The sequence below is a fragment of the Scyliorhinus torazame genome, chromosome 9 (assembly GCF_047496885.1).
Source record: "Scyliorhinus torazame isolate Kashiwa2021f chromosome 9, sScyTor2.1, whole genome shotgun sequence".
In the NCBI taxonomy this organism is placed as follows: Eukaryota; Metazoa; Chordata; class Chondrichthyes; order Carcharhiniformes; family Scyliorhinidae; genus Scyliorhinus; species Scyliorhinus torazame.
The window spans coordinates 36,714,965-36,787,053 of record NC_092715.1 but is presented as its reverse complement, the minus strand read 5'-3'; positions in this window follow the sequence as shown (position 1 = coordinate 36,787,053).

Here is a 72,089-nt window from a genome sequence, read left to right as displayed (position 1 = left end):
TTATTTACACCTGAACTGGAATAGTCATTTACACCTGAACTGGAATAGTTATATACACCTGAACTGGAATGGTTATTTACACCTGAACTGGAATAGTTGTATACACTTGAACTGGAATAGTTATATATACCTGAACTGGAATAGTTATATACTCCCTGAACTGGAATAGCTATTTACACCTGAACTGGAATACGTATTTACACCTGAACTGGAATAGTTATACACACCTGAACTGGAATAGCTATTTACACCTGAACTGGAACACTTATTTATACCTGAACTGGAATAGTTATATACACTTGAACTGGAATAGTTATATACGCATGAACTGGAATAGTTATTTACACCTGAACTGGAATACTTATATACACTTGAACGGGAACAGTTATTTACACTTGAACTAGAATAGTTATTTACACCTGAACTGGAATAGTTATATACACCTGAACTGGAATAGTTAACCTGAACATGAATAGTTATTTACCCCTGAACTGGAATAGTTATATACACCTGAACTGGAATAGTTAACCTGAACATGAATAGTTATTTACACCTGAACTGGAATAGTTATATACACCTGAACTGGAATAGTTATTTACACCTGATATGGAATAGTTATTTACACCTGAACTGGAATAGTTATTTATACCTGAACTGGAATAGTTATATACACTTGAACTGGAATAGTTATATACACCTAAACTGGAATAGTTAACCTGAACATGAATAGTTATTTACACCTGAACTGGAATAGTTATTTACACCTGAACTGGAATGGTTAACCTGAATCTGAATAGTTATTTACACCTGAAGTCGAATAGTTATTTACACCTGAACTGGAATAGTTATTTACACCTGAACTGGAATAGTTATTTACACCTGAACTGGAATGGCTATTTACACCTGAACTGGAATAGTTATATACACTTGAACTGGAATGGTTATTTACACCTGAACTGGAATAGTTATACACACCTGAACTGGAATAGCTATTTACACCTGAACTGGAATACCTATTTACACCTGAACTGGAATAGTTATATGCACTTGAACTGGAATAGTTATTTACACCTGAACTGGAATACTTATATACACTTGAACTGGAATAGTTATTTACACCTCAACTGGAATAGTTAATTACACCTGAACTTGAATAGTTATTTAAACCTGAACTGGAATAGTCATATACTCTTGAACTGGAATAGTTATTTACACCTGAACTGGAATAGTTAATTACATCTGAACTGGAATAGTTATTTAAACCTGAACTGGAAAGGTTATATACACCTGAACTGGAATAGTTATTTACACCTGAACTGGATAGTTATATACACCTGAACTGGAATAGTTATTTACACCTGATCTGGAATTGTTATATGCACCTGAACTGGAATAGTTAATTACACCTGAACTGGAATAGTTATTTACACCTGAACTGGAATAGTTATATACACCTGAACTGGAATGGTTATTTACACCTGAACTGGAATAGTTGTATACACTTGAACTGGAATAGTTATATATACCTGAACTGGAATAGTTATATACTCCCTGAACTGGAATAGCTATTTACACCTGAACTGGAATACGTATTTACACCTGAACTGGAATAGTTATACACACCTGAACTGGAATAGCTATTTACACCTGAACTGGAACACTTATTTATACCTGAACTGGAATAGTTATATATACTTGAACTGGAATAGTTATTTACACCTGAACTGGAATACTTATATACACTTGAACGGGAATAGTTATTTACACTTGAACTGGAATAGTTATTTACACCTGAACTGGAATAGCTATATACAACTGAACTGAAATAGTTATTTACACCTGAACTGGAATAGTTATTTACACTTTTACTGGAGTATTTATATACACTTGAACTGGAATAGTTATATACACCTGAACTGTAATAGTTAACCTGAACATGAATAGTTATTTACCCCTGAACTGGAATAGTTATGTACACCTGAACTGGAATAGTTAACCTGAACATGAATAGTTATTTACACCTGAACTGGAATAGTTATATACACCTGAACTGGAATAGTTATTTACACCTGATCTGGAATAGTTATTTACACCTGAACTGGAATAGTTATTTATACCTGAACTGGAATAGTTATATACACTTGAACTGGAATAGTTATATACACCTAAACTGGAATAGTTAACCTGAACATGAATAGTTATTTACACCTGAACTGGAATAGTTATTTACACCTGAACTGGAATAGTTAACCTGAACATGAATAGTTATTTACACCTGAAGTCGAATAGTTATTTACACCTGAACTGGAATAGTTATTTACACCTGAACTGGAATGGTTATTTGCACCTGAACTGGAATAGTTAAATACGCCTGAACTGGAATGGTTATTTACACCTGAACTGGAATAGTTACACACACCAGAACTGGAATACTTATTTACACCTGAACTGGAATAGTTATATACACTTGAACTGGAATAGTTATATACACCTGAAATGGAATAGTTATTTACACCTGAACTGGAATACTTATATACACTAGAACTGGAATAGTTATTTACACCTGAACTGGAATAGTTAATTACACCTGAACTTGAATAGTTATTTAAACCTGAACTGGAATAGTCATATACTCTTGAACTGGAATAGTTATTTACACCTGAACTGGAATAGTTAATTACATCTGAACTGGAAAGGTTATATACACCTGAACTGGAATAGTTATTTACACCTGAACTGGAATAGTTATACACACCTGAACTGGAATAGTTATTTACACCTGATCTGGAATTGTTATATGCACCTGAACTGGAATAGTTATTTACACCTGAACTGGAATAGTTAATTACACCTGAACTGGAATAGTTAATTATACCTGAACTGGAATGGTTATTTACACCTGAACTGGAATAGTTATACACACCTGAACTGGAATAGCTATTTACACCTGAACTGGAACACTTATTTACACCTGAACTGGAATAGTTATATACACTTGAACTGTAATAGTTGTATACACCTGAACTGGAATAGTTATTTTCACCTGAACTGGAATACTTATATACACTTGAACTGGTATAGTTATTTACACCTGAACCGGAATATTTAATTACACCTGAACTTGAATAGTTATTTAAACCTGAACTGGAATAGTCATATACACTTGAACTGGAATAGTTATTTACACCTGAACTGGAATAGTTAATTACACCTGAACTGGAATAGTTATTTAAACCTGAACTGGAAAGGTGGTATACACTTGAACTGGAATAGTTATATACACCTGAACTGGAATGGTTATATACACCTGAACTGGAATAGTTATTTACACCTGAACTGGAATAGTTATACACACCTGAACTGGAATAGTTATTCACACCTGAACTGGAGTAGTTATATACACCTGATCTGGAATTGTTATATGCACCTGAACTGGAATAGTTATACACACCTGAACTGGAATAGTTATTTACACCTGAACTGGAATACTTATTTACACCTGAACTGGAATAGTTATATACACCTGAACTGGAATAGTTATTTACACCTGAACTGGAATACGTATATACACTTGAACTGGAATAGTTATTTACACCTGAACTGGAATAGTTAATTACACCTGAACTGGAATAGTTATTTAAACCTGAACTGGAATAGTTATATACACCTGAACTGGAATAGTTAATTACACCTGAACTGGAATAGTTATATACACCTGAACTGGAATAGTTATTTAAACCTGAACTGGAATTGTTATTTACACCTGAACTGGAATTGTTATTTACACCTGAACTGGAATAGTTAATTACACCTGAACTGGAATAGTTATTTAAACCTGAACTGGAATAGTTATATTCACCTGAACTGGAATAGTTATTTAAACCTGAACTGGAATTGTTATTTACACCTGAACTGGAATAGTTAATTACACCTGAACTGGAATAGTTATTTACACCTGAACTGGAATAGTTAATTACACCTGAACTGGAATAGTTATTTAAACCTGAACTGGAATAGTTATATTCACCTGAACTGGAATAGTTATTTACACCTGAACTGGAGTAGTTATATACACCTGACCTGGAATTGTTATATGCACCTGAACTGGAATAGTTATACACACCTGAACTGGAATAGTTATTTACACCTGAACTGGAATACTTATTTACACCTGAACTGGAATAGTTATAGAACAAAGAACAAAGAAATGTACAGCACAGGTACAGGCCCTTCGGCCCTCCAAGCCCGTGCCGACCATACTGCCCGACTAAACTACAATCTTCTACACTTCCTGGGTCCGTATCCTTCTATTCCCATCCTATTCATATATTTGTCAAGATGCCCCTTAAATGTCCCTATCGTTCCTGCTTCCACTACCTCCTCCGGTAGCGAGTTCCAGGCACCCACTACCCTCTGCGTAAAAAACTTGCCTCGTACATCTACTCTAAACCTTGCCCCTCTCACCTTAAACCTATGCCCCCTAGTAATTGACCCCTCTACCCTGGGGAAAAGCCTCTGACTATCCACTCTGTCTATGCCCCTCATAATTTTGTATACCTCTATCAGGTCGCCCCTCAACCTCTTTCGTTCCAGTGAGAACAAACCGAGTTTATTCAATCGCTCCTCATAGCTTATGCCCTCCATACCAGGCAACATTCTGGTAAATCTCTTCTGCACCCTCTCTAAAGCCTCCACATCCTTCTGGTAGTGTGGCGACCAGAATTGAACACTATACTCCAAGTGTGGCCTAACTAAGGTTCTATACAGCTGCAACATGACTTGCCAATTCTTATACTCAACGCCCCGGCCAATGAAGGCAAGCATGCCGTATGCCTTCTTGACTACCTTCTCCACCTGTGTTGCCCCTTTCAGTGACCTGTGGACCTGTACTCCTAGATCTCTTTGACTTTCAATACTCTTGAGGGTTCTACCATTCACTGTATATTCCCTAACTGCATTAGACCTTCCAAAATGCATTACCTCACATTTGTCCGGATTAAACTCCATCTGCCATCTCTCCGCCCAAGTCTCCAGACAATCTAAATCCTGCTGTATCCTCAGACAGTCCTCATCGCTATCCGCAATTCCACCAACCTTTGTGTCGTCTGCAAACTTACTAATCAGACCAGTTACATTTTCCTCCAAATCATTTATATATACTACAAACAGCAAAGGTCCCAACACTGATCCCTGTGGAACACCACTGGTCACAGCCCTCCAATTAGAAAAGCATCCCTCCATTGCTACCCTCTGCCTTCTATGGCCTAGCCAGTTCTGTATCCACCTTGCCAGTTCACCCCTGATCCCGTGTGACTTCACCTTTTGTACTAGTCTACCATGAGGGACCTTGTCAAAGGCCTTACTGAAGTCCATATAGACAACATCTACTGCCCTACCTGCATCAATCATCTTAGTGAACTCCTCGAAAAACTCTATCAAGTTAGTGAGACACGACCTCCCCTTCACAAAACCGTGCTGCCTCTCACTAATACGTCCATTTGCTTCCAAATGGGAGTAGATCCTGTCTCGAAGAATTCTCTCCAGTAATTTCCCTACCACTGAAGTAAGGCTCACCGGCCTGTAGTTCCCGGGATTATCCTTGCTACCCTTCTTAAACAGAGGAACAACATTGGCTATTCTCCAGTCCTCCGGGACATCCCCTGAAGACAGCGAGGATCCAAAGATTTCTGTCAAGGCCACAGCAATTTCCTCTCCAGCCTCCTTCAGTATTCTGGGGTAGATCCCATCAGGCCCTGGGGACTTATCTACCTTAATATTTTTTAAGACACCCAACACCTCGTCTTTTTGGATCACAATGTGACCCAGGCTAATCTACACCCCCTTCTCCAGACTCAACATCTACCAATTCCTTCTCTTTGGTGAATACTGATGCAAAGTATTCATTTAGTACCTCGCCCATTTCCTCTGGCTCCGCACATAGATTCCCTTGCCTATCCTTCAGTGGGCCAACCCTTTCCCTGGCTACCCTCTTGCTTTTTATGTCCGTGTAAAAAGCCTTGGAATTTTCCTTAACCCTATTTGCCAATGACTTTTCATGACCCCTTCTAGCCCTCCTGACTCCTTGCTTAAGTTCCTTCCTACTTTCCTTATATGCCACACAGGCTTCGTCTGTTCCCAGCCTTTTAGCCCTGACAAATGCCTCCTTTTTCTTTTTGACGAGGCCTACAATATCACTCGTCATCCAAGGTTCCCGAAAATTGCCGTATTTATCTTTCTTCCTCACAGGAACATGCCTGTCCTGTATTCCTTTCAACTGACACTTGAAAGCCTCCCACATGTCAGATGTTGATTTGCCCTCAAACATCCGCCCCCAATCTATGTTCTTCAGTTCTCGCCTAATATTGTTATAATTAGCCTTCCCCCAATTTAGCACATTCATCCTCGGACCACTCTTATCCTTGTCCACCAGTACTTTAAAACTTACTGAATTGTGGTCACTGTTACCAAAATGCTCCCCTACTGAAACATCTACCACCTGGCCGGGCTCATTCCCCAATACCAGGTCCAGTACCGCCCCTTCCCTAGTTGGACTGTTTACATATTGTTTTAAGAAGCCCTCCTGGATGCTCCTTACAAACTCCGCCCCGTCTAAGCCCCTGGCACTAAGTGAGTCCCAGTCAATATTGGGGAAGTTGAAGTCTCCCATCACCACAACCCTGTTGTTTTTACTCTTTTCCAAAATCTGTCTACCTATCTGCTCCTCTATCTCCCGCTGGCTGTTGGGAGGCCTGTAGTATACCCCCAACATTGTGACTGCACCCTTCTTATTCCTGATCTCTACCCATATAGCCTCACTGCCCTCAGAGGTGTCCTCTCGCAGTATAGCTGTGATATTCTCCCGAACAAGTAGCGCAACTCCGCCTCCCCTTTTACATCCCCCTCTATCCCGCCTGAAACATCTAAATCCTGGAACGTTTAGCTGCCAATCCTGCCCTTTCCTCAACCAGGTCTCTGTAATGGCAACAACATCATAGTTCCAAGTACTAATCCAAGCTCTAAGTTCATCTGCCTTACCCGTAATGCTCCTTGCATTAAAACAGATGCACTTCAGGCCACCAGACCCGCTGTGTTCAGCAACTCTCCCCGTCTGCTCTGAGTTATAGGGGACTCTATAGTCAGGGGAACAGATAGGCGCTTCTGTGGACGTGAAAGAGACTCCAGGATGGTATGTTGCCTCCCTGGTGCCAGGGTCCAGGATGTCTCCGAACGGGTAGAGGGAATCCTGAAGGGGGAGGGCAAACAGGTAGAGGTCGTTGTACATATTGGTACTAACGACATAGGCAGGAAGAGGCATGAGGTCCTGCAGCAGGAGTTCAGGGAGCTAGGCAGAAAGTTAAAAGACAGGACCTCGAGGGTTGTAATCTCGGGATTACTCCCTGTGCCACGTGCCAGTGAGGCTAGAAATAGGAAGATAGAGCAGACAAACACGTGGCTAAACAGCTGGTGTAGGAGGGAGGGTTTCGGTTATCTGGACCACTGGGAGCTCTTCCGGGGCAGGTGTGACCTGTATAAGATGGACGGGTTGCATCTAAACCGGAGAGGCATAAATATCCTGGCCGCGAGATTTGCTAGTGTCACACGGGAGGGTTTAAACTAGTATGGCAGGGGGGTGGGCACGGGAGCAATAGGTCAGAAGGTGAGAGCGTTGAGGGAGAACTAGGGAATATGGACAGTGTGGCTCTGAGGCAGAGCAGACGGGGAGAAGTTGCTGAACACAGCGGGTCTGGTGGCCTGAAGTGCATATGTTTTAATGCAAGGAGCATTACGGGTAAGGCAGATGAACTTAGAGCTTGGATTACTACTTGGAACTATGATGTTGTTGCCATTACAGAGACCTGGTTGAGGGAAGGGCAGGATTGGCAGCTAAACGTTCCAGGATTTAGATGTTTCAGGCGGGATAGAGGGGGATGTAAAAGGGGAGGCGGAGTTGCGCTACTTGTTCAGGAGAGTATCACAGCTATACAGCGAGAGGACACCTCAGAGGGCAGTGAGGCTATATGGGTAGAGATCAGGAATAAGAAGGGTGCAGTCACAATGTTGGGGGTATACTACAGGCCTCCCAACAGCCAGCGGGAGATAGAGGAGCAGATAGGTAGACAGATTTTGGAAAAGAGTAAAAACAACAGGGTTGTGGTGATGGGAGACTTCAACTTCCCCAATATTGACTGGGACTCACTTCGTGCCAGGGGCTTAGACGGGGCAGAGTTTGTAAGGAGCATCCAGGAGGGCTTCTTAAAACAATATGTAAACAGTCCAACTAGGGAAGAGGCGGTACTGGACCTGGTATTGGGGAATGAGCCCGGCCAGGTGGTAGATGTTTCAGTAGGGGAGCATTTCGGTAACAGTGACCACAATTCAGTAAGTTTTAAAGTACTGGTGGACAAGGATAAGAGTGGTCCGAGGATGAATGTGCTAAATTGGGGGAAGGCTAATTATAACAATATTAGGCGGGAACTGAAGAGCATAGATTGGGGGCGGATGTTTGAGGGCAAATCAACATCTGACATGTGGGAGGCTTTCAAGTGTCAGTTGATAGGAATACAGGACAGGCATGTTCCTGTGAGGAAGAAAGACAAATACGGCAATTTTCGGGAACCTTGGATGACGAATGATATTGTAGGCCTCGTCAAAAAGAAAAAGGAGGCATTTGTCAGGGCTAAAAGGCTGGGAACAGACGAAGCCTGTGTGGCATATAAGGAAAGTAGGAAGGAACTTAAGCAGGGAGTCAGGAGGGCTAGAAGGGGTCATGAAAAGTCATTGGCAAATAGGGTTAAGGAAAATCCCAAGGCTTTTTACACTTACATAAAAAGCAAGAGGGTAGCCAGGGAAAGGGTTGGCCCACTGAAGGATAGGCAAGGGAATCTATGTGTGGAGCCAGAGGAAATGGGCGAGGTACTAAATGAATACTTTGCATCAGTATTCACCAAAGAGAAGGAATTGGTAGATGTTGAGTCTGGAGAAGGGGGTGTAGATAGCCTGGGTCACATTGTGATCCAAAAAGACGAGGTGTTGGGTGTCTTAAAAAATATTAAGGTAGATAAGTCCCCAGGGCCGGATGGGATCTACCCCAGAATACTGAAGGAGGCTGGAGAGGAAATTGCTGAGGCCTTGACAGAAATCTTTGGATCCTCGCTGTCTTCAGGGGATGTCCCGGAGGACTGGAGAATAGCCAATGTTGTTCCTCTGTTTAAGAAGGGTGGCAGGGATAATCCCGGGAACTACAGGCCGGTGAGCCTTACTTCAGTGGTAGGGAAATTACTGGAGAGAATTCTTCGAGACAGGATCTACTCCCATTTGGAAGCAAATGGACGTATTAGTGAGAGGCAGCACGGTTTTGTGAAGGGGAGGTCGTGTCTCACTAACTTGATAGAGTTTTTCGAGGAGGTCACTAAGATGATTGATGCAGGTAGGGCAGTAGATGTTGTCTATATGGACTTCAGTAAGGCCTTTGACAAGGTCCCTCATGGTAGACTAGTACAAAAGGTGAAGTCACACGGGATCAGGGGTGAACTGGCAAGGTGGATACAGAACTGGCTAGGCCATAGAAGGCAGAGGGTAGCAATGGAGGGATGCTTTTCTAATTGGAGGGCTGTGACCAGTGGTGTTCCACAGGGATCAGTGCTGGGACCTTTGCTCTTTGTAGTATATATAAATGATCTGGAGGAAAATGTAACTGGTCTGATTAGTAAGTTTGCAGACGACACAAAGGTTGGTGGAATTGCGGATAGCGATGAGGACTGTCTGAGGATACAGCAGGATTTAGATTGTCTGGAGACTTGGGCGGAGAGATGGCAGATGGAGTTTAACCTGGACAAATGTGAGGTAATGCATTTTGGAAGGGCTAATGCAGGTAGGGAATATACAGTGAATGGTAGAACCCTCAAGAGTATTGAAAGTCAAAGAGATCTAGGAGTACAGGTCCACAGATCACTGAAAGGGGCTACACAGGTGGAGAAGGTAGTCAAGAAGGCATACGGCATGCTTGCCTTCATTGGCCGGGGCATTGAGTATAAGAATTGGCAAGTCATGTTGCAGCTGTATAGAACCTTAGTTAGGCCACACTTGGAGTATAGTGTTCAATTCTGGTCGCCACACTACCAGAAGGATGTGGAGGCTTTAGAGAGGGTGCAGAAGAGATTTACCAGAATGTTGCCTGGTATGGAGGGCATAAGCTATGAGGAGCGATTGAATAAACTCGGTTTGTTCTCACTGGAACGAAGGAGGTTGAGGGGTGACCTGATAGAGGTATACAAAATTATGAGGGGCATAGACAGAGTGGATAGTCAGAGGCTTTTCCCCAGGGTAGAGGGGTCAATTACTAGGGGGCATAGGTTTAAGGTGAGAGGGGCAAAGTTTAGAGTAGATGTACGAGGCAAGTTTTTTACGCAGAGGGTAGTGGGTGCCTGGAACTCACTACCGGAGGAGGTAGTGGAGGCAGGGACGATAGGGACATTTAAGGGGCATCTTGACAAATATATGAATAGGATGGGAATAGAAGGATACGGACCCAGGAAGTGTAGAAGATTGTAGTTTAGTCGGGCAGTATGGTCGGCACGGGCTTGGAGGGCCGAAGGGCCTGTTCCTGTGCTGTACATTTCTTTGTTCTTTGTTCTTTGTTCTTTGTTATTCCCTAGTTCCTCCTCAATGCTCTCACCTTCTGACCTATTGCTCCCGTGCCCACCCCCCTGCCATACTAGTTTAAACCCTCCCGTGTGACACTAGCAAACCTCGCGGCCAGGACATTTATGCCTCTCCGGTTTAGATGCAACCCGTCCATCTTATACAGGTCACACCTGCCCCGGAAGAGCTCCCAGTGGTCCAGATAACGGAAACCCTCCCTCTTACACCAGCTGTTTAGCCACGTGTTTGTCTGCTCTATCTTCCTATTTCTAGCCTCACTGGCACGTGGCACAGGGAGTAATCCCGAGACTACAACCCTCGAGGTCCTGTCTTTTAACTTTCTGCCTAGCTCCCTGAACTCCTGCTGCAGGACCTCATGCCCCTTCCTGCCTATGTCGTTAGTACCAATATGTACAACGACCTCTGCCTGTTTGCCCTCCCCCTTCAGGATTCCCTCTACCCGTTCGGAGACATCCTGGACCCTGGCACCAGGGAGGCAACATACCATCCTGGATTCTCTTTCACGTCCACAGAAGCGCCTATCTGTGCCCCTGACTATAGAGTCCCCTATTACTATTACTCTTCTGCGCTTTGACCCTCCCTTCTGAACATCAGAGCCAGCCGTGGTGCCACTGCTCTGGCTGCTGCTGTTTTCCCCTGATAGGCTATCCCCCCGACAGTATCCAAAGGGGTATATCTGTTCGAGAGGGGGACAACCACAGGGAATTCCTGCACTGACTGCCTGCCCTTTCTGGTGGTCACCCATTTCTCTGCCTGCACCTTGGGTGTGACCACATTTACATAACTGCGATCTATGACGCTTTCCGCCACCTGCATGCTCCTAAGTGCATCCAATTGCTGCTCCAACCGAACCATGCGGTCTGTGAGGAGCTGCAGTTGGGTACACTTTCTGCAGATGAAGCCGTCCGGGACGCTGGAAGCCTCCCGGACCTGCCACATCTCACAGTCAGAGCACAGCACCCCTCTAACTGACATTGCGTCAATTAATTAAAATTTGTCTTTTTTTTTTTTAAATGCTTTTTTTTTTAAATTGCAAAGTTACTGTCAACTATCTGTTTCCTAGCACTAGATTTCTAATAGAAATGCGATAGCTAACTATAATACTCTCCGATCTCTGGCTTAGATATCCTCTAAATTATAATTAAGTTATTATGTTTACTTAGTTCCCAAATACTCAAATTTTTTTTTTTAAATTTCGGTTAGAATCCCAACCAGCCACTCAGGTCACAGCTTTTCTGTGATGTCACTTCAGTTTCCCCCCGACACACAATTTGAAAAAAGGTATAAAAGTAAAAATCACTTACTTACCTTCTGAGTGTCTGAGATGTTCTCAGGTTCTCTCGCTGACAGAGACTGCTCCTCCACCTCCGATCCTTGACCTGCACAATGCTAATAATATAATAATATAATATGGCACTTACCTTACACCAATGGGTCTTATTATTAGGTTAGAGGAGGAGGGCTGGTGAGAGACACTACACGTGTAGTGTCTCGGGTTTCCTCTCCACCAGAATTTATTACTTTGGGGGGGGGGGGACGGACTTGCCAGAGGTCGAACTTCCGGTTCCCGCCTTATATAAAAACAAATAAAACAGAAAAGAAGAACAGACACGGGACCAGGCTAGGCTTTTTAAATTCACTACTCACCTCCCAGAAGGCCCCTGCGCACCGCAGCCGCCGAAATCCAAAGGGCTGCTCCTGTAAAGGTAAGGTTTTTAAATACACTACTCACCTCCATGAAGGCCCCTGCTCACCGCTGCCGCCGAAATCCAAGGGGCTGCTCCTGTAAAGGCAAGGCTTTTTAAAGTAAGTACTCACCTCCCAGAAGGCCCCTGCGCACCGCTGCCGCCGAAATCCAAAGGGCTGCTCCTGTAAAGGTAAGGTTTTTAAATACACTACTCACCTCCAAGAAGGCCCCTGCGCACCGCTTCCGCCGAAATCCAAAGGGCTGCTCCTGTAAAGGCAAGGCTTTTTAAATTCACTACTCACCTCCCAGAAGGCCCCTGCGCACCGCTGCCGCCGAAATCCAAAGGGCTGCTCCTGTAAAGGTAAGGTTTTTAAATACACTACTCACCTCCAAGAAGGCCCCTGCTCACCGCTGCCGCCGAAATCCAAAGGGCTGCTCCTGTAAAGGCAAGGCTTTTTAAAGTAAGTACTCACCTCCCAGAAGGCCCCTGCGCACCGCTGCCGCCAAAATCCAAAGGGCTGCTCCTGTAAAGGTAAGGTTTTTAAATACACTACTCACCTCCAAGAAGGCCCCTGCGCACCGCTGCCGCCGAAATCCAAAGGGCTGCTCCTGTAAAGGTAAGGTTTTTAAATACACTACTCACCTCCAAGAAGGCCCCTGCGCACCGCTGCCGCCGAAATCCAAAGGGCTGCTCCTGTAAAGGCAAGGCTTTTTAAAGTAAGTACTCACCTCCCAGAAGGCCCCTGCGCACCGCTGCCGCCAAAATCCAAAGGGCTGCTCCTGTAAAGGTAAGGTTTTTAAATACACTACTCACCTCCCAGAAGGCCCCTGCATATATACACTTGAACTGGAATAGTTATATACACCTGAACTGGAATAGTTATTTACACCTGAACTGGAATACGTATATACACCTGAACTGGAATAGTTAATTACACCTGAACTGGAATAGTTATTTAAACCTGAACTGGAATAGTTATATACACCTGAACTGGAATAGTTATATACACCTGAACTCGAATAGTTATATATACCTGAACTGGAATAGTTACTTACACCTGAACTGGAATAGTTATTTACACCTGAACTGGAATAGTTATTGACACCTGAACTGGAATAGTTATATGCACCTGAACTGGAATAGTTATATACACCTGAACTCGAATAGTTATATATACCTGAACTGGAATAGTTACTTACACCTGAACTGGAATAGTTATTTACACCTGAACTGGAATAGTTATTTACACCTGAACTGGAGTATAGAACATAGAACGATACAGCGCATTACAGGCCCTTCGGCCCACGATGTTGCACCGAAACAAAAGCCAATACATGCATTATATCATTATCTTCCATATGCTTATCCAATAAACTTTTAAATGCCCTCAATGTTGGCGAGTTCACTACTGTTGCAGGTAGGGCATTCCACGGCCTCACCACTCTTTGCGTAAAGAACCTATCTCTGACCTCTGTCCTATATCTATTACTCCTCAGTTTAAAGCTATGTCCCCTCGTGCCAGCCATTTCCATCCGCGGGAGAAGGCTCTCACTGTCCACCCTATCTAACCCCCTGGTCATTTTATATGCCTCTATTAAGTCTCCTCTTAACCTTCTTGTCTCCAACGAAAACAACCTCAAGTCCATCAGCCTTTCCTCCTAAGATTTTCCCTCCATACCAGGCAACATCCTGGTAAATCTCCTCTGCACCCGCTCCAAAGCCTCCACGTCCTTCCTATAATGCGGTGACCAGAACTGTACACAATACTCCAAATGCGGCCATACCAGAGTTTTGTACAGCTGCAACATGACCTCCTGACTCCGGAACTCAATCCCTCTACCAATAAAGGCCAACACTCCATAGGCCTTCTTCACAACCCTAGCAACCTGGGTGGCAACTTTCAGGGATCTATGTACATGGACACCTAGATCCCTCTGCTCATCCACACTTCCAAGAACTTTACCATTAGCCAAATATTCCGCATTCCTGTTATTCCTTCCAAAGTGAATCACCTCACACTTCTCTACATTAAACTCCATAGTTATATACTCCAACATCCATAGTTATATACACCTGAACTAGAATAGTTATATACACCTGAACTGGAATAGTTATTTACACCTGAACTGGAATAGTTATATGCACCTGAACTGGAATAGTTATATACACCTGAACTCGAATAGTTATATATACCTGAACTGGAATTGTTATTTACACCTGAACTGGAATAGTTATTTACACCTGAACTGGAATAGTTATTTACACCTGAACTGGAATCGTTATTTACACCTGAACTGGAATAGTTATATACACCTGAACTGGAGTATAGAACATAGAACGATTCAGCGCAGTACAGGCCCTTCGGCCCACGATGTTGCACCGAAACAAAAGCCATCTAACCTACATTATGCCATTATCTTCCATATGCTTATCCAATAAACTTTTAAATGCCCTCAATGTTGGCGAGTTCACTACTGTTGCAGGTAGGGCATTCCACGGCCTCACCACTCTTTGCGTAAAGAACCTACCTCTGACCTCTGTCCTATATCTATTACCCCTCAGTTTAAAGCTATGTCCCCTCGTGCCAGCCATTTCCATCAGCGGGAGAAGGCTCTCACTGTCCACCCTATCTAACCCCCTGATCATTTTATATGCCTCTATTAAGTCTCCTCTCAACCTTCTTCTCTCCAACGAAAACAACCTCAAGTCCATCAGCCTTTCCTCCTAAGATTTTCCCTCCATACCAGGCAACATCCTGGTAAATCTCCTCTGCACCCGCTCCAAAGCCTCCACGTCCTTCCTATAATGCGGTGACCAGAACTGTACACAATACTCCAAATGCGGCCATACCAGAGTTTTGTACAGCTGCAACATGACCTCCTGACTCCGGAACTCAATCCCTCTACCAATAAAGGCCAACACTCCATAGGCCTTCTTCACAACCCTAGCAACCTGGGTGGCAACTTTCAGGGATCTATGTACATGGACACCTAGATCCCTCTGCTCATCCACACTTCCAAGAACTTTACCATTAGCCAAATATTCCGCATTCCTGTTATTCCTTCCAAAGTGAATCACCTCACACTTCTCTACATTAAACTCCATAGTTATATACTCCAACATCCATAGTTATATACACTTGAACTGGAATAGTTATATATACCTGAACTGGAATAATTATTTACACCTGAACTGGAGTAGTATATACACCTGAATTGGAATAGTTATTTACACCTGAACTGGAATAGTTATTTACACCTGAACTGGAATAGTTATTTACACCTGAACTGGAATACGTATATACACTTGAACTGGTATAGTTATTTACACCTGAACTGGAATAGTTAATTACACTTGAACTGGAAGAGTTATTTAAACCTGAACTGGAATAGTTATATACACCTGAACTGGAATAGTTATTTACACCTGAATTGGAATAGTTATTTACACCTGAACTGGAATAGTTATTGACACCTGAACTGGAATACTTATATACACCTGAATTGGAATAGTTATTTACACCTGTACTGGAATAGTTATATACACCTGAACTGGAATAGTTGTTTACACCTGAACTGGAATAGTTATTTTTACCTGAACTGGAATAGTTATTTACACCTGAACTGGAATAGTTATTTACACCTGAACTAGAATAGTTCTATACTCCTGTAATGAAATATATATGTGCACATAAACATTGCTGAGAGTTGCCTTCCAGAATTTTGAAATTTGTTTTATCCTCAATCATCTATTAGTGAGTTATCCTGGGATTCAATTTCTCTGCTTCCAGCCAATGCAACCAAAACAAGCAATGCAGATCTGCAAAGGCAGATCTGATCACCTGATCTCCGGTCATTGTTCAGTCGCACTGCAGCTTTTGTTTGACAATGAACAGGAATTCTTACTGCCTGGAATGTGAGAAAACATGTTCAGTAAGATACGGGCCCAGCCTGTGTCAGGATTGTGCAGCTGGTGTGTATGTAAGTGTCACAACTGAAGCCGCATTCCACTCATTCCTGCATAACTTGAACTTGAAGAAAGCAAGTGGTGTGTTGACCTTCATAGTGAGATGATTGGAGTACAGGAGCACCAATGTCCTCCTGCAATAATACAGGACATTGGTGTGACCTGACCTGGAATATTGTGCGTAGTTTTGGTCTTCGTGTCTGAAGAAAGGTGTTCGCTCTATAGAGGGAATGCAACAAAGGTTTACCGGACTGATTCCAGGGATGGCAGGTCTGGCGTATTGGTAGAGATTGAGTCGGTTGGATTAGACTTATTGGAGTGTAGAAAAGTGAAATGAAATGAAATGAAAATCGCTTATTGTCACAAGTAGGCTTCAATGAAGTTACTGTGAAAAGCCCCTAGTCGCCACATTCCGGCGCCTGTTCGGGGAGGCTGGTACGGAGAAACATATATAATTCTAAAAGGACCAGACAGGGTAGATGCAATAAGAATGTTTCTAATGGCGGAGGAGTCCAGAACCAGGGGTCAGAATAGAACACAAGTTAAACCATTTCGGCCTGAGGTAAGGTGAAATTTCTTCACGCAGAGAGTAGTTGACCTGTGGAATTCACAACTACTGGAACCCAGTTGAGGGTAAAATGTATGTTTTTAAGAAGGAGTTGGATCTAATTCTTGGGACTAAAGGGATAAAAGGAAATGAGAGGAATAGGTTACTGAGTTGGTTGATCAGCCATGATCACATTGAATGGCAGAGCAGGCTCGAAGGGCCGAATGGCCTCCTCCTGCTCCTATTTTCTATTTTTGTATGTTTATAAGATTTTTTCTTCTCAGTTCTGGTAATAGGTTGCATTCATGACTGATTCTGCCTTCCTCCCTCAGAAGTGACTGAAACAGCTTCAAAGGAACTGACAACCTGGAGCTCGAGAAAATGTTGAAAATGTCGCAACTGGTCCAAGCTTCTTGAATGGTGCTCAGGAGACTGGTACAGGAGGTGACAGGAGGGCCTGTATTCTCGAAAGGTTCGAAGAATGTGAGGTGATGTCATTGAAACTTAAACAATTCTGACAGGGCATGACAGGTTCAATGTTTACACTGGCTGTTGAATCTCGAAGCTATTTAAATGTGAGATGAGGATCAAGGGTGGCACAGAGGTCAGCACTGCTGCTTCACAGTGCCAGGAACTCAGGTTCGATTCCAACCCTGGGGGCCTGTCTGTGTGGAGTTTGCACTTTCTCCCCGTGTCTGCGTGGGTTTCTTCTGGGAAGTCTGGTTTCGTCCCACAGTCCAAGGATGTGCAGGTCAGGTGGATTGGCCATGCTAAATTGCCCTTTCGTGTCTAAAGATGTGCAGATTAGGTGACATTACGGGGTTCTTGGGATAGGGCAGGGGAGTGGGCCTAGGTCCGTTGCTCTTTCAGAGGCTCGGTGGAGACTCTATGGGACGAAAGTCCTCCTTCTGCACTTTGGGGATTGTATGGAATGTATGGAATTCTTAAGGAATTTCTTCACTCAGAAGCTGGTGGATCTTTGGAATTATCTACCCCAGATGGGGCATGTTCAAGGCAGCAATCAGTAACATATGAAGACTAATGACATCAAGGGTTATGACGATAATGCAAGAAAGTGGCATTGAGGTAATCAGCAAGAGCTAAGTGAATGGAGGGACAGTCTCAATAGGTTGAATGGCCTATGTTCCTCGGAGCGAGGTTGTCTTTCCTCAGGGATCAGGTCAAGTAATAAGAAGGCAGTGGAAGCAGGAGCAGGTAGCCATGGTGTTCAATGCCCGCTGTCTAGCCCCGAGGCTGTGGTGCAGAAAGACGTTTAATGACCTAATGGGAGTAGTTGCGGTCAGTGAATACATCTTTACATGCGAGCCTCACACATTGCTCCATTCACCACATCGATTTCATTCACCTGCCAACATTCTGCATCAACCATGTTTCACACCATCATTCATATGCTTTACCTTAACCTCACACCCTTAACACTGCTGGAAGCAGCACATTTACATCTCTTACATGGTCAGAATTTCAACTATGGCAGGCACATCAAACTCACTGCAACACACTGACAAACACAAGGTACTCCATTTTGCGAGGCCCACAATGGATGTCAGCAGCTAACTGGCAGGGGAACAATGCGGCATGGCTGCATCTGATGACCCCAATGGAAGAGACCATGCAGGAAATACTTTTAAAAGTTGTTGCTGATGCCATGGTCAGTGGAGTTGCTGAAACCATCAAGGATGATTGTAGATTCCCGTCCAATGCACCTTATTAAAATCCATCTTCGCCCTCGTCCCGTAATCTGGCTTCCACCTTTTGCTTCTAATCCCCTTTCCTTTATATAATCCCGCTGTCTTAGTTGAGACAGGAAGGAAAATATAAAGACATATTGTCATGTGAGAGTACCTTTGAGAAATGGGTGTTTAAGAAATGTACCTTTAAGAAATGGGTGTTTATCAGTGATGTCAGAGTGTGGGTGGAGCTGGGCTGTCTGTCAGATTTTTACTTTCGCTTTAGGCTGTTTGCTGCAGGGTGTGTTTTAGTTTCATTTTTCAGAGCTGGTTAGCTGCAGTCACAGCCAGAAGGGGTATTAGTCTCTCTCTCTGTAATCTAAAGAATGTAAATCGATCCTTTGGTGATTTAAAACGAATAAGTGCTCTCAGTAGTGACTTTAACCTGATATGCTTCTGTTAAAAGTTATTTTTTGAGTCTTATGGATGTTAAAAGGACAGCTTACAGGGTTACTTAGTGTTGTATTCTTTGGGGTTGTATTTGATTTACTGGTTGCTAAGATGTCACTGTTTGTTTTATAAAGGTTAACTTAAGTTCATAGAATAAACATTGTTTTGTTTTAAAGAAATACTTGTCCATTTTCTGCTGTACCACACCTGTAGAGTGGGCCGTGTGCTCCCCATACCACAATCTGTTAAAAGTTGTGGGTCAGGTGAACTCCATGATACACTTTGGGGTTCTCTAAACCCTGGCCCATAACAATATTGCCCACTGGTCTACTCTGAAATGTTAATTGCATTCCAAAATAATAATTTTGTACACCAGAGATTCTGTGGTTCCAAGGGCAAAGGCAGCTGTTTGTGCCTCCTAGTATGGCGTTAATAGTCCACTTGTTACCTGCTCCAAAACACAGTGAGTTTCAACCAGGGCCCTGGTTAGTCAACTGGACTACACTGTCACATGACCAAGACTTGGCTGTCTGATTTCCTTTAGCTAATAAGCTATTTGACCTTCTGGTCAGTCACAGTTTGACCTATGAAGAGAACAGCAACACCATGCAAATGACCTGTCACTGTCTACCATATTACCATCAAACAGGTAGCGGCAGAAGGAGTTCTCTGCAGATACAATTGCCTGGCCCTCATCGACATTGTGAACTGCTAGAATATTGGATCTGGTGCCTTCAGGACTAATTCAACTCTGCGTGCCTTCTCCCCTTGTGGAGATATTTACTTCAGGGGAGACGGATCACCCTGTGACAGTTCAACAACCTACCCTCCGAAGAAACACACCATTAGACTTTTGAGTATGGATTCTGGACTCATGTAAAACCCTACCTTGTATTTTCATTGAGGTCTGGCCCTGTACTCTTGTATTTCCCTTATCTCTCTTTTATTGTACGAGTGAAAAAAAGGGCATTTTGTGTGTGTTTGAAATAAACCAAGCCTTTTATTTTATCCTAACTTGGTTTTGCTGTGCCATTTATTCATAGAGGATTAGAACATTCCAAACTTAAGGGTCGGGGAAGGAGGTCACTGCTTGTCGAGAGGGAATTCAAAAATAAAAAGCATCTTTCTGTTCATGGATGGGTAATGAGAGGAGAAATCAGTGAAGTTGAAGTTACTCCCCCTCCTGCCTGTAGCCCTTGCCCTATGTGCATTTATGCTTGCAGACTCCAGGAAGTGGTGCCTGAGGCTGAAAGTCCCGAGGAAAAGCAAACCTCTTCTGAAGAAACATCGTCACTTGACCTGAGGTTAACAGCCACCTGCTCAGATACCAGCATTGCGTGAACTTCAGAGGGTTGTGTAAAGGCAGGGTCTGTGAGAACTGGCGAGGGACTGGGTACGAGAGTTGCTGCTAGACCAGTGGGAAAGGGTAGCAGAAGTGCCACATCCATGGAGGGTGAGGTCCCACATGCGTTTTGCTGCAGGGGACTCGGATGACGACTTTGATGGAATGGGTGGCATATACCCAAAGATTGACGAGCACCCACATTGGTACATTGACAGGTCTGCCACAAAGGATCATGGAGGGACTTGGCTCCAACTTGGTGCAGGACTTTGTGCAGAGTTGGGTGCCCATTCTTGCCAGCGTGGAAGTGGTGGCAAATTCCATGAAGGCAATTGCAGGCCCAACCATGATGCAGTGCTTGAATGTCGATTTCTCAGTTTCCATTGCAGCACAGGCAGAGTCCACCCTTTGTTCATGAAGCCTTAGTTATGGAGATCTAGATAACTGGGGCTCTTTCTGGGGAAGGTGGGACCTCTACAGACAGGATGGTCTACATCTGAACCTGCGGGGCACAAATATCCTGGGGGGCAGATTTGTTAGTGCTCTTTGGGGGGGTTTAAACTAATGCAGCAGGGGCATGGGAACCTGGATTGTAGTTTTAGGGTAAGGGAGAATGAGAGTATAGAGGTCAGGAGCTCAGATTTGACGTCGCAGGAGGGGGCCAGTGTTCAGGTAGGTGGTTTGAAGTGTGTCTACTTCAATGACAGGAGTATACGAAATAAGGTAGGGGAACTGGCAGCATGGGTTGGTACCTGGGACTTCGATGTTGTGGCCATTTCGGAGATATGGATAGAGCAGGGACAGGAATGGATGTTGCAGGTTCCGGGGTTTAGGTGTTTTAGTAAGCTCAGAGAAGGAGGCAAAAGAGGGGGAGGTGTGGCGCTGCTAGTCAAGAGCAGTATTACGGTGGCGGAGAGGATGCTAGATGGGGACTCATCTTCCGAAGTAGTATGGGCTGAGGTTAGAAACATGAAAGGAGAGGTCACCCTGTTGGGAGTCTTCTATAGGCCTCCAAATAGTTCTAGGGATGGAGAGGAAAGGATGGCGAGGATGATCCTGGATAAGAGCGAAAGTAACAGGGTAGTTGTTATGGGAGACTTTAACTTTCCAAATATTGACTGGAAAAGATATAGTTCGAGTACATTAGATGGGTCGTTTTTTGTACAGTGTGTGCAGGAGGGTTTCCTGACACAGTTTGTTGACAGGCCAACAAGAGGCGAGGCCATATTGGATTTGGTTTTGGGTAATGAACCAGGCCAGGTGTTGGATTTGGAGGTAGGTGAGCACTTTGGGGACAGTGACCACAATTCGGTGACGTTTACGTTAAGGATGGAAAGGGATAAGTATACACCGCAGGGCAAGAGTTATAGCTGGGGGAAGGGAAATTATGATGCCATTAGACATGACTTGGGGGGGGATAAAGTGGAGAAGTAGGCTGCAAGTGTTGGACACACTGAATAGGTGGAGCTTGTTCAAGGATCAGCTACTGCGTGTTCTTGATAAGTATGTACCGGTCAGGCAGGGAGGAAGGTGCCGAGCGAGGGAACCGTGGTTTACCAAAGAAGTGGAATCTCTTGTTAAGAGGAAGAAGGAGGCCTATGTGAAGATGAGGTGTGAAGTTTCAGTTGGGTCGATGGATAGTTACAAGGTAGCGAGGAAGAATCTAAAGAGAGAGCTAAGACGAGCAAGGAGGGGACATAAGAAGTATTTGGCAGGAAGGATCAAGGAAAACCCAAAAGCTTTCTATAGGTATGTCAGGAATAAGCGAATGACTAGGGAAAGAGTAGGACCAGTCAAGACCAGGGATGGGAAGTTGTGTGTAGAGTCTGAAGAGATAGGCGAGATACTAAATGAATATTTTTCGTCAGTATTCACTCAGGAAAAAGATAATGTTGTGGAGGAGAATGCTGAGCTCCAGGCTAATAGATTAGATGGCATTGAGGTACATAGGGAAGAGGTGTTGGCAATTCTGGACAGGCTGAAAATAGATAAGTCCCCGGGACCTGATGGGATTTATCCTAGGATTTTCTGGGAGGCCAGGGAAGAGATTGCTGGACCATTGGCTTTGAATTTTATGTCATCATTGGCTACAGGAATAGTGCCAGAGGACTGGAGGATAGCAAATGTGGTCCCTTTGTTCAAAAAAGGGAGCAGAGACAACCCCGGCAACTATAGACCGGTGAGCCTCACGTCTGTAGTGGGTAAAGTCTTGGAGGGGATTATAAGAGACAAGATTTATAATCATCTAGATAGGAATAATATGATCAGGGATAGTCAGCATGGCTTTGTGAAGGGTAGGTCATGCCACAAACCTTATCGAGTTCTTTGAGAAGGTGACTGAACAGGTAGACGAGGGTAGAGCAGTTGATGTGGTGTATATGGATTTCAGCAAAGCGTTTGATAAGGTTCCCCACGGTAGGCTATTGCAGAAAATACGGAGGCTGGGGATTGAGGGTGATTTAGAGATGTGGATCAGAAATTGGCTAGCTGAAAGAAGACAGAGGGTGGTGGTTGATGGGAAATGTTCAGAATGGAGTTCAGTCACAAGTGGAGTACCACAAGGATCTGTTCTGGGGCCGTTGCTGTTTGTCATTTTTATCAATGACCTAGAGGAAGGCGCAGAAGGGTGGGTGAGTAAATTTGCAGACGATACTAAAGTCGGTGGTGTTGTCGACAGTGTGGAAGGAAGTATCAGGTTACAGAGGGATATAGATAAGCTGCAGAGCTGGGCTGAGAGGTGGCAAATGGAGTTTAATGTAGAGAAGTGTGAGGTGATTCACTTTGGAAGGAATAACAGGAATGCGGAATATTTGGCTAATGGTAAAGTTCTTGGAAGTGTGGATGAGCAGAGGGATCTCGGTGTCCATGTACATAGATCCCTGAAAGTTGCCACCCAGGTTGATAGGGTGGTGAAGAAGGCCTATGGAGTGTTGGCCTTTATTGGTAGAGGGATTGAGTTCCGGAGTCGGGAGGTCATGTTGCAGCTGTACAGAACTCTGGTCCGGCCGCATTTGGAGTATTGCGTACAGTTCTGGTCACCGCATTATAGGAAGGACGTGGAGGCTTTGGAGCGGGTGCAGAGGAGATTTACCAGGATGTTGCCTGGTATGGAGGGAAAATCTTATGAGGAAAGGCTGATGGACTTGAGGTTGTTTTCGTTGGAGAGAAGAAGGTTAAGAGGAGACTTAATGGAGGCATACAAAATGATCAGGGGGTTGGATAGGGTGGACAGTGAGAGCCTTCTCCCGCGGATGGAAATGGATGGCACGAGGGGACATAACTTTAAATTGAGGGGTAATAGATATAGGACAGAGGTCAGAGGTAGGTTCTTTACGCAAAGAGTAGTGAGGCTGTGGAATGCCCTACCTGCTACAGTAGTGAACTCGCCAACATTGAGGGCATTTAAAAGTTTATTGGATAAACATATGGATGATAATGGTATAGTGTAGGTTAGATGGCTTTTGTTTTGGTGCAACATCGTGGGCCGAAGGGCCTGTACTGCGCTGTATTGTTCTATGTTCTATCTGGGGCAAAGTTCTCCGGAAACGGCGCGATGTCCGCCGACTGGCGCCCAAAACGGCGCACATCAGACGGGCATCGCGCCGCCCCAAAGGTGCGGAATGCTCCGCATCTTTGGGGGCCGAGCCCCAACCTTGAGGGGCTAGGTCGGCGCCGGACGAATTTCCGCCCCGCCAGCTGGCGGAAAAGGCCTTTGGTGCCCCGCCAGCTGGCGCGGAAATGACGTCTCCGGCCGGCGCATGCGCGGGAGCGTTAGCGGCCGCTGACAGCTTCCCGCGCATGCGCTGTGGAGGGAGTCTCTTCTGCCTCCGCCATGGTGGAGACCGTGTCGGAGGCGGAAGGGAAAGAGTGCCCCCACGGCACAGGCCCGCCCGCGGATCGGTGGGCCCTGATCGCGGGCCAGGCCACCGTGGGGGCACCCCCTGGGGCTAGATCGCCCCGCGCACCCCCCAGGACCCCGGAGCCCGCCCGCGCCGCCTTGTCCCGCCGGTAAGGTAGGTGGTTTAATTTACGCCGGCGGGACAGGCATGTTAGCGGCGGGACTTCGGCCCATCCGGGCTGGAGAATCGCGTGGGGGGGCCGCCAACCGGCGCAGCGCGATTCCCGCCCCCGCCGAATCTCCGGTGCCGGAGATTTCGGCAACCGGCGGGGGCGGGATTCACGCCAGCCCCCGGCGATTCTCCGACCCGGCGGGGGGGGTCGGAGAATCTCGCCCCAGGTGTTACATTTAGAAGAATCATAATCTAATTATGTGCTTACGGCCAGCCCTCCTCCCTTCCTCCATCTCTTTCTGTTGTGCTCACCAAATGTGTGTTCATAGAATCATAGAATTTACAATGCAGTCTGCTTTCCTGTCCAAGCCACGTGCCTATTCCTATTTCTCTCTGTTTATAAAGAACACAAAGAGTCTCCTCTCCTGGCACACAGGGCCTTTGGAAACTTTCTGATGCCACAAAGGATGGTGAATGGTGGGATGTTTGTGAAGCAATGAGGGCTGCAGTCAATTCCACAACCTGTGGCAGCACCAACTTCCTGTATGAATGCCGGTCTGTTTCCTGGAGGTGGCTTAGATCTGTAACCACCTCCTCGATGAATTGCAGCAGTTGCGTGCACAACAGCTGACTAAGGTACAAGTGAGAGACATGTTTCCTGAAGAATTCCATGAATGAGGTGTCCTGGCGCGATCCCTTCTTCCTTTTCACCTCCTCTCTGAACAGCTTGTCTTTCTGTGCTCCTTTGCCCTCGAATGCTGCAGCCCAAGGGGGATGGCAACAATCGACCGCATATCTTAGAGCAGGTAGTGTACTTCGAGCCCTTGCAACAGTAAGCAATGCCTTCCCAGTGGGGAACTTAGCTGGACCCATCCATACAAATCTTCATTCCCTCATGGGATGCGAGTGTCACGACAAGGCCAGCATTTGTTGGCCTTGAACTGAGTGGCTTTTGAGGCCATTTCATAGAACTTGAATTATAGAATCATAGAATTTACAGTGCAGAAGGAGGCCATTTGGCCCATCGAATCTGCACCGGCCCTTGAAAACTGCACCCTACTCAAGCCCACACCTCCACACTACCCCTGCAACCCAGTAACCCCACTTAACCTTTTTTTTTGGACACTAAGTGAAATTTAGCACGGCCAATCCACCTAACCCGCACATCTTCGGACTGTGGGAGGAAACCGGAGCACCCGGAGGAAACCCACGCAGACACGGGGAGAATGTGCAGACTCCGCACAGACAGTGACCCAAGCCGGGAATCGAACCTGGGACCTTGGATCTGTGAAATAACTGTGCTAACCATTGTGCTGCCCTTGATTTCAGGTGGCAGTTGAGAATCCAGCACATTGCTGAGGGTCTGGAGTCGCGTGCAGTCCAGGCCAGGCAAAAAAAAAGGCAGATTTTCCTTCCCTCAAGGGTATTAGTGAACCAGCTGGGTTTTTGGAACTATTGACTGTTGTGTTCGGTGACCTTGTCTTTGCAATGATTCATACAGAACTGCTGGTGACTTAACTAAAATTATGATTTATTGATTAACACATGGAAAGGTAACAAACAGAATACGATACAGACTAGGTTACTTTTTGAGTCCCGTGAACTCTCTGGTAACTACCCTATGTGCAACTGTACTGTTGTACACCTTGGGCGGTGTTTCACTCCGGCGTCGGAGGCCGTTCCCAGCCCCCTGTTCTCCCGCCCCCAGGGGGCTAGGAGCGGCGCCGTGTCATTTACGTGCGCCGGGCCTTGGCGCCGCCAAAAGCGGAGCCACGTAAATGACGCGTCCTGCGCCGCGTAACAGCACGGTAGCATTGTGGATAGCACAACTGTCAGCTCCAGGGTCCCAGGTTCGATTCCGGCTTGGGTCACTGTCTGTGCGGAGTCTGCACATCCTCCCCGCGTGTGCGTGGGTTTCCTCCGGATGCTCCGGTTTCCTCCCACAGTCCAATGATGTACAGATTAGGTGGATTGACCATGATAAATTGCTCTTAGTGTCCAAAAGTTAGGTGGGGTTGCCGGGTTACGGGGATAAGATCATAAGACCATAAGACAGAGGCGCAGAATTAGGCCACTCGGCCCATCGAGTCTGCTCCGCCATTCAACCATGGCTGATATTTCCTTATCCCCATTCTCCTGCCTTCTCCCCATAACCCCTGATCCCCTTATTAATCATGAACCTATCTATCTCTGTCTTAAAGACACTCAGTGATTGGGCCTCCACAGCCTGTCGTGTTGGGTGTTCTGGTTCACAAACAAGCCAACAATGCTGGAAGTGGTGTAACGCTATTTTATTAACTGTTCAACTATGCTAACATACTGTAAACGTGGGTATAAGCAATACCAGCTTAACTGTGGACCCTTTCCCATCACTAGCTATGGTGAGGCACTCAGCGCATGATGAATGTCTGTGATTCAGGTTGTGAGCTCTGTGCCCTGAGCTGGCTGCTGCTAGAATGAGTGGGAACTCTCCTGTCCCCTGTCTTTATAGTGCTTGTGCTCTCACTGGTGATTGGCTGCGGTGTTATGTATGCTGGTTGGTCCTACTGCATGTCCATCAGTGTGCGTATGTGATTGAACCATAATGTACTGATGTATATTATGACACAGCCTTCTGCGGCAAAGAGTTCCACAGATTCACCACCCTCTGGCTGAAGAAATTCTTCCACATAACTGTTTTAAAGGAACGTCCCTTTAGTCGGAGATGGTGTCCTCTGGTTCTAGTCCTCTGGATAGGGTGGAGGTGTGGGCTTAGGTAGGGTGCTCTTTCAGGGGCTGGTGTAGACTCGATGGGCCGAATGGCCTCCTTCTGCACTGTACATTCTATGATTCTTAAGAGATTTGCGGGTTATGGCACATCATTTCTTGTATGTTCTGTTTTGATCTCTATTTTTCTTGTCAGTACTAGTTATTGGGATTCTCATGATATTGGAAGAGGTGATCAGGTACTAGCTACCGTACAGATACGAAACAGCAGCTAAAGTGTGTATCTACTTCTGAAAGTTAATTTGTTAAGTGGGTATAGGCTCATCCACATCTGCAGCGGTCGCCATCTGGTCGCAACACATGTCTCTCACAGATGTTTTGTCCGCTGCTTTGGGGAAGTATGCAAGGAAAATCAACAGAGTGGAAATGATCCATTAGAAGGAAGTGGAGTGTCTGCTTCACTGAATATTGTCCTGATTGCAGTATAAGCTCAAATTACTGGCACAAATATCTGAAGTTCAAAGTTTGTTGTACGGGCATATTTTAAATGCACTTCCACAAAGGTTATCGAATTTGATTTCACTGTGTGATTCAGTCAGTGGAAGCAACACTGCTGAAGTTTAAGGCACCAATTCTTAGCTTCCCTTTGGATTTTGCTGCGAGAAGAGTCACGTTAAGCAGCAATTTAGATATTAATTTGTTTGTTCTTGGATTCGGATGATATTAGTTTGTTCTTGGATTCGGATCAAAGAAGCAAATGCTGTCAGTAACCACGGATACATTGAACGATCCATCCAGAAACGCTCGAAGCGCTGGTGTTATTGTCTGATAGACCTTTAGTTTAATAAAGCAGAGTTTTAGCTCAAGGTCACAAGGTAATAATGATGACCAAGTCCATCTTAATTCATCCACGCTATGAGAGGATTTCTTTAGAGTTGCTTCTTTTCTTCCACTGTAATATCACCACAAAACAGAAAGTAAACTCGAATACAGTGAATCGGGAGCCTTCTAAGGTAATCCCCAGTATACATCTTGGCCCAATGTAGTAAGCATAAGGCCATACGACATAGGAGCAGAATTAGGCCACTCGGCTCATCGAGTCTGCTCCGCCATTCAATCATGGGTGATATTTTTCTCATCCCCATTCTCCTGCCCTCTCCCCATAACCCCTGATCCCCTTATTAGTCAAGAACCTATCTATCTCTGTCTTAAAGACACTCAGTGATTTGGCCTCCACAGCCTTCAGCGGCAAAGAGTTCCACGGATTCACCACCCTCTGGCTGAAGAACAATCTCTGTTTTAAAATCGTCCCTCTGAGATTGTGTCCTCTGTGTCATGATATTCAGATAAACATCATGGTGCAAACACATACACACTGATGGACAGATCAACGGACCAATCAACACACACGCAACATCACAGCCAATCACAAGCAAGAGCAGACACACTATAAAAGGGGGAACACGACACTTCCGATTCATTCCAGCAGGAGACAGCTCAGGGCACAGAGCTCACAGCAAACCACTCAGACATTCACCATGTGCTGAGTGCCTCTCCAAGATAGTGTTAGGGCTGGGTCTACAGGTTAGAGGGTAATGAACGAACCACAGTAACCAGTTTACAAATGTTAATATTGTTAGTAATAAAACTGAGTTGTACCTTCCGCAACCGTGTTGGTTTGTCTGTGTAGCAGAGCACCCAACACGACACTCTGGTTCTAGTTTTTCCAACATGTGGGAACATCCTCTCCACGTCCACTCTATCCAGGCCTCGCAGTATCCTGTAAGTTTCAAGAAGATCCCCCCTCATCCTTATAAACTCCAATGAATACAAACCCAGAATCCTCACCGTTCCTCACACGACAAGCTCTTCCTTCCAGGGATCATTCTTGTGAACCTCCTCTGGACCCTTTCCAAGGCCAGCACGTCCTTCCTTAGATACGGGGTCCAAAACTGCTCACAATACTCCAAATGGGGTCTGACCAGAGCCTTATATAGCCTCAGACGTACATCCCTGGTCTTGTAATCTAGCTCTCTCGACATAAATGCTAACATTGCATTTGCCTTCCTAACTGCTGACTAAACCTGCATGTTAACTTTAAGAGAATCATGAACAAGAACTCCCAAGTCCCTTTGTGCTTCTGATTTCCTCAGCATCTCCCCATTTAGAAAATAGTCTATGCTTCCATTTCTCCTTCCAAAGTGCATAACCTCACACTTTTCCACATTGTATTCCATCTGCCACTTCTTTGCCCACTCTCCCAGCCTGTCCAAGTCCTTCTGCAGCCCACCTGCTTCCTCAATACTACCTGTCCCTCTACAGATCGTTGTATCATCTGCCAACTTAGCAACAGTGCCTTCAGGTCCTTCTTGCAGATCATTTATGTATATTGTGAAAAGTTGTGGTCCCAGCACCGACCACTAGTCAGCGGCTGCCATCCTGAAAAAAAAACCTTTATCCCCATTCTCTGCCTTCTGCCAGTCAGCCAATCCTCTATGCATGTGAGGATCTTACCCTTAACAGCATAGGCTCTTAATTTATTTCATAGTCTCCTATGCGGCACCTTGTCGAAAGCCTTCTGGAAATCTAAATAAATCACATCCACTGGCTCTCCTTTGTCTAACTTCCTTGTTACTTCCTCAAGGAAGTCTAACAGATTTGTCAGATATGACCTCCCCTTGACGAAGCCGTGCTGACTCAGTCCCATTTTATCATGCACTTCCAAGTACTCCGCGATTTCATCTTTAATAATGGACTCTAAAATCTTACCAATGACTGAAGTCAGGCTAACCGGCCTATAATTTCCCGTCTTCTAGCTCCCTTCCTTTTTAAACAGCTGTGTTACATTAGCCACTTTCCAGTCCTCTGGAACCCTTCCTGCCTCCAGTGATTCCTTGAAGATCGCCACCAATACCTCCACAAACTCCTCAGCTATCTCTTCTAGGACCCTGGGGTGTAGTCCATCCGGTCTAGGTGATTTATCCACCTTCAGACCTTTCAGTTCCCCCCGTACCTTCTCCTTAGTGATGGCCACTGCACTCACCTCTGCCCTCTGATTCTCATGGAGCTCTGGCATCCCACTGGTGTCTTCCACCATGAAGACTGATGGAAAGTGTCATGTGAGAGTACTTTTAAGAAATGGGTGTTTAAGAAATGGGTGTTTATAAAGTAGCTGTACTGGATGTACCTTTAAGAAATGGGTGTTTATTAGAGAGCTGCAGTGATGTCAGAGAGTGGGTGGAGCTGGGCTGTCTGTCTGCTTTACTTTCGTTTTAGGCTGTTTGCTGCAGGGTGTGCTTTAGTGTGCGGTTGGTTTTGTTTTGAGAGTTGGATAGCTGCAGACAAAACAAGGAGCAGCACGAGGATCTCTCTCTGCAAACTAAAGACTGTTTCCAAATCAACTGGGTGATTTCAAAGTGCTGACCGCTCTCAATAGTGAATTTAAACCTGATCTCTATGTTAAAAAGGGTCTTTTGTCTTCCGGATGTTGTTTGGGAATTTATTCAGGGTTATCTATCGAGTTGTTAAGATGTTTACTGTGGGTTTATAAAGTGTTAACAGGTTTCATAAATAAACATTGTTTCAATTTAAATGTACTGTAGATTTCTGTTTGCAGCACACCTGCAGAGTAAGCAGTAAGCTCGTGTGCTCACCATACCACAATCTATTAAAGGTTGTGGGTCAGGTGAACTCCATGATACACTTTGGGGTTCTCTAAACCCTGGCCCATAACAAAGTGGGGGCTTGAGGGGGATAATAGTCTATGTATTGGGTTGGCTTTGTGACCTTAAAGAGAGTGAGGGGTGAGCATATTGTGGGTGCTTTTCAGGTGTGGTATTATAGTTTAAGTAGGGGGTGTGTTGTGGACAATGGATCTTTCAGAGGCTTAGAAGTTTTGTGGGGTGGTGATGGTCACACACAGTACCATACAGACAGAGACTAAAAACAGACTGACAAAATGCAAAAAGATGAGGCACTTACGGCCTTAGCTAAGCATTTAAAATTGCCTGATACAGTCTGACGCATTAGAAATGGCAAAACGTCAGTTACAAATCATGCAACTTGAACATGAAAAAGAATTAAAGCACCTTGAATACAAAATGAGAGAAAAAGAAAGAATAGCTTTAGCAGAACAAAAAGTAAGAGAAAGGAAGATACAGATCAGGGAAAAATGAAAAAGAGAGCGAAAGGGAAAAAGGGAGTGAGTTTGAAATTCAGAAAATGGCCATGAGATATGACAGTCAGTTAAAATTGGCGGACATAAAGGGACACGTACAGTTGGATGATAGTGATGAGGATAATGAGAAAGAGCGTCAAAGTCGAAGGTTTTGGTGGGGATCTATTTAAATATGTCCAAGCATTGCCAAGGTTTGATGAGAAGGAGGTGGAAGAATTTTTCATTTAATTTGAGAAGGTAGCTAAACAAATGAAATAGCCACAGATGTGGATATTACTGATTCAAACAAAGCTGGTAGGTAGAGCTAGTGAAGCCTTTGCATCACTACCGGAGGAGGTACCTGAGACATATGAGGAGGTGAAAAAATCCATCTTAGGTGCATATGAACCAGTGCCTGAAGCCTACAGAAAAAGGTTTAGAAATTTAAGGAAAGAATTTGGTCAAACATACATGGAGTTTGAAAGGCTCAAACAGAGTAATTTTGATAGGTGGATAAGGGCTTTGAAAATAGACCAAACGTTTTTTAAAAAAATATATTTATCAAAGTTTTTTAACACAATTTTTCTCCCTTACAAACAATAACCCCCCGCCCCCACCCCGTAACAAACAAAAACGAGAAATCGCACAGAGCAAGATATATACATGGCAAAATGATATATTTACACAGCTTTGTACACTGGCCCTCACCCATACGTGCCAGTTTCCCCAACCCTTCATGTTATCTCTTGCTCATCGACCCTCCCAGGCAGTCCCCCCTTCCCCCCCCCCTCCCCCCCCCCCCCTCCCAGGACATCCCCTCCCCACCCCCCACCACCCCCCGCAAGGTTGCTGCTGCTGCTGACCGACCTTCCTCTAACGCTCCGCGAGATAGTCTAGGAACGGTTGCCACCGCCTGTAAAACCTCTGCGCAGACCCTCTCAAGGCGAACTTAATCCTCTCCAACTTTATGAACCCAGCCATATCATTTATCCAGGCCTCCAGGATGGGGGGCTTCGCCTCCTTCCACATTAGTAAGATCCTTCGCCGGGCTACTCGGGAAGCAAAGGCCAGAATGCCGCCCTCTTTCGCCTCCTGCACTCCCGGCTCGTCCACTACTCCAAATATTGCTAGCCCCCAGCTTGGCTTGACCCGTACTTTCACCACCTGAGATATTGCTCCCGCCACTCCTCTCCAGAACCCCTCCAGTGCTGGGCATGACCAAAACACATGGACATGGTTCGCCGGGCTCCCTGAGCACCTTCCACATCTGTCCTCTACTCCAAAGAACCTATTCAACCTCGCCCCCGTCAAGTGCGCTCTGTGGACCACCTTAAATTGTATCAGGCTGAGCCTGGCACACGAGGAGGAGGAATTAACCCTACCTAGGGCATCAGCCCACAGACCTTCCTCGATCTCCTCCCCCAGCTCCTCCTCCCATTTACCCTTCAACTCTTCTACCAGCGCTTCCCCCTCTTCTTTCAACTCCTGGTGCATTTCCGACACCTTGCCCTCCCTGACCCATACACCCGAGATCACCCTATCTTGAACTTCTTGTGCCGGGAGCAACGGGAATTCCCTCATCTGTCGCCTCACAAAAGCCCTCACCTGCATATATCTAAAGGCATTTCCCGGGGGTAACTTGAACTTCTCCTCCAGTGCCCCTAGGCTCGCAAACGTCCAGTCGATGAACAGGTCCCCCATTCTGCCAATCCCCGCCCGATGCCAGCTCTGGAACCCCCCGTCCATCTTCCCCGGGACAAACCGGTGGTTACCCCTGATCGGGGACCACACCGATGCTCCCATTGCACCCCGGTGCCGTCTCCACTGGCCCCAGATCCTTAGCGTTGCGGCCACCACCGGGCTCGTGGTATACTTTGTCGGCGAGAGCGGCAGCGGTGCCGTCACCAACGCCCCCAGGCTCGTTCCTTTACAGGACGCCATCTCCATCCTCTTCCATGTCGCCCACTCTCCCTCCAGAACCCACTTGCGGATCATCGCCACATTTGCTGCCCAGTAGTAGCTCCCCAGGTTTGGCAGCGCCAACCCTCCTCGGTCCCTACTGCGTTCCAGGAACCCTCTTCTTACTCTCGGGGTCTTATTCGCCCACACAAACCCCATAATACTCCTGCCTACTCTCTTAAAAAAGGCTTCAGTGATCACGATGGGAAGGCACTGAAACACAAACAGAAACCTCGGAAGGACCACCATTTTGACCGACTGCACTCTACCCGCCAGCGAGAGCAGTAACATGTTCCCATCTTTTGAAATCCTCCTCCATTTGCTCCACCAACCTCGTCAGATTCAGTTTATGTAGGGTCCCCCAACTCCTGGTTATCTGGATCCCCAGATACCGAAAGCTCCCCTCCACCCTTCTCAGCGGTAGGTCTCCTATCCCTCTTTCTTGGTCCCCCGCCTGTAATACAAAGAGCTCACTCTTCCCTACATTGAGCTTATAGCCCGAAAACTCCCCAAACTCCCTTAGAGTCTGCATGACCTCCACCATCCCCTCCATTGGATCTGCCACGTACAGCAACAGGTCATCCGCATATAGCGACACCCGATGCTCTTCTCCCCCTCGGACCACCCCCTTCCATTTATTAGACTCCCTCAATGACATGGCCAATGGTTCGATCGCCAATGCGAACAACAAGGGGGACAAGGGGCACCCCTGCCTCGTCCCTCGGTACAGTCGAAAGTACTCCGACCTCCGCCGGTTCGTCACTAGACTTGCCATCGGGGCTCTGTAAAGGAGCTTAACCCAATTGATAAACCCTACCCCGAACCCAAACCTGCGCAGCACCTCCCAGAGGTACTCCCACTCTACTCGGTCAAAGGCCTTCTCCGCGTCCATAGCTGCCACTATCTCCGCCTCTCCCTCCTCCGATGGCATCATTATCACGTTTAAGAGCCGCCGCACATTGGTGTTTAGTTGCCTGCCCTTTACAAATCCCGTCTGGTCCTCGTGGATTACCCCCGGGACACAGTCCTCGATCCTCGTGGCCAGCACTTTTGCCAGCAACTTTGCATCCACATTGAGGAGCGAGATCGGCCTGTACGATCCACATTGCAGTGGGTCCTTGTCTCGCTTTAGGATCAAAGAAATTGTCGCTTCTGACATTGTCGGGGACAGGGTCCCCTCCTCTCGTGCCTCATTAAAGGTCCTCACCAGTAGCGGGGCCAACAGGTCTGCGTACTTCCTGTAGAACTCCACCGGGAATCCGTCCGGTCCCGGGGCCTTCCCCGCCTGCATGCTCCCCAAACCCTTGCTCAGCTCCTCCAACCCAATTGGTGCCCCCAAACTAGCCACCTCTTGCTCCTCCACCCTCGGGAATCTCAGCTGATCTAGGAATCCCCTCATCCCCTCTTCCCCCGCTGGGGGCTGGGATCTGTACAGCTCTTCATAAAAGGCCTTGAATACCTCGTTTATTTTCGTCGCACTCCGAATCGTGGCTCCCCTTCCATCTTTGACTCCCCCTATTTCCCTCGCTGCCATCCTCTTACGGAGCTGGTGTGCCAGCATCCGAATAGCCTTTTCCCCATACTCGTAGGTCGCCCCCTGCGCTTTCCTCCACTGTGCCTCCGCTTTCCCTGTGGTCAACAGGTCAAACTCCGTCTGGAGCCGTCGTCTTTCCCCAAGTAATCTTTCCTCCGGGGCCTCTGCGTATCTCCTGTCCACTCTCAAAATCTCCCCCACTAACCTCTCCCTGTCTTCTCCCTATGAGCCCTAATGGAAATTAGCTCTCCCCTGATCACCGCCTTCAACGCCTCCCATACCACCCCCACCCGCACCTCCCCGTTGTCGTTGGCCTCCAAGTACCTTTCGATACACCCCCTCACCTTCCCACACACCACCTCGTCCGCCAGCAGTCCCACATCCAGCCGCCACAACGGGCGTTGGTCCCTGTCCCCTCCCAGCTCCAGTTCCACCCAGTGTGGGGCATGGTCCGAAACGGCTATAGCCGAATACTCCGTCCCCTCCACCCTCGGGATGAGCGCCCTACCCAGAACAAAGAAATCTATCCGGGAGTAGGCTTTGTGTACATGGGAGAAGAAAGAAAATTCCCTGGCCTGCGGCCTTGCAAACCGCCATGGGTCCACTCCCCCCATCTGATCCATAAACCCCCTAAGTACCTTGGCCGCCGCCGGCCTCTTTCCAGTCCTTGATTTGGAGCGGTCTAGTGCTGGATCCAACACTGTATTGAAGTCCCCTCCCATTATCAGGCCTCCTATCTCCAGGTCCGGAATGCGCCCCAACATGCGCTTCATGAATCCTGCATCATCCCAGTTCGGGGCGTATACGTTTACCAACACCACCCACATCCCTTGCAGCCTACCGCTCACCATTACATATCGCCCTCCATTGTCCGCTACAATAGTCTTGGCCTCAAATGACACCCGCTTTCCCACTAATATTGCCACCCCTCTATTCTTCGCGTCCAGTCCCGAGTGGAATACCTGTCCTATCCATCCCTTTCTTAGCCTGACCTGGTCCGCCACCTTCAGGTGTGTCTCTTGGAGCATGGCCACGTCCGCCTTCAGTCCCTTTAAGAGCGCGAACACTCGAGCCCTCTTCACCGGCCCATTCAGGCCCCTCACATTCCACGTTATCAGCCGGATTGGAGGGGCTCTCACCCCCCCCACGCCCCGCCGACTAGCCATCTCCTTTTCTGGGCCAGTCCCGTGTCCACGCCTCCCTCACCCTCCTGTCCCACAGAGGGGGGATCCCTGTCCCGACCACCTCTTCTGTGTCCCATTCCCTTTCGGCCAGTGCAGCAGCAAACCTTTCCCCCCCCCCCCCTTCCCCCCCTCCCCTCCCCCCCCCCGCTAGACCCCTGTCTAGCTTTTTTGCTTCCCCATGTCACTCCCGTAAGTCAGCTGATGCCTGCTGACCCCGGCTTCCCCCGCTGTCCCATTGACCTCCCCGCATGGGAGTCTCCCAATCCATATGCATTCCTTCGTTCCCCTTCCCGCCTTTCTTCCCGCGCACGGGAAAACACCCCGCGCTTTCCAAGGCCCGCTCCGCCCCCTCTGGCGCAGCTCCTGACGCGGCCTTGTCTCTCTCCCCCAACCCATGTAACATTTCCTGCGCGTGATTGGCCCCCTATATACAACAACCATCACACATCAAACCTCAAACATCCCCCCTACCCTCACAAACCCTCAGTTAGAGTCCAACTTTTCGGCTTGTACAAAGATCCACGCCTCTTCAGGCGTTTCGATGTAATAGTGTTGGCCCTTGTATGTGACCCACAGTCGCGCTGGCTGCAGCATTCCGAATTTCACTTCTTTCCGGTACAACGCCGCTTTGGCCCGGTTGAAACCCGCTCTCCGCTTTGCAACCTCCGTGCTCCAGTCCGGGTATATGCGGATCTCTGCATTGTCCCACTTACTGCTCCGCACCTTCTTGGCCCATCTCAGGACCCACTCTCTGTCCGTGAACCGGTGAAACCTCACCACCATCGCCCTTGGCAGCTCATTTGCCTGGGGCTTCTTCGCCAGCACCCGATGTGCCCCGTCCAACTCCAGCGGCCTCGAAGGGGCCTTCGTGCCCATCATCGCCTCGAGCATCGTGCTCACGTATGCCCCGGCATCAGCCCCCTCCACTCCCTCAGGGAGACCCAGGATTCGCAGATTCTTTCTCCTCGACCTGTTCTCCAGGTCTTCGAGTCTTCCCGCCCACCTCTTGTGTAGCGCCTCGTTCTGCTCCACTCTCACCGCCAGGCCCACGAGCTCGTCCTCGTTCTGACTGACTCTTTTCTGTACCTCCTGGATCTTAGCTTCGTGGACCTTCTGGGTGATCCTGAGTCCTTCAATTGCCGAAAGCATAGGCGCCAACATCTCCTTGCGCATCTCCTCGCGCTGCTCCTCGAAGCAGCGCTTAATGAACTCCTGCAGCTCCCCTTTGTCCCTGCCCACCGCCATTTTGTTTTCTTTCCCTCGCTTCTCCTGTTGCTCCAGTGCCGCTCCTTTGGCCGTTACACTTCTGGTCCATTTAAAACGTCTATGGAAACTCCTGAAAAAGGTCTGAGAGTCAGTTCCAGACGGGAGCTGCCGAATGCGCGACCTACTCCTCCATGGCCGCCACCGGAAGCCTCGTCCCTGCTTCTTCAATGGCCTTGGTAGATCTTTTCACAGTTGTTCCCTCTGCTGCTAGAATTCATCTTTGATAGAGTCAAGTCAGATTGCAGCTTTAAGCTTGCCCTTCCCCCGCCTGCATTCTGGAAGAGGCTTTTGTCTAAACCTGCAGCCAAAGTCAAATCTTTTACTGTTTTTGCTGGGTCTGGTATCCAAAAGACACAACACGCCTGGGCGACACCATCAGTGGAATGCTGCAGCCTTCTTCCCACACCGGGAAATGTCAAACAAATGCCGTGGGGGCCCTGTAAAAGAGCCCAAAAGTCCGTTCCAAGCGGGAGCTACCGAATATGCGACCTAGCTCTGCATAGCCGCACCCGGAAGTCCAAAATAGACAGGAGCAAGCCTCTCTACAGGAGCATCACTCTTGGCTAAAAGCAGGTTGCGATCAAGACAATTTTGATAAGTGGATAAGGGCTTTGAAAATAAACCAAACGTATGAAGCTCTCAGAGAAATTATACTTTTGGATGAGTTTAAAAATTCAATTCCTGATGTAATGAGAACTCATGTGGAAGAGCAGAGGGTTAAAACTGCGAGGGTAGCAGCAGAAATGGCAGATGATTACGAATTAGTTCACTAAGGAAATTTGGCTGTCCACATTAACTCTTTCCAACTTTTACAGATGCACCACAGAAAGCATCCTTTCTGGCTGCATCACAGCCTGGTATGGCAACTGCTCGGCCCAGGACCGCAAGAAACTTCAGCGAGTCGTGAACACAGCCCAGTCCATCACATGATCCTGCACCCCATCCATTGTCTCCATCTACACCTCCCACTGCCTGGGGAAAGCAGGCAGTATAATCAAAGACTCCTCCCACACGGCTTACTCACTCTTCTAACTTCTTCCATCGGGCAGGAGATACAGAAGTCTGAGAACACGCACGAACAGACTCAAAAACAGCTTCACCCCCGCTGTTACCAGACTCCTAAACAACCCTCTTGTGGACGGACCTCATTAACCCTACACCCCTGTATGCTTCACTCAATGCTGGTGTTATGTAGTTACATTGTGAACCTTGTGTTGCCCTATTATGTATTTTCATTTATGTACTTTCTTTTCTTTCCTTTTCTTTTCATGTACTTAATGACCTGTTGAGCTGCTCACAGAAAAATACTTTTCACTGTACCTCGGTACACGTGACAATAAACAAATCCAATCCAATAAATCAAAGTTTGGTTTCCGACATCAGTTTCAGCCTGTGAGGGATAGAAACTGGGGACATGAGAAATACTCGAGTGGTAAAGGTGATCTGATGAGAGATAATAAGAAGAGTGTACGTCAGATTAAAAAGGAAATCCAGGAGGGTGGAAGAGACATGAAAAGTTTAGAATGTTTTCACTGTAATAAACAAGGCTATGTAAAGTCACAGTGTTGGTGGTTGAAGAAACGCACTGGGAAGGCTGATATGGGAAAACAGGATAAGACAGTGGGGTTTGTTAAAGTGGTGAAGGAAAGCCCAAGTGAAGTGAAGGAGGTGCAAAAGATTGTACTGCCTGATCAAGAGGCGATTGATAATAAGGTGCCAGATGTCTTTAAAGAATTTACTTGTGTGGGTAAAGTTTACTCATGCGTATCAGGAGGAGCAGGTAAAGAAGTCACAATTTTAAGAGATACGGGAGCTAGACAATCTTTGATGGTAAGAGAAGAGGAGTTATGTAGTTTGGGAAGAATGTTGTCAGAAAAGGTGGTAATATGTGGAATTCAGGGTGAGACGAGTAGTGTTCCATTATGTAAAGTAAGGTTGGAAAGTCCAGTGAAGAGTGGTGAAGTGGTAGTAGGAGTAATAGAGAAACTATCTTGTCCAGGAATACAGTTTATCTTGGGTAATGATTTAGCTGGATCGCAGGTGGGAGTGATGCCTACTGTGGTTGATAAGCAGTGGAAAATCAGACAACTGAAAGGTTGAAGGACGAATATGCTGGGATTTTTCCGGATTGTGTAGTAGCAAGGTTGCAAAGTCACAGGTTATGACACGAGGAGAAATCAGAGAGTGAAGATAAAGGTGAAGTGCAATTATCAGAAACAATTTTTGATCAGATGGTTGAAAAGAACAAGAACAGGTGGAGGATGAGGCGGATATCTTTTGTTCAGGAAAATTGGCGGAGTTACAACAGAAAGATTTAGAAATAAAATGGATGTATCAAAAGCATACACGGAAAAGGAATCTGCATGTATACCAGAGTGTTATTACCGTAAAAGTGATGTCTTGATGAGAAAATGGAGACCTTTACATCTGCAGGCAGATCAAAAGTGGGCAGAAGTTCATCAAGTATTCTTGCCGGTAGGGTATAGAAAGGAGGTGTTGCGAGTTGCACATGAGGTACCAGTGGGAGGTCATTTGGGAGTAAAGAAAACGCAAGCTAAAATAGAAAAACATTTTTATTGGCCTGGACTACATACAGATGTAGTTAAATTTTGTCGATCATGTCACACATGTCAAGTGATAAGGAAACCTCAAGCAGTGACAAAACCAGTGCCCTAAAATATCCATTCCAATATGTGAGGAACCTTTCACAAGGGTCCTAATTGATTGCGTGTCTTTTGACTATAATGGATGTGTCTACTAGGTTTCCAGTGCCCATTCCAGTACGTAATATTACAGCTAACAAGATTGTGGAGAAGTTACTTGAATTCTTTACGAGATATGGACTACCCACAGAAATACAATCGGATCAAGGATCACATTTGACCTCAAAGTTATTCAAAGAAGTTATGGATAGCTTATGAATAAAACAATTTAAATCACAGAACAAAGAACAGAGAACAAACAAATGTACAGCACAGGAAGAGGCCCTTCGGCCCTCCAAGCCTGTGCCGACCATGCTGCCTGTCTGAACTAAAATCTTCTGCACTTCCTGGGTCTGTATCCCTTTATTTCCATCCTATTCATGTATTTGTCAAGATGTCCCATAAACGTCACTATTGTCCCTGCTTCCACCACCTCCTTCGACAGCGAGTTCCAGGCACCCCTACCCTTTGTGTAAAAACTTGCCTCGCACATCTCCTCTAAACCGTGCCCCTCTCACCTTAAACCTATGCCCCCTAGTAATTGACACCTCTACCCTGGGAAAAAGCCTCTAACTATCCACTCTGTCTATGCCCCTCATAGTTTTGTAGACCTCTATCAGGTCTCCCCTCAACCTCTGTCATTCCAATGATAACCTCTCCTCATAACTAATTCCCTCCATACCAGGCAACATCCTGGTAAATCTCTTCTGCACCCTTTCTAAAGCCTCCACATCCTTCTGGTAGTGTGGTGACCAGAATGGAACACTATACTCCAAGTGTGGCCCAACAAAGGTTCTATACAACTGCAACATGGCTTGCCAATTTTTATACTCATTGCCCCGGCCAATGAAGGCAAGCATTGACTACCTTCTCCACCTGTGTTGCTCCTTTCAGTGACCTGTGGACCTGTCCACCTAGATCTCTCTGACTGTCAATACTCTTGATGGTTCTACCATTCACTGTATATTCCCTAACCGCATTAGACCTTCCAAAATGCATTACCTCACATTTGTCCGGATTAAACTCCATCTGCCAACTCTCCGCCCATGTCTCCAAACAATCTAAATCCTGCTGTATCCTCTGGCAGTCCTCATCGCTATCCGCAATTCCACCAACCTTTGTGTCGTCTGCAAACTCACTAATCAGACCAGTTGCATTTCCTCGAAATCATTTATATATACTATGAACAGCAAAGATCCCAGCACTGATCCCTGCGGAACACCACTCCAATCAGAAAAACACCCTTCCATTGCTACTCTCTGCCTTCTATGACCTAGCCAGTTCTGTATCCATCTTGCCAGCTCAACCCTGATCCCATGTGACTTCACCTTTTGTACCAGTCTGCCATGAGGGACCTTGTCAAAGGCCTTACTGAAGTCCATATAGACAACATCCACTGCCCTACCTGCATCAATCATCTTTGTGACCTCCTCGAAAAACGTGAGACACGACCTCCCCTTCACAAAACCGTGCTGTCTCTCGCTAATATGTCCATTTGCTTCCAAATGGGAGTAGATCCTGTCACAAAGAATTCTCTCCAGTAATTTCCCTACCACTGACGTAAGGCTCACCAGCCTGTAGTTCCCTGGATTATCCTTGCTACTCTTCTTAAACAAAGGAACAACATTGGCTATTCTCCAGTCCTCCGGGCCATCACCTGAAGACAGTGTGGATCAAAGATTTCTGTCAAGGCCTCAGCAATTTCCTCTCTAGCCTCTTTCAGTATTCTGGGGTAGATCCCATCAGGCCCTGGGGACTTATCAACTGCACACCATCCAGAATCGCAGGAAGCGTTAGAAAGATGGCATCAGACATTAAAGACAATGTTGAGGGCTGATTGTCAAAACTTTCCAGAGGATTGGGTAAAGCAATTTCATTTGTACTGTTTGCAATTAGGGATGCACCTAATGAGTCAACCAAGTTCAGTCCTTTTGAACTAATTTTTGGTCATGAGGTAAGAGGATCACTTAAATTGATTAAGGAAAAATTGGTGAGTGAGCAGTCAAAACTTACATTATTGGATTAAGTGTCAAATTTTAGGGAACGATTAAATAGAGCCGGTGAAATGGATCGACAGCATTTAAAAGGTGCACAAAATGTGATGAAATGGGTAGCAGACAAGAAATCCAAAGTTCGTAGTTTTGCCTGTGGAGATAAAGTTTTGGTATTGTTACCAGTGGTAACCTTTAAAAGCATGGTTTCATGGACCTTATCAGATTGAAAGGAAATTAAGTGAGGTGAATTATGTGGTAAGAACGCCAGATAGAAGGAAAACTCACCAAGTGTGACTTGTGAATATGCTTGAAAGGGAAGGAGAGCAAATGGGGGAGGCTTTAATGATTCTAACTCAAAGTGACGAACCAAATTCAGATGACTTGGAATTTGACATACCTCAAATTAAATTGGAAAATGAGGATGTTCTTAAAATTTGGGATAAATTGTTGAGTTACCTTCCAGAGGAAAAATGAACAGACCTGAAAAAGTTATTGATATCACATGGGCATGTTTGTGGAGATAAATTGGGAAGTACTAAAATGGCTATACATGATGTAGATGTGGGAAATGCTGTTCCAATCAAACAACATCCATATAGACTTAACGCTTTAAAATTGGCACAGGTTAACAAAGAGATTGAGAGTATGCTTAAAAATGAAAATGAAAAAAATGAAAATCGCTTATTGTCACAAATGAAGTTACTGTGAAAAGCCCCTAGTCGCCACATTCCAGCGCCTGTTCGGGGAGGCAGTTACGGGAATCGAACCGTGCTGTTGGCCTGCCTTGGTTTGCTTTCAAAGCCAACGATTTAGCCCTGTGCTAAACAGCCCCTGCTAAATGGCATAATTGAAAGGGGATGCAGCCAATGGAGCTCACCCACAGTGATGGTACCAAAACCGGACAGTACCCAACGGTTGTGTGTGGACTATAGAAAGGTTAGTGCAGTTAGAAGAACGGACTCTTATCCTATTCCAAGTTTGGAGGATTGCCTTGAGAAAGTGGGACAATCAGCTTTTATTTCCAAACTGGATTTATTTAAAGGTTACTGGCAGGTACCTTTATCCGAAGGAGCGAAGGAGATTTCAGCTTTTGTGACTCCAGATGGTATATACCAATTCAAAGTTATGCCATTTGGCATGAAAAACACCCCAGCCACATTTCAATGGTTAACTAACAAAGTTGTTTCAGGATTACCCAATTGTGCGGTAGACATTGACGATCTGGTAATTTTCAGCCAGACATGGACAGAACATTTGAAACATCTGATGGAGTTATTTGATCGACTTCAGGTGGCAGGTTTGGTGATAAACCTAGCCAAAAATGAATTTGGAAAAGCCCAAGTCACTTTCCATGGCCATCCAATTGGACAGCGTCGAATGGTCTCACGGGATGTGAAACCAAAACTTATTGTGGATTTCCAATACCCTCGACACAAAGGGAAATAATGCGATTTTTTGGCATGAGTGGATTTGATCAAACATTTGTGCCAAATTTTTGTAGCGTAGTTGCTCCACTAATGGACTTGCTGAAGAAACGTCGAAAATTTCAGTTGTCAGCAGAGTTTCAACAGGCATTTGATTGCTTGAAATCTGTGATAACCAGTGCTCCTGTGTTGGAGAATTACAAGGGGCTCTGTGATCAGATTGAACTAAAGTATGTGACTTTAAAGAGAAATGCCGAAACGTAGAGAAATGGATGGATCATGCAAAGACCTTCTTGCCCAAAGAGACTGTCAATCGACAAGAGTTCCACTTGGAGGAAAAGGAACAAAAATGGACTGTTATTATCAAATGTTTAGGTGTTTTGTTTTGATTTTAAAAAACATATATTCATTGTCCATATTCCTTAAAGGAAAGTGAAAAGGTGAAAAATGAAACCATCTTGAAGTTGATGGTTTATTTCTTTTCTTGGGGGAGGTGTCATGTGAGAGTACCTTTAAGAAATGGGTGTTTAAGAAATGGGGGTTTAGAAAATAGCTGTACTGGATGTACCTTTAAGAACTGGGTGTTTATTAGGGAGCTGCAGTGATGTCAGAGAGTGTGTGGAGCTGGGCTGTCTGTCTGCTTTACTTTCGTTTTAAGCTGTTTGCTACTGGGTGTGGTTGGTTTCATTTTGAGAGCTGGATAGCTGCAGCCAAAACAAGGAGCAGCACAGGGATCTCTCTCTGCAAACTAAACACTGTCTCCAAATCAATTGGGTGATTTCAAAGTGCTGACTGCTCTCAATAGTGAATTTAAACCTGATCTCTGTGTTAAAAAGGGTCTTTTGTCTTCCGGATGTTGTTTGGGAATTTATTGAGGGTTATCTATCGAGTACTGTATTCTTTGGGGATTTATTGGTGTTGATAGTTGTTAAGATGTTTACTGTGGGTTTATAAAATGTTAACTGGTTTGATAAATATACATTGCTTAAATTTAAATGTACTGAAAAAGCTCTGTTGCACCACACCTGTAGAGTGGGCCGTGTGCTCCCCATACCACAATCTATTAAATGTTGTGGGTCAGGTGAACTCCATGATACACTTTGGGGTTCTCTAAACCCTGGCCCATAACAAAAGTAACTATTCAGTTCCTCTACCATTTCTTTGTTTCCTATTATTACTTTTCCAGCCACATTTTCCGGGTCCAATAACTATTTTTGCCTCTCTCTTACCTTTTATATGTTGAAAAAAACTCTTCCTATCTTCCTTTGTATTACTAGCTAGCTTGCACTCATACTTCATCTTCTTCCCCTTATTGCTTTTTTAGTTGTCCTCTGCTCACTTTTAAAGGCTCCCTAATCCTCTGGCTTCCCACTAATCCTGGCCACTTTGTATGCTTTTTCTTTTGCTTTTAAGTTGTCCTTGCCTTTCCTCATCAGCCATGGATGCCTTGTCCTCCCCTTAGCATGTTTCCTCCTCCTTGGGATGAATTTCTGTTGTGCCTCCCGAATAACCCCCAAAAACTCCTGCCATTGCTGTTCCACTGTCTTCCCTGCTAGGCTCCTTCTCCAATCAACTCTAGCCAGCTCCTCCCTCATGTCTTTGGAGTCACCCTTATTTAATTGTAATACCATTACATCTGATTCCAGTTTCTCCCTCTCAAGCTGCAGGGTAAGTTTGATCATATTGTGGTCATTGCTCTCTAAGGGTTCCTTCACCTTAAGTTCCCTAATCAAGTCTGCCTCATTACACATCACCAGAATTGCCTCTTCTCTAGTAGGCTCTGTCACAAGCTGCTCCAAAAAAACCATCTCTTAGACATTCCACAAATTCCTTTTCTTGGGATCCACCACCAACCTGATTTTCCAATCCACCTGCATATTGAAGTCCATTATGATTATTGTGATATTGCCTTTTAACCTCAACTCTACCCACAGAGATTTTATGCCTTCTGATCTTATATCGCTCCTTGCTATCAATTTAACTTCATTCCTTTCTAACAACCTCTGAAAAGGGGGGCTTGTCGCATTCTTCGGAGGTGTTCACTTTTTGTTAGTCCTCATTTGCATCAACTCTAATGTGTGGCTCCAAGTAATTGATTTGATTTGATATTTTTGATTGGATTTGATTTATTGTCACATGTACCGAGGTATTGAAAAGTATTGTTCTGCGTACAGTCCAGGCAGATCGTTCCATACATGAAGAAAACATAAGATATATGATAAATACACAATGTAAATACATAGACACAGTCATCGGGTGAAGCATGCGGAGTGCAGTACTAAGTAGAGACGATGTGTGGAGACATCAGTTCAGTCCATAAGGAGGTAATTCAAGAGTCTGGTCACAGAGGGGAACAAGCTGTTTTTGAACCTGTTAGTCCGTGTTCTCAGACTTTTGTATCTCCTGCCGATGGAAGAAATTGGGAGAGAGAATAATTCGGGTGGGAGGGGTCTTTGATTATGCTGCCCGCTTTCCCAAGACAGCGGGAGGTGTAGACAGAGTTAATGGATGGAAGTCAGTTTTGTGTGATGGTCTGGGCTGTGTTCATGACTCTGTAGTTTCTTCCAGTCGAGCAGTTGCCATATAAGGCTGTAATGCAGCCAGATAGGGGCACGGGATTCTTCAAAACAGCGGCTAAGTGTTGACGCAGGCGTAAGCACCGGAGTGTTTCACGTCGGCTTCAACGGGCCTCTTGGCCCAGCGATTCCGTGGCCCACAGGGGGCCAGCACGGCGCCGGAGTGCTCCATGCAGCTCCGGCTGCCGATACACGGCCCTGCACTGCCGGCTGCGGGTCCACTCATGGTAGGCCCCACCCCAGGTCGCGTACGCCCGCCGATTGGTGGCCCCCCCATCGTGGGCCTGGCTGTCGTGGAGGCCCCCCACCCCGGAGAGTGATCCCCCCACCCCCACCAGGACGGCCACCGCAGCCGCGACGCCGAGCTCCCGCCGGGTGGAACCATGTGTGAACCACGCCGGTGGGAACTCAGTCGGTCGGCCGTGGAGAATCGCTGTGGGGGCCTCTTTTAACGGGCCCGGACCAGCGCCGCATCGACCGCGCGCACGCGCCTGCTGCCGATTCTCCGGTCGCCGGTACCATAGTTCGCTTCCTGAAGTCAATGACCAGCCCCTTAGTTTTGCTGATGTTGAGGGAGAGATTGTTGCCGTTACACCATGCCACTAGGTTCTCTTTTTCCCTCCTGTACTCTATCTCATCATTGTTCGAGATCCGACCCACCACAGTCGTGTCTTCAGCAAACATGTCGATGGAGATGGAGCCAAATTTTGTCACACGTGTATAGGGAGTATAGTAGGTGGCTGAGTACGCAGCTTTGCGGGGCCCCGGTATTGAGGACCCGGGTTCAATTCCAGCCTTTGGTGGCTCTGTGTAGTTTGCTCGTTCACCCAGTGTCTGCGTGGGTTTCTTCCCACAGTCCAAAGACGTGCAGGTTCGGTGGATTGGCCATGCTAAATTGCCTGTTGGTGTCCAAAAGATGTGCAGATTAGGGTATAGGGTTACGGGGATAGGGCAAGGCAGGCAGGAGAGTGGAACTCGGTAGAGTGCTCTTTCAGAGGGTCGGTGCAGACTCACTCGGCTGAATGGCCTTCTTCTGCACTGCAGGGATTCTATGAAACAAGCCACACCATTTTCACAGCACCTACCTATGGAGACTACTCAAGATCAGATGACAAGGCAAGTTTCCTCGCAATGAGATTCTCCCCCTGACCGACATGCCCAGTATCCATATTGTGCTGGTGAGAGCTCAGATAATATGGGTGAGACAGAATGCTGAATGAGCAGTTGTCAAAAACTGGAAGGCACAGATTTTAAATAAGTGGCAAAAGAAACAGAGAGGAGATTTGGAAAAAAACTTCTTTTTACGCAGCACATTGTTCAGATCTGGAATGCCCGGATTGAAAGGTTGCTGGAAACTGGTTCAATAGTACCTTTCAAATGAACATTGTGGGGAAAGGGCGGGGGGAGGGGGGGGGGGGGGGCGGGGAGTGGAAGTAATGAGAACGCTCTTTCAAAGCTCCATTACAGGAACAGTGGGCTGAATGGCTTCCTGTAGTGTAGAATTTTCTATTTCTGTGAATTATTTTTGGAAATTTGAAATGATCGGCACACTAAATCCTGAAGCACCCCACTCAGCACACCCACATCAAAACGTACGCCCCTAGACAGTGCTGTAATTTATTTTCAGTCTGGTTCATCCAATTTCGGATCCATGCCAAACATTCACCCCGAATTCCTACTGCCTTTGAGCTTTACTTTCTGGTGAATCTTTGCCAATTGTTTTTCTTGGGAATCTAGGTACTCCAGAGTATCCCAGCCCTCACAACGAGGAGACAAGGCAAGCCACAGAATGGGGCTCTGAAATTCAAGGAGGATTCTGTGTAAAGAACAGAAAGCCTGAGCAAGACATGACATCTGTATCTCTGCTAATAGATTCTTCGGTGAAAATAGAATCACATGACTTAACTTTAAAATAGTGGAGATGGGTTGCTATGGATACAGAATTTTCCGGGAGACAGTGCGGACTCAGTACAGATGGGAGAGCTCATGGGTGAAGCTGACCATCTTGAGGATTTCTGATCACATGGAAGTTGGTGATTCCAAGGCCCTGTCCAAAGTAAACAAAGGTCCTTAAGGTCCCTCTATATATTGACCCTGTGCACGAACATCTTTGATTTCGACCTAGCCAATTACAACTTTCGCTGTATTTGTATGTATAACTGCATGTAACTTAGCAATGCCGTCATACAGCAGGAAAACCATTGAGTGAGCTGCACACTGGAGAATCCTGCTCTTCCAGTACGAGGAATGTGGTAGAATGTGGATCAAATTACTCTGTTGGTCTTCAATTGGTTCTCATTATAAGATTATTGTATTTTCCACCTTGAGATTAATAAACAGAGATTTACAAAGTCTAGATTATAAATTGAGAGGTTAATGTTCCATTCCTTTTCCCAGTGGGGATGATTGAGAAATAAGTCCTTTTGAGTGCAGCCCATAATCATGAAATTCTTTTCTACTGTTAGGCCAACACAAGGAGGGGTAGCTGGGCGGGATTCTCTCAGCCCGCGTCGGGTCGGAAAATCCCCGGGGTGCCGCGCGAATCCCAGCACACCGCTCTGACGCCGGAACGTGATTCTCTGAAGCTGAGAAAAACGGGCGGGCGCGCATGGCGCCCCGCCGCACGGAGAATCGCGGCAAGCGGTCGTAGCGGCAATTCTCCGGTGGGCCAGCGGTGCTCCGGGCCGGATGGGCCGAAGTCCCGCCGGCGTGACCGGATGTCACGCCGGCACCGTTCTAATATGTTCTAAAAAAGCGTCAACCAGTCATGCAGGCTGACGCTGCGGGCGGAGGTGGTTGACGGCATTGGGGGTGGGGACCCTGGGAGGGGAAGCGGCACGGCTTGAGGGGGGGGGGTCTTCAAACACATACGCTGCCGGGTGGGTGGTTGGCGAAGGATCGGTGGGGGAGACAAAGGCTGCGGGCGGCCACGGCAGTGTGGATCCAACGGCCCAGACGCCATGACGGCGGACATGCGGATGTCCACCTAACACGTCCTCTGTCGCGACTCAGGCGTACTGGCCGTCCTCACGTGTGCCAGAACCCCCATGCCCCCCCAGCTGGCGGCACCCACCAGTGGGTAGGTCCAGTGCGGCACACATGGCAGCTCTCGGTGAGGACAGTGCCACCAGGCGGAGGCCCTGGCAGGGGGGATGGCCGACTGGTCTCAGGGCACCGAGGGGGCAGGGGTGGGGCACGTGCTGGCAATCGGGTCCGGCCATGTAGCCCATAGCACCTGGTTGTGGAGGGGGGGGTAGGCCAATGATGAAACCCTGTCTACACCTACCCCCTGCAGATCGTATAATGTTTAGCCATCCTCCAGCGTTGTTGGCTGCAGTGGTGGGGGCCACTGCCCTGTATGAGTCCCAGTCGGAGCTGGAACAGGGGAGTGAGAGGGAGGTGGCGGAGTCTGCTGTAGAGGAACGGGCCGCAGTTGGGCACGTGCAAGCCGCCCAGGTGGCAGGGACACACGTCCGAGAGGCACAAGAGGAGCACCACGACGTGGGGGAGCCACAGCACAAGGATACCGAGGAAGGAGGAGGAGCGTGTGCCATGGCCACGGAAGCGTGCGATGATGCCTCGTGTTTACTAGCGCTGCATGTCCTTCGAGGACTTCCCGGAGAGGGCGTGGAGAGGGAGACTCCGGATGAGCCGCGAGACTGTCGCCCACATCTGCCACCTTACGGCACACCTGGCACCACGTGGGACTGGGGGTGGACATGCCCTCCCAGTGGCCTTTGTCATGTGAGAGTACCTTTAAGAAATGGGTGTTTATCAGTGATGTCAGAGTGTGGGTGGAGCTGGGCTGTCTGTCAGCTTTTTACTTTCGTTTTAGGCTGTTTGCTGAGGGGTGTGTTTTAGTTTCGTTTTCAGTGTTGGGGCTGAAGGCAGACAGCGCAAATGTACTGTTGATCTCTCTGCCATGAAAAGACTATCTCTTGATCATTTGGTGAATTCAGAATTATAAATGTTCTCAGGAGTGAATGTAAACCTGATGTGCTTCTGTTAAAAGGTGTTTCTTTTGTCTTCTTGATGTTGATTGGGAGGTTATTAAGGATTAGTTAGTGTTGTATTCATTGGGTATTTGAATTAATGGTTGCTAAGATGTTCACTGTGTGTTTTAAAAGATTAACTTGAGTTCATAGAATAAACATTGTTTTCCTCTAAAAAATAATTTTCTATTTCTGCTGTACCACACCTGTAGAGTGGGCCGTGTGCTCCCCAGAACACAATCTATTAAAAGTTGTGGGTCAGGTGAACTCCATGATACACTTTGGGGTTCTCGAGGGGGATAAAAGGCTACCTATTGGATTGGCTTGTGAACTTAAAGACAGTGAGGGGTGAGCATATTGTGGTTGCTTTTCAGGTGTGGGATTTTAGTTTAAGTGGGAAGTGTGTTGTGGACAATGGCTCTTTCAGAGGCTCTGAAGGTTTTGGGGGGCGGAGATGGTCACACACAGTACCTTACGGACAGAGACTAAAAGCAGACTGTTAGATTTGGCAAAAACATTGCAGTTAATATCACCTGACAAAATGCGAAAAGATGAGGTAATTATGGCGGTGGCTAAGCATTTAAAGTTGTCTGAGATACAGTTTGACTCATTGGAAATGGAAAATATTCAGTTACAACTTAAACAAATGGAACATGAGAAAGGATTAAAGCAGCTTGAATACGAAAGAGAGAGAGGAAAACGAAAAGGTGACAGCATAACTGGAAGCGGACTCCTGTGACTCCTGCCCTGTGACTAGGGTCTCCATTGGCGGTCGTTTCCTGGGGTGGGCCAGCCTGGATGGGCCCGGCTGCACCTCAGGTGATTGGAATGGCGTGGTGCCACCCTGTTCTGCTCGCTGCCCACCAGATGCACCATCTGGACAGTAGGGGGGGGAGTCCGAAGTGGCGCGGAGTTCCGGGTCCTCCCCTGCAGGGGGACCCAGAACGGGCCGCATCACCATATTACATGTATTACGGCACTGCCCATATAATAGAGGTACATGGGTAAATCCCTGCCTGCTGGCTCCACCCAGTAGGCGGCATATAAATGTGTGTGCTCGCCGGTGCTGCAGCCATTCTGGTTCCAGCTACAGGAAGCACCACATCTTGCTCAATGAAGCCTCGATTGTTCCACTACTCTCGCCTTTGTGGTAATTGATAGTGCATCAATTTATTGATCAAAATTTTTTAAACGATGGATCTCCGCATCAAGCCTGATCGCCTGCGCCCTCAAGCAGCGAACGCAACGTCCGCCTTTGACCACTGACTAGCCTGCTTCGAAAGCTACCTCCGAACAGCCGCTGAGGAACCCTCGGACTCGCAGAAGCTCCAAGTCCTCTATTCACAGGTAAGCCCTGACATTTTTCAACTCATCCGGGATGCGCCCACCTACTCCGAAGCGATGGAGCTCCTGAAAGGACCAGTCAATCAAATATACGCCAGGCACCTCCTGGCCACGAGACAGCAACTCCATAGGGAGCCTCTGGACTATTTCTGGCATGCCCTTCACATCCTAGGTAGGAACTGCGACTGCCAGGCAGTTTCGACAGTCCAGCACACCGAGACGCTTACGTTACGGGCATGAAGTCTGTGTACGTCCGCCAGCGGCTACTGGAAGGGGGTACGCTTGATCTTGCGGGAACTAGGCAGCTCGCTAATTCGTTAGAAGTGGCCTCTCGTAACGTTCAGTCCTACGCCCCTGACCGGGCGGCAGCCTCGTGGACATCGTGGGCCCCACCAGCTGCCGACTCCAGCTCACCGCAAGCCTGCGCCGCGTGGCAGCCAGCCAACTGTGGGGGGCCCAAGTGCTATTTTTGCCGGTAAAACAAACACCCCAGGCAGCGCTGCCCGGCGCGGAGCACGACCTGCAACGGCTGTGGGAAGAAGGGACACTTTGTTTCTGTTTGCCAGGCCAGGTCGGTCGCCGCTGTTTCCAGGCCCGGCGTTCCTACACCCCCCACGTGCGACCCAGAAGCACCACCATTTTCCCCTTCACAAGCCACGTGCAGCCCGTGGGCGCCGCCATCTTTGATGCCACCCGCCATGTGCGTCCCGTGGGTGCCGCGATCTTCGCCGCCATTTTGGCCGGCGCCTCAGGACCCCTGCTTGTCTGGCCGTTCATCGCCTGCCGCTACCTCCACCACCGCGGACCAGCTCGGGACCTCCCAGCATTTGCGCAGCTCGCCTCTATCACCCTGGATCAGTCCCGGTCCAGCAACCTCGCGACCGGGACGACGACGGCGAAGATCGATGGGCATGAGATGACTTGCCTTTTTGACTCCGGGAGCACAGAGAGCTTCATCCACCCCACTACGGTAAGGTGCTGCTCCCTTTCAGTACACCCCGTCACCCAGAAAATCTCCCTGGCCTCCGGATCCCATTCTGAGGAAATCCGGGGGGTACTGCATCTCAACCCTCACCGTCCAAGGCGTAGAGTTCAGCAACTTCCGGCTCTACGTCCTCCCCCACCTCTGCGCTGCCCTGTTACTCGGCCTGGACTTTCAGTGCCATCTCAAAAGCCTAACCTTAAAATTCGGCGGGCCCCTACCCCCCTCACCGTCTGCGGCCTCACGACCCTTAAGGTCGATCCAACTTCCCTGTTTTCGAACCTCACCCCAGATTGCAAACCCGTTGCCACTAGAAGCAGACGGTACAGTGCCCAGGACAGGACCTTCATCAGGTCGGAGGTCCAACAACTTCTGCGGGAAGGGGTCATTGAGGCCAGCAACAGCCCCTGGAGAACTCAAGTGGTAGCAGTGAAGACTGGGGAGAGTGCAGAGGGGAGAGTGCTGAGGGGCGAGTGCTGAGGGGCGAGTGCTGAGGCGAGAGTGCAGAGGGGAGAGTGCAGAGAGGAGCGTGCAGAGGGGAAAGTGCTGAGGGGCGAGTGCAGAGGCGAGAGTGCTGAGGGGCGAGTGCTGAGGGGAGAGTGCAGAGGGGAGAGTGCAGAGAGGAGAGTGCTGAGGGGAGAGTGCAGAGGGGAGAGTGCAGAGGGGAGAGTGCAGAGAGGAGAGTCCAGAGGGGAGAGTGCTGAGGGGAGAGTGCAGAGGGGAGAGTGCTGGGGGGAGAGTGCAGAGTGGAGATTGCCGAGGGGAGAGTGCTGGGGGGAGAGTGCAGAGTGGAGATTGCCGAGGGGAGAGTGCAGAGGGGAGAGTGCTGAGGGGAGAGTGCAGAGGGGAGAGTGCTGAGGGGAAAGGTCTGAGGGGAGAGTGCTGAGGGGAGAGTGCTGAGGGGAGAGTGCAGAGGGGAGAGTGCTGAGGGGAGAGTGCTGAGGGGAAAGGTCTGAGGGGAGAGTGCAGAGGGGAGAGTGCAGAGGGGAGAGTGCTGAGGGGAGAGGGCTGAGGGGAGAGTGCAGAAGTGAGAGGGGAGAGTGCTGAGGGGAGAATGCAGAGGGGAGAGTGCTGAGGGGAAAGGGCTGAGGGGAGAGTGCTGAGGGGAAAGGGCTGAGGGCAGAGTGCAGAGGGGAGAGTGCAGAGGGGAGAGTGCTGAGGGGAGAGTGCTGAGGGGAGAGGGCTGAGGGGAAAGTGCTGAGGGGAAAGTGCTGAGGGGAGAGTGCTGAGGGGAGAGTGCAGAGGGGAGAGTACTGAGGGGAGAGTGCAGAGGGGAGAGTGCTGGGGGGAAAGGGCAGAGGGGAGAGGGCTGAGGGGAAAGTGCTGAGGGGAAAGTGCTGAGGGGAGAGTGCTGGGGGGAAAGGGCTGAGGGGAGAGTGCTGAGGGGAGAGTGCTGAGGGGAGAGGGCTGAGGGGAGAGTGCTGAGGGGAAAGGGCTGAGGGGACAGTGCAGAGGGGAGAGTGCTGGGGGGAAAGGGCTGAGGGGAGAGTGCTGAGGGGAGAGTGCTGAGGGGAGAGGGCTGAGGGGAGAGTGCTGAGGGGAAAGGGCTGAGGGGACAGTGCAGAGGGGAGAATGCTGAGGGGAGAGTGCTGAGGGGAGAGTGCTGAGGGGAGAGTGCTGAGGGGAGAGTGCTGAGGGGAGAGTGCAGAGGGGAGAGTGCAGAAGGGAGAGTGCTGAGGGGAGAGTGCTGAGGGGAGAGTGCTGAGGGGAGAGGTCTGAGGGGAGATTGATGAGGGGAGACTGCTGAGGGGAGAGTGCTGAGGGGCGGGTGCTGAGGGGAGAGTGCTGGGGGTAGTGTGCTGAGGGGAGAGTGCTGAGGGGAGTGTGCAGAGGGGAGAGTGCTGAGGGGAGAGTGCTGAGGGGAGAATGCTGAGGGGCGAGTGCTGAGGGGAGAGTGCTGGGGGTAGTGTGCTGAGGGGAGAGTGCTGGGGGTAGTGTGCTGAGGGGAGAGTGCAGAAGGGAGAGTGCTGAGGGGAGAGTGCAGAGGGGAGAGTGCTGAGGGGAGAGGGCTGAGGGGAGATTGATGAGGGGAGACTGCTGAGGGGAGAGAGCTGAGGGGCGGGTGCTGAGGGGAGAGTGCTGGGGGTAGTGTGCTGAGGGGAGAGTGCTGAGGGGAGTGTGCAGAGGGGAGAGTGCGGAGGGGAGAGGGCTGAGGGGAACAGTGCAGAGGGGAGAGTGCTGAGGGGAGAGTGCTGAGGGGAGAGTGTTGAGGGGAGAGTGCAGAGGGGAGAGTGCTGAGGGGAGAGTGCTGAGGGGAGAATGCTGAGGGGCGAGTGCTGAGGGGAGAGTGCTGGGGGTAGTGTGCTGAGGGGAGAGTGCTGGGGGTAGTGTGCTGAGGGGAGAGTGCTGAGGGGAGTGTGCAGAGGGGAGAGTGTTGCGTGGAGAGTGCAGAGGGGAGAGTGCTGAGGGGAGAGTGCAGAGGGGAGAGTGCAGAAGGGAGAGTGCTGAGGGGAGAATGCTGAGGGGCGAGTGCTGAGGGGAGAGTGCTGGGGGTAGCGTGCTGAGGGGAGAGTGCTGGGGGTAGTGTGCTGAGGGGAGAGTACTGAGGGGAGAGTGCAGAGGGGAGAGTGCTGAGGGGAGAGGGCTGAGGGGAGATTGTTGAGGGGAGACTGCTGAGGGGAGAGTGCTGAGGGGCGGGTGCTGAGGGGAGAGTGCTGGGGGTAGTGTGCTGAGGGGAGAGTGCAGAGGGGAGAGTGCTGAGGGGAGATTGTTGAGGGGAGACTGCTGAGGGGCGAGTGCTGAGGGGAGAGTGCAGAGGGGAGAGTGTTGAGGGGCGAGTGCTGATGGGAGAGTGTTGAGGGGAGAGTGCTGAGTGGCGAGGGCTGAGGGGAACAGTGCAGAGGGGAGAGTGCTGAGGGGAGAGGGCTGAGGGGAGATTGTTGAGGGGAGACTGCTGAGGGGAGAGTGCTGAGGGGCGGGTGCTGAGGGGAGAGTGCTGGGGGTAGTGTGCTGAGGGGAGAGTGCTGAGGGGAGTGTGCAGAGGGGAGAGTGCTGAGGGGAGAGTGCAGAGGGGAGAGTGCGGAGGGGAGAGGGCTGAGGGGAACAGTGCAGAGGGGAGAGTGCTGAGGGGTGAGTGCTGAGGGGAGAGTGTTGAGGGGAGACTGCTGAGGGGAGAGTGTTGAGGGGAGAGTGCTGAGGGGCGAGTGCTGAGGGGAGAGTGCAGAGGGGAGAGTGTTGAGGGGCGAGTGCAGATGGGAGAGTGTTGAGGGGAGAGTGCTGAGGGGCGAGTGCTGAGGGTTGAGTGCTGAGGGGCGAGTGCTGTGGGGAGAGTGCTGAGGGGAGAGTGCTGAGGGGAGAGTGCAGAGGGGAGAGTGCTGAGGGAAGAATGCTGAGGGGAGTGTGCAGAGGGGAGAGTGCTGAGGGGAGAGTGCTGAGAGGAGTGTACAGAGGGGAGGGTGCTGAGGGGAGAGTGCTTAGCGGCGAGTGCTGAGGGGAGAGGGCTGAGGGGAGAGGGCTGAGGGGAGTGTGCTGAGGGGAGTGTGCAGAGGGGAGAGTGCTGAGGGGAGAGTGCAGAGGGGAGAGTGCAGAGGGAAGAGGGCTGAGGGGAGAGTGCTGAGGGTAGTGTGCAGAGGGGAGAGTGATGAGGGGAGTGTGCAGAGGGGAGAGTGCTGAGGGGAGAGTGCAGAGGGGAGAGTGCTGAGGGGCGAGTGCTGAGGGGAGAGTGCCGGGGGGGAGATTGCTGAGGGGGGAGTGCTGAGGGGAGAGTGCTGGGGGTAGTGTTCTGAGGGGAGTGTGCAGAGGGGAGAGGGCTGAGGGGACAGTGCAGAGGGGAGAGTGCTGAGTGGTGAGTACTGTGGGTAGTGTGCTGAGGGGAGAGTGCTGAGGGGAGAGTGCTGAGGGGAGAGTGCAGAGGGGAGAGTGCTGAGGGGAGAGTGCTGAGGGGAGAGGGCTGAGGGGAGAGTGCAGAGTAGAGAGTGCAGAGGGGAGAGTGCTGAGGGAAGAGTGCAGAGTAGAGAGTGCAGAGGGGAGAGTGCTGAGGGGAGGGTGCTGAGGGGCGAGTGCTGAGGGGAGAGTGCTGAGGGGAGAGTGCTGGGGGTAGTGTGCTGAGGGGAGAGTGCAGAAGGGAGAGTGCTGAGGGGAGAGTGCAGAGTAGAGAGTGCAGAGGGGAGAGTGCTGAGGGGAGGGTGCTGAGGGGCGAGTGCTGAGGAGAGAGTGCTGAGGGGAGAGTGCTGGGGGTAGTGTGCTGAGGGGAGAGTGCAGAGGGGAGAGTTCTGGGGGTAGTGTGCTGAGGGGAGTGTGCAGAGGGGAGAGTGCAGAGGGGAGAGTGCTGAGGGGAGAGTGCTGAGGGGCGAGTGCTGGGGGTAGTGTGCTGAGGGTATTGTGCAGAGGGGAGAGTGCTGAGGAGAGAGTGAAGCGGGGAGAGTGCTGAGGGGAGAGTGCTGGGGGTAGTGTGCTGAGAGTATTGTGCAGAGGGGAGAGTGCTGAGGGGAGAGTGAAGCGGGGAGAGTGCTGAGGGGAGAGTGCTGAGGGGAGGGGGCTGAGAGGAGAGTGCAGAGGGGAGAGTGCTGAGGGGAGAGTGCTGAGGGGAGAGTACAGAGGGGAGAGTTCTGAGAGGAGAGTGCAGAGGGGAGAGTGCTGAGGGGAGAGTGCTGAGGGGAGAGTACAGAGGGGAGAGGGCTGAGGGGAGAGGGCTGAGGGGTGAGTGCAGAGGGGAGAGTGCTGAGGGGACAGTGCAGAGAGGAGAGTGCAGAGCGGAGAGTTCTGAGGGGAGAGTGCTGAGGGGGGAGTGCTGAGGGGAGAGTGCAGAGGGGAAGGGGCTGAGGTGAGAGGGCTGAGGGGAGAGTGCAGAGGGGAGAGTGCAGATGGGAGAGTGTCGAGGGGAGATTGCAGAGGGGAGAGTGCAGAGGGGAGAGTGCTGAGGGGAGAGTGCAGAGGGGAGAGTGCTGGGGTAGTGTGCTGAGGGGAGAGTGCTGAGGGGAGAGTGCAGAGGGGAGAGTGCTGGGGGTAGTGTGCTGAGGGGAGAGTGCTGAGGGGAGTGTGCAGAGGGGAGAGTGCTGAGGGGAGAGTGCAGAGGGGAGAGTGCAGAGGGGAGAGCGCTGAGGGGACAGTGCAGAGGGGAGAGTGCTGAGGGGAGAGTGCTGAGGGGAGAGTGTTGAGGGGAGAGTGCTGAGGGGAGAGTGTTGAGGGGAGAGTGCTGAGGGGCGAGTGCTGAGGGGAGAGTGCTGAGGGGAGAGTGCAGAGGGGAGAGTGCTGATGGGAGAGTGTTGAGGGGATAGTGCTGAGGGGCGAGTGCTGAGGGGTGAGTGCTGAGGGGAGTGTGCAGAGGGGAGAGTGCTGTGGGGAGAGTGCTGAGGGGAGAGTGCTGAGGGGAGTGTGCAGAGGGGAGAGTACTGAGGGGAGAGTGCTGAGGGGCAAGTGCTGAGGGGAGAGTGCTGAGGGGAGAGGGCTGAGGGGAGAGGGCTGAAGAGAGTGTGCTGAGGGGAGTGTGCAGAGGGGAGAGTGCTGATGGGAGAGTGCAGACGGGATAGTGCAGAGGGGAGAGTCCAGAGGGGAGAAGGCTGAGGGGAGAGTGCTGAGGGTCATGTGCAGTGGGGAGACTGCTGAGGGGAGAGTGCAGACGGGAGAGTGCTGAGGGGAGAGTGCTGAGGGGAGAGTGCTGAGGGGCGAGTGCTGGGGGTAGTGTGCTGAGGGTATTGTGCTGAGGGGAGAGTGCTGAGGAGAGAGTGAAGCGGGGAGAGTGCTGAGGGGAGAGTGCTGAGGGGAGGGGGCTGAGAGGAGAGTGCAGAGGGGAGAGTGCTGAGGGGAGAGTGCTGAGGGGAGGGGGCTGAGAGGAGAGTGCAGAGGGGAGAGTGCTGAGGGGAGAATGCTGAGGGGAGAGTCCAGAGGGGAGAGATCTGAGAGGAGAGTGCAGAGGGGAGAGTGCTGAGGGGAGAGGGCTGAGGGGTGAGTGCAGAGGGGAGAGTGCTGAGGGGACAGTGCAGAGAGGAGAGTGCAGAGCAGAGAGTTCTGAGGGGAGAGTGCTGAGGGGGGAGTGCTGAGGGGAGAGTGCAGAGGGGAAGGGGCTGAGGTGAGAGGGCTGAGGGGAGAGTGCAGAGGGGAGAGTGTAGATGGGAGAGTGTCGAGGGGAGAATGCAGAGGGGAGAGTGCAGAGGGGAGAGTGCTGAGGGGAGAGTGCAGAGGGGAGAGTGCTGGGGTAGTGTGCTGAGGGGAGAGTGCTGAGGGGAGAGTGCAGAGGGGAGAGTGCTGGGGGTAGTGTGCTGAGGGGAGAGTGCTGAGGGGAGTGTGCAGAGGGGAGAGTGCTGAGGGGAGAGTGCTGAGGGGAGAGTGTTGAGGGGAGAGTGCTGAGGGGAGAGTGTTGAGGGGAGAGTGCTGAGGGGAGTGTGCAGAGGGGAGAGTGCTGAGGGGAGAGTGCTGAGGGGAGAGTGTTGAGGGGAGAGTGCTGAGGGGCAAGTGCTGAGGGGAGAGTGCTGAGGGGAGAGGGCTGAGGGGAGAGGGCTGAAGAGAGTGTGCTGAGGGGAGTGTGCAGAGGGGAGAGTCCAGAGGGGAGAGGGCTGAGGCGAGAGTGCTGAGGGTCGTGTGCAGTGGGGAGACTGCTGAGGGGAGAGTGCAGACGGGAGAGTGCTGAGGGGAGAGTGCTGAGGGGAGAGTGCTGAGGGGCGAGTGCTGGGGGTAGTGTGCTGAGGGTATTGTGCAGAGGGGAGAGTGCTGAGGAGAGAGTGAAGCGGGGAGAGTGCTGAGGGGAGAGTGCTGAGGGGAGGGGGCTGACAGGAGAGTGCAGAGGGGAGAGTGCTGAGGGGAGAGTGCTGAGGGGAGAGTGCTGAGGGGAGAAGGCTGAGAGGAGAGTGCAGAGGGGAGAGTGCTGAGCGGAGAGTGCTGAGGGGAGAGTACAGAGGGGAGAGGGCTGAGGGGAGAGTGCTGAGGGTCGTGTGCAGTGGGGAGACTGCTGAGGGGAGAGTGCAGACGGGAGAGTGCTGAGAGGAGAGTGCAGAGGGGAGAGTGCTGAGGGGAGAGTGCTGAGGGGAGAGTACAGAGGGGAGAGGGCTGAGGGGAGAGGGCTGAGGGGTGAGTGCAGAGGGGAGAGTGCTGAGGGGACAGTGCAGAGAGGAGAGTGCTGAGGGGAGAGTACAGAGGGGAGAGATCTGAGAGGAGAGTGCAGAGCAGAGAGTTCTGAGGGGAGAGTGCTGAGGGGGGAGTGCTGAGGGGAGAGTGCTGAGGGGAGAGTGCTGAGGGGGGAGTGCAGAGGGGAAGGGGCTGAGGTGAGAGGGCTGAGGGGAGAGTGCAGAGGGGAGAGTGCAGATGGGAGAGTGTCGAGGGGAGAATGCAGAGGGGAGAGTGCAGAGGGGAGAGTGCTGAGGGGTGAGTGCAGAGGGGAGAGTGCCGGGGGTAGTGTGCTGAGAGGAGTGTGCTGAGGGGAGAGAGTTGAGGGGAGAGTGCAGAGGGGAGAGTGCTGAGGGGAGAGTGTTGAGGGGAGAGTGCTGAGGGGCGAGTGCTGAGGGGAGAGTGCAGAGGGGAGAGTGCTGAGGGGCGAGTGCTGAGGGGAGAATGCTGAGGGGACAGTGCAGAGGGGAGAGTGCAGAGGGGAGAGTGCTGAGGGGAGAGTGCTGAGGGGTGAGTGCTGAGGGGAGAGGACTGAGGGGAGCGTGCTGAGGGGACTGTGCAGAGGGGAGAGTGCTGATGGGAGAGTGCAGAGGGGATAGTGCAGAGGGGAGAGTCCAGAGGGGAGAGGGCTGAGGGGAGAGTGCTGAGGGTCGTGTGCAGTGGGGAGACTGCTGAGGGGAGAGTGCAGACGGGAGAGTGCTGAGGGGAGAGTGCAGAGGGGAGAGTGCTGGGGGTAGCGTGCTGAAGTGGGAGGGGAGAGTGCTGATGGGAGAGTGCAGAGGGGAGAGTGCTGAGGGGAGAGTGCTCAGGGGAACGGGCTGAGGGGAGAGTGCTGAGGGGAAAGTGCAGAGGGGAGAGTGCTGAGGGGAGAGTGCTGAAGGGAAAGGGCTGAGGACAGAGTGCAGAGGGGAGAGTGCTGAGGGGAGAGGGCTGAGGGGAGAGTGCAGAAGTGAGAGGGGAGAGTGCTGAGGGGAGAGTGCAGAGGGGAGAGTGCTGAGGGGACAAAGGGCTGAGGGGAGAGTGCTGAGGGGAAAGTGCAGAGGGGAGAGTGCTGAGGGGAGAGGGCTGAGGGCAGAGTGCAGAGGGGAGAGGGCAGAGGTGAGAGTGCTGAGGGGAAAGTGCAGAGGGGAAAGGGCTGAGGGGAGAGTGCTGAGGGGAGAGTGCTGAGGGGAGAGTGCAGAGGGGAGAGTGCTGAGGGGAAAGTGCTGAGGGGAGAGGGCTGAGGGGAGAGTGCTGAGGGGAGAGTGCTGAGGGGAAAGTGCTGAGGGGAGAGTGCTGAGGGGAGAGTGCAGAGGGGAGAGTGCTGAGGGGAGAGTGCAGAGGGGAGAGTGCTGAGGGAAAGGGCTGAGGGGACAGTGCAGAGGGGAGAGTGCTGGGGGGAAAGTGCTGAGGGGAGAGTGCTGAGGGGAGAGTGCTGATGGGAAAGTGCTGAGGGGAGAGTGCTGAGGGGAGAGTGCAGAGGGGAGAGTGCAGAGGCAGAGTGCTGAGGGGAGAGTGCAGACGGGAGAGTGCTGAGGGAAAGGGCTGAGGGGACTGTGCAGAGGGGAGAGTGCTGGGGGGAAAGGGCTGAGGGGAGAGTGCAGAGGTAGAGTGCTGAGGGGAGAGTGCAGAGGGGAGAGTGCTGAGGGAAAGGGCTGAGGGGAGAGTGCAGAGGGGAGAGGGCTGAGGGGAAAGGGCTGAGGGGACAGTGCAGAGGGGAGAATGCTGAGGGGAGAGTGCTGAGGGGAGAGTGTTGCGTGGAGAGTGCAGAGGGGAGTGTGCTGAGGGGAGAGTGCTGAGGGGAGAGTGCAGATGGGAGAGTGCTGAGGGGACAGTGCAGAGGGGAGAGTGCTGCGGGGAGAGTGCTGAGGGGAGAGTGCTGAGGGGAGAGTGAAGAGGGGAGAATGCTGTGGGGATCGTGCTGAGGGGAGAGTGCTGTGGGGAGAGTGCAGAGGGGAGAGTGCTGCGGGGAGCGTGCAGAGGGGAGAGTGCTGAGGGGAGCGGGGCCAGGCAGGGGGTATCTCACTTGGTGGTGTGCCCCCGATCTCGGCATTGGCAATCTCCCGGTCCTCGGGTGCACCAGCTATGCCCAGTGCCCTCTGCTCGTGAACGGTGCGGGGCCGCAAGTCAGGTTCACCCCCTCCGGTTTAGGCCCGCTCTCGCTGGTTATGGGCGATCTTCTCCTGGGGGGGGGGGCGGGGGCGGGGGGCGGGGGGGGGGGGGGGCACACAAATAACAGCATTGTTAGGCGGTCCGATGCATACAACCCAGCAGTTGAATCTACGTTGGCATGGGTGCACAGGGCACACGGAAAACGCGGCTTGCATGGGTGGCTGCAGCCATGTGGGTTACGGCTGTGGTTGCATCGTTCCCCTGGGGGAGTGGGTGGATGTCGCATGTGTGGGTGGGTTGTTGGGTAGGTGCCATGGGCACATTGCTGGGTACTCACCCTGGCTGCCCTGAGTAGGTCATTCATCCTTTTGCGACACTGCTCACCAATCCTGGGTGTCACCGTGATGGCACTGATGGCCACGCCCACCTCTCTCCACAGACGCCGGACCAAGTTGGTTGGGACCCTCTGGTCGGGTCCGGGGTACAGGAGCCCCCTCCTCTCCTCGAGGGAGTCCAGGAGTGTCTCCAAGTCGTGGTCCGTGAACCAGATTGCTGCTCGCGTGGCGCCATCTTGCTCCGTCGGCCATCTGTGCACTCGCGTCGCCTTATGTGCGCCGCGGCGCCACGTTGATTGCGTGGCGCCGCGTCTCTGACGCTCCTCTGCGGCCGCCCCCCCGCTCTTCCAGCTGCGCCCGTACTAGCCCCTGTGTAGACCGGAGAATGGGGCCCCAAATGAACTGTTGAACATGGCGTGCAGCACGCCCGGTTTGACGCCGGTGTCAACACTTAGCCGATGTATGGGTGGAATCCTGCCCCTAATCACTTCAGCCACGAAACAAACGCAATAGTCTGTCCAGGTATCAAATAAGCGGCATGGTAGCGCAGTGGGGAGCACTGTTGCTTCACAATTCCAGGTCCCAGGTTCGATTCCCGGCTTGGGTCACTGTCTGTGCGGAGTTGCACGGTCTCCCGTGTCTGCGTGGGTTTCCTCGGGTGCTCCGGTTTCCTCCCACAAGTCCCTAAAAATGTGCGGTTAGGTGAATTGGATATTCTGAATTCTCCCTCTGTGTACCCGAACAGGTGCCAGAAGTGTCGACTCGGAGTTTTTCACAGTAGCTTCATTGCAGTGTTAATGTAAGCCTACTTGTGACAATAAAGATTATTATTATATTATGAAAATGACACTTCTATGATACCACTCATCTGGTCATAACAAGGTTTTTTTGTGAATTTCGGGAGGATGAAGTTGTTTGCTCAATGTCTGTGCTGAACCACTGATCCGCTGATTGCAAATAAACTAGTCTGACAGTCTTTCTTTTGTGTAAAACAACATGGGGTAAGTTTCTTTTTGAGTAAAAACCCACCCAGGAAAAGATATACAAATATTTAACACACACAGCACACACAGAGGCATGTAGAATTGCACGATTTAAAGTAGCAAATTACTTTCTTAATCAGGTGCAAGTTCAATGATAAAAGGTTAAAAATAAGAGTTCACAGTTTATGAGTCCTTTGTTGGTATCGGTGGCTGAAATAGACATTTTTCAGGGTGTGGAGTTCTGTGGAGTTGAAGTCCATGCAGACTGCAATTTCTGGAGATTGTCTCATTTTAACACATGGGGCATCATTCTCCGACCCCCCAGCGGGTCGGAGAATGGCCGTCGGCCGCCGTGAATCCCGCCCCCGCCGGTTGCCGAAGTCTCCGAAGGGAGAAAAGTCGGCGGGGCGTTAATGGCGCCGCTGACGTCGGAGAATGTCACCGGTCTGCGCAAGGCAGCCGATTTTCGGCCTGCCGATATTCTCCATTCCGGATGGGCCGAAGTCCCGTCGACGTGATGACCGTTCACGTCGACGTAAATCAAACCTCCTTTTCATCGGCGTGAACCTGTGCTCCAGGTTCACGCCGACCAGCGAGGAGGTGAGTGACGGCCTGGGGGGTTGGCCGCTGGGCAGGCGATGGCGTGGCCGCAGTCTGAATGTGTGGGGAGAGGTGTGTCTCGGGTTGTGTGTGTGTGTGTGCGGCGGGGGGGGGTGGTTAGAGTGGGCTGGGCTCCGGGGGAGTGCCGGGAGGGGGGTCCGTGCCGGGGAGGAGGATGGGGGGTACTTGCCGGGGAGGGGGATGGGGGGCCCGTGCCGGGGAGGAGGTTGGGGTCCGTGCCGGGGAGGAGGATGGGGGGGGTCCGTGCCGGGGAGGAGGATGGGGGGGGGGGGCGCGTGCCGGGGAGGGGGATGGGGGGGGGGGGTCCGTGCCGGGGAGGGGGATGGGGGGTCCGTGCCGGGGAGGGGGATGGGGGGGTCCGTGCCGGGGAGGGGGATGGGGGGGTCCGTGCCGGGGAGGGGGTTTGGGGGGTCCGTGCCGGGGAGGGGGATGGGGGGTCTGTGCCGGGGAGGGGGATGGGGGGGGGCCCGTGTCGGGGAGGAGGTTGGGGTCCGTGCCGGGGAGGAGGTTGGGGTCCGTGCTAGTGAGGGGGATGGGGGGGGGTCCGTGCCGGGGAGGAGGTTGGGGTCCGTGCCGGGGAGGAGGTTGGGGTCCGTGCTGGGGAGGTGGATGGGGGGGGTCCGTGCCGGGGAGGAGGTTGGGGTCCGTGCCGGGGAGGGGGGTGGGAGGGGTCCGTGCCGGGGAGGGGGATGGGGGGTCCGTGCCAGGGAGGGGGATGGGGGGTCCGTGCCGGGGAGGAGGATGGGGTCCGCGCCGGGGAGGGGGTTGGGGGGGGGGTCCATGCCGGGGAGTAGGTTGGGGTCCGTGCCGGGGAGGAGGATGGGGGGGGATCCGTGCCGGGGAGGGGAATGGGGGGGTCCGTGCCGGGGAGGGGAATGGGGGGGGGGGTCCGTGCCGGGGAGGAGGATGAAGTCCGTGCCTGGGAGGGGGATGGGGGGGAGGGTCCGTGCCGGGGAGGAGGTCGGGGTCCGTGCCGGGGAGGGGGATGGGGGGGGGGGGTCCGTGCCGGGGAGAGGGATGGGGGGTCCGTGCCGTGGAGGGGGATGGGGGTGGGGTCCGTGCCGGGGATGGGGGGGGGGGGTCCATGCCGGGGAGGGGGATGGGGGGTCCGTGCCAGGGAGAGGGATGGGGGGGCAAGTGAGTTGGTCCACCTGGCCAGGTGCCAGCCTCCAACAGTTGGACCCATGCGGTCCATGCCACCTGGCTGGGGAGAAGGAGGGGATATGGGCAATGATGACATGTCGTCGTTCCCCCCCCCCCCACCAGGCCGTCATGTTTTCCGATCATCCAGCGATGTTGGCCGCCGTGGCGGCAGCTGCTAATGTCCATGTTGCCCTGGATGAGGAGGAGGAGGAGGAGCATGCCAGAGAGGCGGCGCAGGCTGCCGCAGAGGGGCACGCGGCAGCCGCCCAGGCCGGAGGGACACCTGACCGACAGGACGAGGAGGGCGAGGAGGACGTCGCGGCCCCACGGCAACGGAGGCACCCGAGGGCGCCCCGTGTGTACCGGCCCCGGCAGTCATACCAGGACCTCACGGACCGGGAATGCAGGAGGAGACTCCGGATGAGGCGGGAAACCGTGGCACACATCTGCCACCTGCTGGCACACCTGTCACCGCGTGGCACTGGCGGGAGACACCCTCTCCCCGTGTCCGTCAAGGTTATGGTTGCCCTGAACTTTTATGCAACGGGGTCATTCCAGGCACCGAGTGGGGACCTGTCCGGCATATCGCAGACATCGGTGCATCGGTGCAGCCGGGCAGTGACAGACGCCCTATATGCCATGGCGCACCGCTACATCTGCTTCCCTGTGGACCAGGCCAGCCAAGATGCCCGAGCCGTGGGCTTCTCTGCCGTGGCCGGGTTCCCCATGGTCCAGGGCGTGATCGATGGGATGCACGTCGCCGTGCGGCCACCTGCAGATAACAGGGCCGTGTTCACCAATAGGAAGGGGACCTATTCGATGAACATTCAGGTGGTCTGCGACCACCGCATGATGATCCTGCAAGTCTGCGCCCGTTACCCAGGCAGTGTACATGACTCATACGTGTTGTCGCGGTCATCCATCCCCGGCATGTACGAGGGACGCCATCCCCGGCTGAGGGGCTGGTTGCTGGGCGACAGGGGCTACCCATTGCGATCGTGGCTGATGACGCCTGTACGGAGGCCACGCAATGAGGCGGAGAACCGCTACAATGATGCCCATGTAGCGACAAGGGGAGTGATAGAGAGGTGCTTTGGCATGCTGAAGATGCGTTTCAGGTGCCTGGACCTCTCTGGGGGCGCCCTCCAGTATCGGTCAGATAGGGTCGGCCGCATCATTGTGGTGTGCTGCGTCCTGCACAACATAGCCCAACAGAGGCCGCAGGCAGAGGAGGGCGGAGTGGAGGAGCAGCAGGAAGAGGCGCAGTCCACCCAGATGAGGGGGATGGGGGCAATGGTCAGGGCAGATGGGCTAGACAGAGGCGGGTGGCTGTCCACCGTTACCGGCTGGCCCAGCGGGCACGGGACAGACTGATAGCCGCCCGCTTCACTGACTAGATGGGCGTGGGAATCGGGTAGTATGGCCACAGACCGCACACCATGGCAACAGCCGACCACCCACACCCCCCACCCATCCATCCACCCAGCACCCTCACCCCCTCCCCAACCCCACCCCACCCCACCCGCATGCACACCACCCCCCCCATTGCCGATCCACCTGCGGCACAACGGCCGGGCTCACACAGTTGCGGGTGGACGCGTGTCTATTGCAGGCCATGGAGGATGATGACAACCCACCCTGCGGTGAGCTCCTGGCTCCACATCGTTGGACTATGTCTGACCCATGGCCACAGTACCACCATCCACCCGGACCATCCCTGCATGCGGCTGTGACACTACAGTGCACGGTCCCGTCCTCTGCCCGGGGGGGATGTTGATGGCGGCCCAGGGGAAGGGGGCAGACTCACCTGGGGCTGAGGTAAGACCACCCCTCACACACACACTTACGCTCAACGTACATGACACCCCGCACGCTTTGGACAGAGCACAAAGGCAGCTTCTGTAGGTGTAACATTGACTTTAATAACCAAACGAGTTCATGCACGTGCCCTAGCCCCTAAAACTCATCTGTGCCCTGCACCCGTGCCAACTTACTCAGTGTCTAATTGTTTGGCCTTACGGGCCCTTTGACTACATCTTCGTGGTTCCCCAGACGGTACAGCAGAACTGGAGGTGGACTCCTGTGATTCCTGCCCTCTGACACTGGATCCATTTGGCGGCCGTTTCCTGGGGCATCCTGGCCTAGATGGGCCAGGCTGCGGCCCGGGAGACTGGGATGGCGAGCTGCCAGCCTGTCCTGCCCGTTGCCCACCCGATGCACCTGGGACGGAAGGGGGGGAGTCCGAGGTGTCGCGGTGTTCCCGGACCTCCCCTACAGGGGGACCCGGGACGGACCACACCACCTCCTCCTCCCTCGGGGTGCCCGATGGCCCCCAAGCCTCTACATGAGTGGGGGATGCGAACGGACTGGCCATCCGAAGCCCCCCCGGCATCTGGCGCTGCCAGTCCTGGAGGCCCGTGCTGGTATCGACAGGGGTCTGCAGCCATGGAGCCCAGGGGGTTGGCAAACCCTGTCTGTGACAGTGCGACGCCGGCTCCCACATGGCCACTGGCGCCGATGCCCTCAGCGATGGCCTTCAGAGACTGGGCCATGGCCTGCAGAGACTGGGCCATGGCCTGCTGAGACTGGGCTATGGCCTGCTGAGACTGGGCCATGGTGTTGAGCGCCTCTGCCATCTGGCGCTGGCACTGGCTCATGGCCTCCTGTGAGAGGGCAGCCATGTCCTGGGCCACAGACGCCACCTGCACGGAAAGCCCCAGGCCTCGCAAACCGTTCCCCACGTCTGACACCGTCGCACCCATTGACTCCATCGCGGACGCCACCCGTGCGGTGTCGGCCTGGGTGGCACGCATGACCGGCACCACTTCCAGCTCCTGGACGCGGGTGGACTCCTCCACCTGCGACTACAGCCGCCGCAAGCCGGCCGTCACCCTCTTCGCTCGTCTCCGGGTCGGTGGTTGCATCGGATCTATCTGTGGGTGTGGAAACTCCAGGAACCAGGGATCCATCTGGCCGGCAGATGTTCGCTTGGTCTGGGCTGCCCTCCGACCGCCCGGCCCCTCTGCTGCTCCTACCTCCACCTGCTGTACCGGGACGGCTGTGTTGTGCGCACCAGTGAGTGTACCAGACGCCTCATCACTAAAGTGCCCAACCGAGGTGAGTGTTTCTGCGATGGTGGAGGGTGTTGGTGACAGCGGTGGCATTGTGTCGTGCTCTTCGTCCCACTCTGAGTCCATGGCACTTTGGGGTGGGGGTTCGTCTCCACCCATCCACTCTGAGTCACTGTCCGGTATTTCGTCTCCTGGGTAGTGCTGTCCCGGGTAGGGGTGTCCTGGGTAGTGCTGTCCCGGGTAGGGGTGTCCTGGGTAGTGCTGTCCCGGGTAAGGGTGTCTTGGGTAGTGCTGTCCCGGTGTCATGATATTCAAACACACACATCATGATGGACACACTAACAGGCAAATCAGAGTACACAACACCACAACCAATCACAGACAAGAACACCAACCATATAAAAAGCACGAGCACGACACCTGGTGGTCAGTAGGTCTGGGGGGAAGGGAACAAGAAAGAGCTGTTAAAACATCACAAGCAGGGAACCCCCACGTGCAGAATGCAAAGACCAAACTGTAAATAGTAAGTTTAAATAAAGTAGCGTTGTACCATATGCAACCGTGTTGGCTCATCTGTGTGTCAGAACACCCAACACCACATGGTACAGGAGTGGATCGATACCTGCCTACTAACCTGCCATTCTGGACATGGACCACACCGGCAAACCGCAGCCGATGCAAGTCACGGGGAACCTAGGTACCAACTGGAAGCTCTACAGGCAGCGATTTGACCTGTACATCCGTGCCACCGAAAAACAGAATGTCTCGGATGACTCGAAGATTGCAATGCTCCTCTTCTACGCAGGTCCGCACCCAACCGACGTCTTCAACTCACTGGTGTTCGAAGAAGGCGAAAACCAAGCCAAATATGACACGGTCATCCTCAAACTGGACCAGCACTTTCAAGTTGAAGTAAATGAAAGTTTTGAAAGATACCTCTTTCAGCAACGCCTGCAAGGTAAGGAGGAGCTTTTTCAACCCTTTTTGACGCACCTCCGGATTCTAGCGCAGTCCTGCGGTTACGGCACCACCACAGAGTCCATGGTCAGGGACCACATTGTTTTTGGCGTTGCCTCTAGTGGCCTACGCCAGCAGCTTCTTAAAATGAAAAGCCTTACCTTGGCGTCTGCTGTGGAAGCCTGTGTCCTCCACGAGAATGCTGCCTGCCGTTTTGCCCGATTTCAGGTGTCCGAGTTGGCACGGAGGGGGTCCCCAGCCGTCGAATCGGCAAGCCAGGCCGCCCACGACGTCGGACGCATCCAGGCCGTCGATTGCTTCCCGACCCACGGCCCGGACGACAGCGGCCGCTTCCCGCGCTTTTCGCGGTCTCCTGCGCAGGTGCGCGCCAAAAATAACGGCCACAACGAGGGACGCACTGCGCAGGCGCGCCCACCGCAAGATTGCACTGCGCATGCGCAGTGGCGCAACGAACGCCGTGACGTCATGACGTGCGGCAAGTGTGGAGCTCTACATTTAAAAGGGCAATGTCCTGCAAAAAACCGACAGTGCCACAGATGTAGCAAGATGGGCCACTACGCAGCCCACTGTCGTTCGGCTCAACCCATGGATCCGGCGCATCCTCGACAATCTCGCAGACGAGTCAGGACCGTCCAGCCCACGCATCAAGACTTCCAGTTAAGTGATGCAGATGACCAGGATGCCTTCCGCGTTTCCGTCATTGATGTCAACAAGGTCAATGCCATCAATCCAGCCGATGAGTGGTGTGCCACCCTGACGGTCAACCGATCGCGCGTCGCCTTCCGTCTGGACACCGGCGCATCCGCCAACCTGATTGCTCACTCTGCAGTCCAGGCCATGAAGGTCAAACCACCCATCACGCCATCCCGGCTCAAGTTGGTTGACTATAACGGGAACGTCATCCCGTCCATAGGATCTTGCCAGCTACAGGTGACTCACAAGATGTACACGGCCACACTCCCCTTCGAAGTTGTCGGCTCATCAAAGGACTCGTTACTGGGCGCACAGGCGTGTAAGGTCCTTCACCTGGTACAGCGCATTATGTCTCTCTCTCCAGATGAGATATCCGACTTCCCGGATGCTGAGTTCCACGCAAATCTCCATTCCCTCCTTGCTCACAACCAGGAGGTTTTTGAAGGCATGGGGACATTGCCATACACGTACAAGTTTCGACTCAGACCGGACGCCATCCCTGTCGTTCACGCACCTCGCAGGGTTCCTGCGCCACTCAAAAACCGCCTCAAGGCACAACTGCAGATTCTTCAGGACCAAGGGGTCCTATCCAGGGTCACGGAGCCCACGCCATGGGTCAGCTCCATGGTCTGTGTAAAGAAGCCCTCTGGCGAGCTCCGTATATGTATAGATCCTAAAGATCTGAATAACAACATCATGCGGGAACACTATCCCATCCCGAAACGAGAAGACCTCACCAGCGAGATGGCGCGAGCCAAAATATTCACTAAATTGGATGCGTCCAAAGGATTCTGGCAGATCCAACTGGACCCGGCCAGCCGAAGACTATGCACATTCAACACCCCTTTTGGCAGATTCTGCTACAACCGGATGCCATTCGGCATCATTTCGGCATCTGAAGTTTTCCACCGCATTATGGAGCAGATGATGGAAGGCATCGAAGGGGTACGTGTATATGTGGACAATATCATCATTTGGTCCACCACTCCGCAGGAACACATGCATCGTCTACGACGTGTCTTTACCCGCATACGACAAAATGGCCTGCGTCTCAACCGTGCGAAGTGTGCCTTCGGCCAGACGGAGCTGAAATTCCTCGGGGACCACATCTCAAGGTCAGGGGTCCGTCCCGATGCAGACAAGGTTAGCGCCATCACAGCCATGCCACGACCGGCTGACAAGAAGGCTGTCTTAAGATTCCTGGGCATGGTCAACTTCCTTGGGAAGTTCATTCCCAACCTGGCTTCTCATACAACAAATATGCGCCATCTCGTAAAAAAATCGACAGAATTCAACTGGCACCAATCGCATCAGCGGGAATGGGAGGAGCTCAAGCCCAAACTGGTCACGGCACCAGTGCTGGCCTTCTTTGACACGACTCGCCCTACAAAGATCTCAACAGACGCCAGCCAATCTGGTATTGGAGCGGTACTCCTGCAAAAAGACAGCACGTCGTCATGGGCCCCGGTTGCATATGCCTCGCGAGCCATGACCCCTACCGAACAGCGCTACGCGCAAATCGAAAAAGAATGCCTGGGCTTGTTAACTGGACTGGACAAGTTCCACGACTATGTGTATGGCCTGCCACGATTTACGGTCGAAACTGACCACCGCCCCCTGGTCAACATCATTAACAAAGACCTGAACGACATGACTCCTCGCCTCCAGCGCATCTTACTTAAACTCAGGAGGTACGATTTTGAACTGATCTACACTCCGGGGAAGGAGCTCATCGTGGCGGACACTCTTTCCCGAGCAGTGAGCACACCACCAGATGCGGAGGGGTTCGTGCGTCAAATTGAGGCACACGTAACTCTGACAGCAGCAAATCTGCCAGCTGATGATCCTAGTCTGGCCCACATACGCGCAGAGACGGCGACTGACCCCCTTCTGCAGCGAGTGATGCGCCACATGACGGAAGGGTGGCAAAAAGGGCAGTGCCCCCAGTTTTATAATGTGCGAGATGATCTCACCAACATAGACGGGGTCCTTATGAAATCACACAGGATCGTTATTCCGCACAGCGTGCGCCAGATGATTCTTCATCAACTACACGAAGGCCACTTGGGCGTCGAAAAATGCAGACGAAGGGCCCGGGAGGCGGTATATTGGCCGGGTATTAATGAAGACATAGCCAACATGGTGCTCAACTGCACAACCTGTCAGAGGTTTCAGCCGGCGCAACCTACGGAAACACTTCTACCACACGAGATGGTGACGTCCCCCTGGGCGAAGGTGGGTGTTGACCTATTTCACGCGCTTGGCAGAGATTACATTGTTATTATAGACTACTTCTCAAACTACCCGGAAGTCATGCCTCTCCATGATCTGACGTCGTCCGCAGTCATTGGGGCCTGCAAGGAAACGTTTGCTCGCTATGGCATTCCAAGGACTGTCATGTCAGACAATGGACCTTGTTTTGCCAGCCGTGAATGGTCGTCCTTTGCCGCAGCATATGGTTTCACTCATGTGACATCCAGCCCTCTGCATCCACAATCGAACGGGAAGGCTGAAAAGGGTGTCCACATCGCCAAGCGGCTCCTGTGCAAGGCGGCTGCTGCCGGATCGGACTTTAACCTTGCCTTGCTGGCCTATCGATCGGCCCCGCTATCCACGGGTCTCTCGCCAGCGCAGCTACTAATGGGTCGCTCCCTCAGGACGACGGTACCTTCCGTCCTGGCACCAACAACAGACCATGAGGCGGTTCTTCGGAACATGCAACTGCAGCGTGATCGCCAGAAAAGTTGGTACGACACACGAGCGACGGACCTGCCCCCCCTGTCCTCCGTAGACAAAGTACGCGTCCATCAACCGTATGGTGTCTGGTCAGCACCGGCCGAAGTCCTCCGACAAGTGGCTCCCCGCTCGTTCCTGGTTCGCATGCCGGATGGTTCCGTGCGTCGCCGCAATCGGCGCGCCCTTCGCCGACTTCCACGCTCACAGCCACACAGCACGCACACGCCA